General features: G+C 37.3%; 1 protein-coding gene across 1 annotated transcript; it reads left to right on the top strand.

Moving 5' to 3' along the window:
* Positions 1–31,633: 31,633 nt before the first annotated feature.
* On the top strand, positions 31,634–59,270 carry LOC131069504 (probable dolichyl pyrophosphate Glc1Man9GlcNAc2 alpha-1,3-glucosyltransferase). Its single transcript, XM_058004965.2, has 4 exons — positions 31,634–32,551; positions 57,926–58,132; positions 58,245–58,482; positions 58,636–59,270. Exons 1-4 carry the CDS (start codon positions 31,790–31,792, stop codon positions 59,058–59,060), a joined length of 1,632 nt encoding a protein of 543 aa, XP_057860948.1. The 5' UTR covers positions 31,634–31,789; the 3' UTR covers positions 59,061–59,270.
* Positions 59,271–72,089: the final 12,819 nt, after the last annotated feature.

Here is a 72,089-nt window from a genome sequence, read left to right as displayed (position 1 = left end):
TGGTCTCATTGCCTAATGAAGTAGAAGTGAGAGATTCCCTATTGTGTGGTACAAAGATATCTTGAACTGCCTTGAGATTATTGTAGTAGTGGAAGGGATTAGAATTTGTCAAGATTGAGATTTATTGTCCATTTTAGGGGAATTTCACACATTGGTGGTAGGTAGATGACACGACTTGAATTTCATGGATCAAAGGTCGACCCAAGAGTAAATTATAGGACAAGTCCATAATCAAGACTTGACAAATTGTATCTTTCCGAATTGGTCCCACTCTGATGGGAAATACCACTAATCCTTCTGAATATCTCTCTTCATCATCATAATATTTTATAGTTATCTTTCTCTTAGGATCTATAGCCTCTTTTGAGAAACCCAATGCATGAATAAGCTTTAAAGTATAGATATTTAAACCAGCTCCATATATTAATACATGTTTGATCTGATGTTTTTATATTAAAACTTTGATATGGAGGGGAGTGTTATGTGGATGACTCAAGGAGACATCATCATTCTCGGGAAATGATAGATTGTGAGGCACAGTTAGATGCCCCATCATGACTTGGAATTGATTGACATCCAAATTGTTTGGCACTATGGTGTCCACTAGAGCCCTTTCTAGAATATCCTTATACGCAGGTGAGATTTTCAAAATTTCTAGTACAGATATTTGTGCCAGTCTTTTGTAATTGATCTACTAGGTTGTATTGATTCAAAGGAATAGTAGATGTCTTAGAAGTGTTTCCTTTCAATACAAACTTAGATTGCCCTCGTGGTCACATTTATCAGCCTATTTTCTTGTTTATCCTTGATTTTGATGACATTGATTTGGTTGTCAGATGTTAAAATGTGATTGATGACATTGTCATAGATGTAATTCACTTTTCTCCCTTTGTTATTTGATGGATAGGGTTCTCCATTTTCATAATTAGGAAGAGGATCATTGAATGCTCCATGATCATAATTTGTTTTGTGCTCTTCCACTGTTATGTCACCTCTGTCAATTAAGTCTTGAACTAAATGTTTAAATCTCTGCCAATCATTAGTTCTATGCCCTTTACTTCTATGAATCTCAAAATTATGTACATCGTTCCACCATGTTGGTTTGACTTTTGGTTTGAAATATTGTGTATCTGGTAATGTTATGAGTTTGTTTGCAAGAAGCTCTTTGAATGTTTATTCAAGTGATTGCCCCAAAGCCATAATTTTTCTTCGATATGGTGCAAGGGTTGGTTTAGATTTGTTGTTATCTAGATTGTTTGAGGGTGTAGTATGTTACAAGTGCGGTTTCCATTGCATGAAAAGATCGACCTGTTAATGCCTAATATAACCACTAGACTTATAGAATCCACAAGAGGTCGTTAATCCATGTCACAAAACTAAGCATTGTGTTGCATAGCATAAGGAGACAAAGGGGGCACACATTGCAAAAATCCCCCTAGTGAAAGCGATGGGTTTGAACCTATGACCAAGCTCTGATACTACTTGTTACAAGTGTGGTTGTCGTTGCACCAAAAGATTGACTTGTTAATGCCCAATACAACCACTAGACTTATAGAATCCATAGGAGGTGGTTAATCCATGTCACAAACCCGAGTGTTGCACTGCACAACACAAGGAGACCAAGAGCACATACCTTGCGACATAGTACCTGATAAGTTTAAAACTGGTTGTTTTGGTTTCATGTTATGTGCGTCAACTACACCATTATTAACAATGTTCTTGTTTCTTGTCTAGATTTTGGATTTGTCATTGTTGTTGTTATTGTTAGTGTTATAATTATTGGAAACGTTTTGTGCTTTCTTTACAAAATTTCAATACCCCTCTTTCACCAAGGTTTCCTCAATTTTGAGACCATTTTCTATCAGTTTTTTGAAACTTGGTGGACATTGTAGTTGGAGTCTATAAGTCATCTCGTTGTTTATATTGTCAATAAAGATATCCATCTTTTCTCTCTCAGGTAATGGATGAGAATATCTAGCAAATAATCATCTCCACTTTTTGTTTTGTGTTACATAAGTCTAGCATAGTTATCTCATGTTTGATGTTGTATAAATATTGAGATACAAATTTGTTTACCAGCTCTTTGAATGTTCTAATACCTAGTGTAAGTTTCGATAACCATTCCATGGATTGTCCACCCAAACTTCTTGGAAACAACCTCATTAAATAGGTGTCATTGTGTGCAAATTCCAAACTCATGGTGCAAAATTCTCTCACATGGTCTTGTGGGTTAGTTTTGCCATTGTATTTGTTGTATTTTGGAATTTCACAATTTGGTGGAAATGATATCATGTTCAAATTCCTATCAAACAGATAGGGGCAGATGTCCTCCAATGAATATCTCCTTGTTGTTCCCCTTTGCATGTCTTGCATTTGTTGTTGAAGAGTCTGAATATGTTGGGTTAAAGCACTTAAGGGATTATGATCATTAGTTCTTGCCTCAACTTTTGCTTGCTTGGGATCTTTTCTTAGTTTGCTTATATCAAAATCAGTAGGTAGTTTAGCAACTTGACTTGCCAACATTAGAAAGTATTTTTTTGGGTTAGTTTCTATAAGCTTTTCCATAAAAATATGAAATTTAGGGTTCTGTTAAGCCTCTTGAATTAGGTCATCGATTATCTCTTCTCTTTTAGTATCTTGATACCTGGAAAAAGGATTTTCCTCTCTTTCTGCCATGATTGTTTGTGGTTTTGTTTCCTTCCCTTTGAGTTTTTATTTCTGAGCTCTAGTTAATACGGGCATACGAGTGATCTAATTGTGACTGTTTTGAAAGGTTTTGAATGACTCGGTAGATGATTTTTTGTTGAGGCATATAGGAAAAGAAGATTTGATCACTTTTATTGAGAGATTGGGAGAAGGCAAATATTTGTTGAAAGGCACGGTTTTTTAAAGTTTCTTCGTCAAACTCATTTCCCTGACTGTGTAGATAATCACGAAAACGGTGTAGGAATGTATGATGCTTTAACAAGAGTTTGTGGTTTGTGTAGAGAAAGCTTCTCCGCTTTAAGATTTCCTTTTGATTGGTTTTCTTTTTCTTCAATTGATGGTAAATGGTTATACAAGTGATTGAAATTGTTTCAAACTTTTGATCTTTGTTGTGAGTGCCAAGTTGATGTGAGATACCTAAGTCAAAATAGGAAAGATCCTCCCTATTGATAAGACTTAAAGTAATCTAATTTGCAGTGTTGTTTTGTGATAAAGGATGGTAGATCCTAACAGTGAAACTCTATTGAAAATCAAAGATTAGACTAATAATGGAGCACATAATTTGTTTGATCTAAGTTTATATGAAAGTTTGCACTTCTGATAACCTGACTTTCCAAGTTTAAACTGATGTTTGATGACATAAATAACTCTACTTTGAAAAGGGGGTCTGAAAATGATTCCAATTTGCTAAGAAAATTTTAATCTTTTACTCTTTGTCCAAGGTGTTAAATAGTTAACTGATCCATGCGCTAAAACAGACAATGTATGCACTAAAAGATCCTATCAATGGGCTATTATGTTCCATCCATGTGCTACAATGTCCCATAGATGCGCTAAATTGTCCTACCTATGCGCTAAACTGGGACCAAGATTGACTATTTTGACTATGTTGTAGGTTTGAATTTTTTTTGCTTGTCTGATACGCTATTGTTGATACTTAATGTGCTAATGTTTCACTTTGATGTGATACAAAAAAGACTTGAATGCACTATTGAACTGTGTTTATGCGCTAATATTTTCTGTCAATGCGCGAAACTATCTTGTTACTTGAAATTTTGTGTTTTGGATTGAAAATTCTGCGTGTTTAATGGATGATCTTTTGAAAAATGACTAAAAATACAACATTAAGAAATAAGACAATAGTTTCGACTTGTTTCACCTTATAATCTAAACAACGAGTTTATGTTCAAGGATTGTTTCAAATCTTGTTTGTTTTCATTGGTTTTGAATAGAGAAGGCACATCAATCAAACTCTTCTATTATCAAAGGTCATTAATAATATCACAACTCACATCTTGGTACTCCTTCATCTCAAATAACCCTATCACACTCAAGGGTGCGCCCGTTTTTTTTGCCTTTTGCTAGAAGTTGAACCAAAGAGAATTGCTTCTAAATTGGATTGTTTTCTTGAGAGATGTACGATGATTGTCTTGGGGGAAGATTCTTCCCCACCCTTGCACTGTGATACTACAATGTTTGGATAACTGACTAAACTTGGCTTCTACACTTAAAGATCGTAATAAGGGTTATATTTGGTGCATCAATGATAAACTCCCTCAAGAGGTTTCCCAACCTTTAGAACAAAGGCTTTACGTATCTCAAGGATACTAGGGGAAGACTATCAATGAACACTATTGTTGGATATGATTTTCATCACAATCCACATTTGATTATAGTGGGTTGGAATACTTGGCATTATTTGTTCCCCACTTAGGTCGTTCCCCTCTCACTAGCCTTATGGACTTCTCGAGAGGGTAGGCCTGCTAATGGATTTAACCTAATTTCATTAAATGAAAGAGTGAGTCTAGCATTTTGGTCACCCACTTAAGGGGAGAGAATATGTTGATCACAAAATAGATATGTTGTTTAGTAACCCTTTGCAATAAGAAAATCAAATCTAACTTGTTCATTTTAGCTTGCACCAAAACAAAATGTGAGCTACTTGCAAATAAAGGAAGGTTCTTTTGTTGTTCTTTTTCTCCTTTGCAAGAAAAGAAAGTGAAGTTCTTTTTATCACATCAAGTGAAATGTGAGTTTCTTTTTATTTAGCACCAAATGAAATGTGAGATTCCTTTTAACTTTGAAAGAAAGAAAATGTGGAGTTCCTTATAAACCTTTGTAACAAGAAATGAAAACTTGAAACAAAAAGGTAAAATAAAAACAAATCTCATTCCTTTGTACCTGCAAACATAATTAGTCCCTACAAAATACTTGAAATGATAGTCCAATATTTTGGGCTCACAAGCCTAAAATCCTTCTTGGTGTTGCAAAACTTGGCTCTCTGCCTGTGACAAATGCGCTACTTTGGTGAAACATAAGCACTAAAATAGAGAGCAAATGCGCTAGAAAACAGAGCATAAGCACTAAAGTTTGCAGGAAATGTGCTACTCTGATCCTTCAATGCACTATTTTGATGACTCAATGCGCTAAAAGAAGGTAAAATAGAGGAGAGAGATATATTATGTGGATGCGCTAAAAAATTGTGTAAATGCGCTGCTCTGGACCTCCAATGCGCTATTACAGAGTTTCGATGCGTTGAAAGATATGTTCAAAGCGCTATGACTTACCACCTATGCGCTACTTTGGGACTCTGTTAAAAACTTGTCTTTGAACCTGCACAAAAATTGTTAACAATATTAGGGACGGGCCCCACAGTGGGCACCAAAAATGTATGCTAGAATTGCGGTGTCATTCAATAAAGAATAAAGTAACTAAACATACCAATGAGACTTTATATATATATATAAAAGGATTAATCTAAACAAACAACCCTTCCAAGATGTTCCATTGCTCTCTATCTCCAAGGATTCTTCAAGTCATGGTTTAGCTCTCAGATCATTGAGCACTTGACTTTTAGAACGACAACCTAAATAATGAGTGCTATGATAAGATGATTTATATGCTAATGCAATTAACATCTATATGATAATAACCATGCTATTGAAATCGATCTATGGTAATGAGATTATGGTCTAAAATGCTTGATATCTAAAATGATTGATATGCTTATGAGAGAGATAAAGAGAGACAAAATATAGATAGAGATAACTCTGATAGACAAAAACTTGGATAATGAGATCCTTGATAATTAGAGGATGTGTCCTATTTATAAAGGAAATGGGTAATTGGATGGGTAGGATTAATTTGGCTTAGCAAGGGCTAGGATTGCATGAGGAGGGCTTGATCCTCATTCCATGTTTGCAACTTCCACCAATGCTATGGTGACAAGTGGCATCATGAGAAGGCTTGAGAGGAGAGGGAAGAGGCATTAAATGCCTGTAGAGACATGATAGTTACCCTAGGTGGTTTGGTCAGGGTTGGGCTAATGGATAAATCTTTTATCCAAGGAGTAAATGAACATGCAAGGGTTAAAAATGGATCTGAGGATTAGATGGATGGTTGAGATAGAGAAAAAGTTGCTAACCAAACAATGGCTAAGTTGTAAGGTAAGAAGCTTATTTTCCAATCTTCAATCTATTTTGACAAACCTTTGTGATTTATTTTCCTATTTGAGCAAAAGAGAAACATGGTTAGAAATAGAAAACTTATGCTTTCGAGGCCAAATGAAAACCACATTTTGGGAGAGAATTTCAATGGAATTCTAAGAAGTAGTGATAACTATTATCAATCAAAGTTGCACCAAGGTTAAGCTATTAACTCAACCACTTGTTGATACATGGGATCTCCTTCAGGTTGTGGATAACCTATAGTGAAAGAGAACCTCTAGAGTAGGTTGGTTCCTTTAACTACGAACCTAAACTACTGACTTTTGTTTGCTGAAAGATGACCTATAATTAAGAAATCCTTCCTACCTTCCCACACCAGGGTTTCCTTTCACCATTGGGTCATTAGACTTCATATCTTGATGTCCCTAAGCCACATCTTTTCAAATTTAAATGGGAAACATACATGGACAAAATCCAATTGAATTATAAGTGCCACAACAAAGTGATTTGAGCCTAAGTAAGGCAAAATGAATGCTTCAAATATTAAGGGTTTGGCTATTTGTTTTCCAATGATAAAAAATTTGTCCAATTCCTCTACGATATGAGAAGCATCACATCTTTTGTTAGTCCACATGAAAGATCCATTTTTTATTTTAACATCCCATAAACCATTGTTGGTAACAAAAATTTGAAATGGTTTTTGCACCACCCCCATCTCCACACACCCCCCAACCTTATCAACAATTTCTATAGTGGCATTAAAGTCACCACCTAAGATTATCAAAGATTTCTCTAACCCCTTAAAATTTTTAGAGATATAATACTATTCTTCAACCTTCTGCCTAAATTGGGAGGGACCATATATATTTATCAAGAAGTCACAACTGAGACTAAAATAATGTATTTTGACAACTTTCCAGTACTAAAAAACACACCAATCTTCCAATCTAATTGTGGCTATATTTTAGAGAAAACCTAAATCTCATGCAACACCCACTGCATCCACAAAATATCCTTGCCACATTCGTCGGCTCCTAAGAAGAGCATCAACATAAATCTTATTAAGCTTAGTTTCTTGTAACATCACAATATCTAGACACTATTGATCAAGACATTTCTTGATCAAACACCTTTTGTCAGGGGGATTGCATCTCATGCCTCTTCAGGAAGGGTAACGCCCCTCCCAATAAACAATTTACTTTGTCCCTTAGCACAACCTCTAATTTTAAGTTTCACTTTGTTTGATTTCCTACCCCTTGACTTCTTCTCACCCATCTCGAGATTTTCCAATTTAGCCAAGGTTTGACGAATTGTCCTATTCTCTAGCATGTCTTCCTTCCATACTAAACCCCAATCTTCATCCTCCTCCATAGAACCCCAATCAAAATCATCCTTCCCACTATCCTCAGAGTTCTCCAACCTTGGATCTATATAATCATCATCGCTCCTTCTGGATGATTTGAAGGGAACATGTGGGTATCCTTGCAAGACATTAATTATGTGGCATTGGGGGAATTCTTCTCATATAGTGCCACCTTTTCCACTCGGGTTGGAACCAGCACATCATATAACCACAATGACCTTTTCCACTTTTGTAATAACTTCACCCAAAAGGGAGACTACCTCGTCATTTTCGTTTTGGATTAGCTATGAAGCTCCTTTGCAGAGCATCTCCTTCCACACTTAAACTATGATTGGCTTCCTCAAAAGCCCTCCTCGAGACATAACTATGTAATTCTTGATCTTTCAGGTTCATCCCTACTTGGTTAAGTGTAGGGGACACAATCCTATTATCCTTTGGAGAAAATTCACTCACAACCTCAGTATGACAAGCATGATCCTCACTCCTTCCCTAAATCCTATCCAAACTCACCAACCCACCCAAGGTCTCTTTCTCAAGTGGCTCTTGATATTTTCCAGTGGACCCCTCTTCAAATACCCCATCTAATAATCGCTTGAGCTTATTAATTAAAACCTCCTCTACAAATTCCTTACCCTTTTTATATACCAAGCAGTCCACTTCAGTGTGGCCATTCATCTTACATTGCTTTCAATGTTCCATGATCTCATCGACTTCTATCTGTTGACACTAGACCTTGACATTAGTCCAAATTTCTACAACTTTTGGTAAAGGATGGTAGGATTTTCTACTGATACAAATTCAAGCATACATACTAAAATCCTTCTTTTCAATCACCTCATCTACTTTAATGAAAAACTCCATTTTTTTACCAATTCTTTTAAGGGTTTCCTCATCCCCATATTCCCTGAGAAGGTTGTAAAGTCTAATCCAAATTGGGATTTCATCTATATTTTTCTATAAAGGATTGAAGTTTGGTTCAAATGTTTAATACAGAAACCCTTGCCTCCCATGAAAAAGGGGTCATCATTCAAATTCATGTCTTCTTATTACCATCCTCTATTGTTACCAAATATAAACCATTGGGAAATTTCTTAAGTTCACATTTAAAATTCCAGTTATCCTTACACCACTTTTTAACCCTACTGAAAGTCGGTCACTCCCTAACCTATTTGAGAAAGAAAGACTTTTCTTTAAGATGTGTAACCAAATCATTCCATACTTGACTGTTAAGGAGAAAAGATATTATTTTATCCTTCACATAATGATTACTTAACTTTGAGGCTTCTTCCACCTTTTATACTTTCTCTGGTCTCCATTCCTTTGCACTGACCTTCTTCTACAAATCACTTGGCCCCTCTGTGAGGTTCACATATTCTGAGAAAACACATTGGTCAGTTCCTCGGCCTCACCCTACATTTGATAGAGGATATCTTTGCTTGGAGTGGAGTCCTCCATTTTCAAGTTTCCTATTATGATCCTCCCAAACCCAACTTGGCCGCTTCTAGGTAGAGAAACAATGTTCTTGGGGAAGCCAACCTCTTCCCTGCTGACGAAATCTTTGAAACCACTCCTTGACTGCAACACTAGTCTTCTCCTCAATGCCATTTTTATTTATTTATATTTTTGACACAATTATGTTAATCTCTACATTAGATGTATAATAGATTTAAAAATATTATTTTTTGTTCATTTGATTTATGCATAATAAACCATGGACTCTTTAAATTGGATGGCACAATGGCATGTAAACTTGGCTTGCACTTTTATTTGTTCTTTTTTTTCATACAATTGTTTTATATAAATTTTTACACTACTTAAAATTTTAGCATCCTAAATTGTACTCGCCTACAATTTTGTCCTCACTAGGCTTCACTTTGGTGTTCTATCTTCCAAGGCCTAATTGCAATGTTGATTATGTCATCATTAAAATGGAGATGTTAGATTAGTCATCAATATAAACCATAATCATTTTAAATGCGATATCAAGAAATATTAAAGCAAAATTATAACGAGAGACGTTAATAAGCAAATGAACGACACTTCCCTTGTGATACTCCCATTGCCACAAATCTTCGTTGTCCTCCTCCTCTTCACGACCCCAACACTCTGAGATTGACAAATGAAGGTTTGGAGAGATTGATGGAGGTGAATGTGGATTTCTCTAAAAAATGCATAACATTAGATAGATGGGTGGATAAGGATTATGACACGATGAGAGTGCTATGATAATGGATTATGCACTCAAGAGGGCAACATGATGGATGCAATGATAATGAATATGCAACCAAAAGGGCAACACAAGTTTGTGATAAAAGGTGGATCCTTTGAGAAGAGTGAATGCTTCAAGTTATAGAGTTGGGAGCCTAGAAACAAAAGATCACGATTGGAAAGATGATCAAGGGCTCGGATTAAAAGGGAGCGTGGTCCCAGGTTTGAAGGCTTAGCCTTGTGACAAGTGTCACAAGGAGAAGTGGGGTGCAAGGGTAAGTGTGCTCACGCATGGGGAAACTCCTGAAAGGGGCATGTCTATGACATGTGCAAGGAATAAGGGCTATGGGGTGACTTGTGAGTCACATGTTGAAAAGGTAGAGGCTTTTGAAAATGACATGTGTAAGGGGTAGGTTGAATTGTGAGTCACATATGGGTTTTGGGTAGATGTGTAGTATTTTAAATTTGAATAAATGCCAACAAGGATCAGGTCTTGGGTTAGTTAGGATAATGAGGAGATTAGAAGATAGCTTTGTAGGAATCACTAAATTAACCTAATTAATAATGGATTAATTTAGCTTTTTAGAATCAGGGATAAAATTGAAATATTCCCTAAGATATAATTTGATTTATTGAAATAAATCAATCTTTGGGAGAAATGGAAAGGGGGTATTAATTAAATATAATTTAATTAATCTAAAGGTAATGATAGGATAATATGATTAATTAGATTAATCATCTGATAAAGGGATAATTAATTAAATATTGATTTAATAAATTTTATGTGGCTACAGGTTCTACTCACACCACTTACCTATTCCATATTTTCATCAATTTTCTAGCTCAACCCCCAAGTTGGAGTCTTGATTTCCAGGACCAAGACATACCACACCCTAGTCCCAAACCAAGACTAGGGCATAACACACTATGATCCTAACTCAAGACCAGGGTGTACCACACCTTGGGCCTCTTAATTGGGTCCCAAATTGCTCCCCATGGTCATCATGAATGAGCAATATTTTGGATCTCGTGTTGGCCTATTGCAAAAAAATGATTTGTTTTTTGTCATTCAAGTATAAAAGGAGGTCTACCCCTCTCATTTCAAATCTAAAGAATTGAAAATCAAGATCTACACTTTAGAAAATTCACGTGAGCAAGCAATCAATCATTCATTAAGCATTAGAGTAGAAGTAAAGTTGATATCAAGCATTGAAGATGACATTCATGATCCATTTTTTATGAAGACATCCTAGATAAAACCCTAATTTCTTTGTGTGAAGACAAACAAAACTTCATCGAGGTAAACATTGTGGTTTTCAACATTACAATTTAGATCCAGTCTTTGCCTCAAAGGGAAAGTAATTTACTTCAATCTTTCATTACATTTATCAACTCAATTTAATGGTTAATTCCAAAACCGAGGTTTGACCTAAGGTAAACCCCTATTGCCAACATATTTCCCTTTTTTTTTTCTTTTTTTTTTCTGTGTGCAGGAAATAGGTGCAAAGTTTTACTTAGGAAATCCGGTAGAGTCAACATTGAGAAATAGGTTCAACTTTTGACAACAAAAAAATTGGACTAGGGTGAATCTGTGCTACTTGTCCCGAAAAATTAGGCTAAACTTCTAGGAACTAGTTCGACACATCTTATTTTGCCAAGATCCAAGTTTGTGGCTTAGTGGGATATCTATAGCTTACAAATTATGTCAAATTGCTTCAATATTTCATTAGTTTGCCCTAATTTCACAATCAATCCAATTCAACTCAAGAAAGATGTTAAACCTAACCCAGTTGAATCCAATCAAAATCTCAGTCTCTTTCCCATAAGGATTGAGCCTAGATTTATTGGGTTCAACGCTCTTTCAATGTAATTTGGTTAATTGGGCTATTTAGTGGTTTTATTATCTTGAACTCTAATGCTCAATTTTTACCACATTGTAGAAATCTTGTTGAATTAAAATTTCTTGAACACTAGATGTCATTGAGAGGGGGGGGGAGGTGAATTAGTGATTTCCAAACTTAACCCTTTTCTATCCTATGTGTGTATACCAGTTAAGAGCTCTAACATAAAGCAGACAAATCAGTTAGATGAAAGGATGACACAAATGCAACCACACAACACCATATGTACGAGGAAAACCCAAGATGGGAAAAACCTCGCTGAGAAATATTTCTGGAGACTATTGCTCCAATCCAGCCTCACAATGAAACATTCAGTTACAACATTTAGGGCACCAACCCAAGGAGTGCTACTCCTGCTTTAGGGAACTAACCCAAGGAGCACCAAACCCTGATTTTAGGGCACCATCCTAGTGATCTATAGTAAACATATATCAGATACAAAAGTAATATCTTTGTTACAAAATAACTTTGTAACTCTTATGCCAATCTCTCCATCGGTTCTCCTCTCTTCAATCCACTACCGGTTCTCTTCTCACCTTCTCATGACAACAACCTTATCTCTTGCTGCAACCCACTCTCTGTTGCACCTTGATTTTCGTTGCACCCTTGCCGGTTCAACCTCTTCTCATTCTCTATTGGTTCTGCTCTCTGCCGGCTCTATTTTCTCTTTGCTACACTACTGCTATCCACCACCAGTCTTGATAACTTAGTTAGTTGTCTACCATCTGATTCCTGTCAGTTCTCATCTGATTCCTGTCAGTTCTCAGCTTGTCTTCTCTGCAACCTTCAATAACTCTTCTCTTTCGGTCCAGTCACCAACGGGTGTACTCCTCTGTCAGACTCAATGGCAGGCTACCGGTTGCCTCACTCTTGCCGATTGAACTCTTGAACCCGATTCTCTCTCTCTCACACAGTCTTTTTATTGATGCTCATTGAGCACTTGACTAATTTCTTCTCTCACATGTAGCAGCCACAACAACATCTTTGGCTCACACTCTTATAGCCAAATTTTCTCGCCTAAACGCGAGTTTGAATATTGGCATGCTAGGGTTTCCACTGTTCACTAAATCTGCATCCGATATGATCTCTGGTCGTCGTGACATGTCATATCCAATCTGATATCATATCCTTGATCGATGTTCAACACTCAATCAATTATCATCACCCATTTGTTTTCCTTGCAAACCACATCTTCTCTCTTTTATCATCTGTAGCATGATTTATGACCTTTTGTCTGATCGATCACATGCATGATGCAGTTTCCTTTATCCTCTTAGATCTACAAGATCAACATTTTCTGGATCTCTGTTGTTTCCTTCATCTCAAGTCGCAATCCTCTACCATGCTTCCTCGAGCTTCGTAGTCACCATAAATGTTGGACCAGTCACCAACAACTTCATCGACTCACCACACTGACCTGTACATGCATGCCACTTGACCTCCACATGGCCCCTTTTTCAGCATCCACCTTTTCTAGGTTGGTTATGTTGGTCCAGACAAGATTACCAACCAACCACTCAATAAGATTCATCTACCGGTTCACAGACCCTGTCGGTTATACCCTAACCACTCTTCCTTCAACCTTGCACTCTGCTTCTCTTTCGGTGGAGCACTTAAACCAGTCAGCACACATGCCAACCTACCTCATGCACATCATCATTAGATGGGAGCCTTCTGCATTTGCACTTTGATAGCATTACCAGTGGACATACTTATTGGTAAACACCTTGCTGACATCATGTCATCAATCTCCAACGTGCTCAACCTTGCCTTCTTCATTCATTAGATCAGATCTTCTATTAATTGGTTTGTCAAAGTGATAAACATATCCTTCAATCTCTATACCGAAACTCATCATTGTTTACTCGGCTGATTCGGTGCATATTTATGATCTCATGCACCTAAGGTAACTTAGTGTTTCACCGGTTGATCCGGTGTGAACCTTCAAACACCTGCCTTTAACTCATTCGTCTTATCTTGGAGGACTATGATGCAATGCATGCATAATAAGAGATAAGCTCCACTTATCGATGGAAGTGGATCCTTGCCATCTGCATCTGTTAGTCATATTTGCAAATGGTGACTGCATCTTTTATTCGGTGGGAGTCCTATTGTCATCCACACAACATACCAGTGGATTGCACATACTTCAACTCTGGTGTTGATGTGATTTTGGTAACATTCCCCCTCTTCATCACAATCAACAACCCAACACCTTTCTTTCTTGTTGGTTGGCAACTATGCATTGTTAGCATGTCACTTACCGGTCTACAATCCTTATGTCTTCAACACAAGTCAACACTAACTTGTGTATTGGTGACTCCAATGGCTATTATGCTAGATGACACACTCTTCCTTACCGGTTACCTGCTAAGCTAGATGACATACATCTCCCATACCAGTTGCCAACTTATACCAGTTGACATCCATGACAACAAAATGCCAACAATCTCCCCCTTTGGCATTGATGTCAACACGTGTAGTATCGGGCATACTACAAATTTTGTTTCTCCCTTTGTGTGTTTCATGGATTCTCACATATGCAGTATGCGACATACTACATAATCTCTCTCCTCATTTGACAACAATGACAAAGGGCACTGACATGGTTTCTCTCCTTGTGTCTGTCGGGCACTGACAAAGTTTTCTCTCCCCTTTTTCTCTACCGGATGCTTCTCCTCCTTGACCATCATATATTGCATCTTCTCAGTTCACAACACTTGAGATGGAGGGCTCAACCACCAACTGACACCAATTGCTCAACAACCAAGTGTATATGCAAACCAGAAACACATGCATATATAAGTCTGAAACCAATTGAAGGCACATGTGTCAGTGAATACAACATACCTGACGGTCAGACTGCATTATCTCCCCTTGATATGCAGAAGTTATTTTGACCCTAAATTTCTGATATCAAGTGTTGAAGCTGACATTGATACCAATTGTATCTTCTCCGATACCAAATGCAAGTTCTCTTGTACAAGTAGCTTTCCTTCTTTATAGACAACACTCTCGGTGGTCCAGTTGTGATTTCAATTGAATAGGCATTAAAATATCTCACAACCCTAGACACTTCCTAAAACACCATCACATCGGTATAGCCATAGACACTTGCACACCCTCTTTGTCCAGCAAGTCTGATAACAGTTAGAAAACATGGCTGTCAACTCCTCCTGAGTCATACATCTCAGGTTCTCATTGCCTGTCAGGTTCAAAACTGAAGCTCTAATTTGAACCATATATCGGTTTAGTTGTGCATTTGGATCAATTAGATGATCTATTAGCTCCATTATCGCCACCACAACATATGACATGATCCTAGATGTACACAATCCCATACTATATCATTATCATGTCATATATCAAACCGGTTAGCCCACAAAGGATGTATACAAACAAAATCAACTACTGGGCCAACATCTGTCATTCAGGTCTTTGTTAGCACCACTTGATATATAAACTCCTCATGCCATGCTACCAGAGTTAATGCAATGATCCTGGACTTCATTGTCTTACATAACTTTCAAGTACCCATTAGCAAACATACCGGTAACATTCTGCACATACCGTTTTCTTGTACCAGTCCATCATCACTACCGGAGCACCTTCCTCTAACTCCTGTCTTCTTGTGTCAATTTGCATGTGATACCAACTGTTAATTAGCCATCTAATGACACATGCAGTAGTGATCCATTTCTAATCTTTGGGTGTGTAGCCAAGGCAGCCACTACACACTCTTGCCATCTCATTTTCTTCTTTCTTACTGGCAGCAACCTGTCTTCCATGTGTCCTCTTCCACTAAGGGGATGAATGATATGGTCAATGTTCTAATCCCCCTAAGGTCCTGCATCTCCTTTAAGCCTTAGGAGATATCACCTATGCATTGAATGCAGAGTGTTGGTCCATGGTTGCATCTTCTTGCTTCTTCCTCCATACATGCATGGTCTCATTCTTCTTCCCAATTTTAGTCTTAGGAGCAGGTTTTACCTTCTTTTGTTGACTGGTCCTTGCTTTGTCGGATTTTGCCACATGACTGGAGACTTTGATGTAGAAGCAAACAATGTTCATGCCAAACGCATGATTGAAGGACCTTCTGTCAAACCGGTTAGACCATCTTCTTCTTGTCATGCCATTGCAATATGCTACCAGAACCGGTGGGCCACTATATCTTGTAGGAACAAAACCTCTTCTACTTTTGTTCCATGTAGCATTTTGTCTCTCATATGCTCTATATCCATTTCCATGTTGAGCATAGCTACTACACCAGTTTTCATGTGACTACAAGTTCATCCTTCTGCAGTTATGATTTTTATGACCAAAGCCATTACACCTCCAACAAATGACATTATTGTTTCTAGGAATAACATACTCTCTATTCCTAGACTTCATTCTGCATTCATCTTCCCTATGGTCGTATTCTTTGCATGCAAAACAGTAACCAGAGAAAGAGGGAACATGACTTACATTTTTGTTTTGCCATGCTTGAGGAGATATTATCGGTTTAGTATCTCCATTTCTATTTCTATAGGGATGGATTTTAGATTGTCCATGCTCTGCAACTTTTCCATCCAATCTCTTCTTTTCCCACACTTTCTTTGTCTTGTGGTCGGTAGCATTTCCTTGTCTTCTACTGGTAGGGGGTCTTCTTTGTTGTCTTCTCATGTTCTTGCTTCTGGTGAAGCTTCCTTCTCCCATATTTCCTTTTCCTTTTGGATCTACATTGTTGCTCTTTCTTACAACACCAATCTTCATCCTTTGCTTCATATGTTCACTGGTAGTGGTTAGATCAACCATCTTCTGGGGAGTATTCTAGATAGTGAAGGTATGTCCCTTGTTATCTCCATCTAAGGAAACAAACAAAATGTCATTGTGGGGGACATTATTGCTCGTGGAGCATTCACCGAGACCACTTCCTAATCCTTGGAGTGCTTTTGCTTCTTCAAAATTTTGTCCAAGGAATCACTGCTGCCATCAAACTGGATTCTCACCTTGAGCTCATACTGACACTTCTCAAGGTATTTTCAAAGATTCTCCATATCTCCTTCTAGCTGCTGATACTCTTTTATCTTTTGCCTCTAGCTCAGATGTTGTATCATTACATCAACACTCCTTGGTGTCTTCTTGTTGAGTCTTTAACTCTGAGATACATTTATCAGATTCTTCAAGGCATCTGATCAACCAGTTCTGCTCCACAACTGCAGCATTCTTGAATAACTTGTATTCATTCCTCACTCTACTAAGTTCTTTGAGTGCACTTACAAGTTCCCCTTCAAGATCAACTTCTGCTTCTTCTTCTTCACCTTCACTATCACTACCAAACACATCTCACCGGTAGGAATGATCTGTATGATCATTCTCATATGTGTTCCTCTCATCTTTTAATTCTTGAGCCATGAAGAGGTGGGTTCTTTCTTCATCATTGTTGTTGCTGCTAACATATCTACCTTCATCATCTGCAGATACATGAGTTGCATTTCTCATCTTGTCTTCACAAAATGGTTTTGCAGTAGTAGGCTCATTTCCATAGAGCTTCTTTAATATGTCCCACAAACTCTTTGTCGATCCGCATCTATCCACCTGTGAGGAGATATCATCTATGAGCCCACATAATATAGCCTTCATTGCTACATCATTACACTGGTTTCCTCTTTTTGCATCTGAGTCGGTGGGAGGACTGACTTTGCTAGGGCAACCATTAACAACTGACATCCTCACATAAAACCCTGAGGAGGATAGGTAGATTTCCATCCTACAACTCCAAATAGAATAATTTGAACCATAAAAAATAGGAGTAGGGATTGACACAGAACAAACCATTGTGTTCAAATACCAGAATAAAGCTGGAGAAAGCTTATCAATAGGGAACCCATGCTCTGATAACAATTGTTGAACACTAGATGTCACTGAGAGAGGGAGGGGGTGAATCAGTGATTTCCAAACTTAACCCTTTTCTATCCCATGTGTGTATACCAATTAAAGATCTAACATAAAGCAAACAAACTGGTTAGATGAGAGGATGACACAAATGCAACCACACGTAAAAGGGACACCACATAACACCATATGTATGAGGAAAACCCAATATGGGAAAAACCTCGGTGAGAAATGCTGCTGGAGACTACTTCTCCAATCCAGCCTCACAATAAAACATTCAGTTACAACATTTAGGGCACCAACCCAAGGAGTACCACTCCTACTTTAGGGCACTAACCCAAGGAGCACCAACCCATGATTTTAGGGCACCAACCCAGTGTTCTACAATAAACATATATCAGATACAAAAATAATATCTTTGTTGTAACAAAGAACTTTGTATCTCTTATGCCAATCTCTCCACTGGTTCTCCTCTCTTCAATCCACTACTGGTTCTCTGCTCACCTTCTCACAACAACAACCTTATCTCCTGGTGCAACCCTCTCCGTTGCACCTTGCTCTATGTTGCACCCTTGCCGGTTCAGCCTCCTCTCCTTCTCTGTCGATTTTTCTCTCTGTCGGTTCTCTTTTCTCTCTGCCACACTGTTGCTATCCACCACCGGTCTTGATAACTTAGGCAATTGTCTACCATCTAATTCCTGTCGGTTCTCAGCTTGTCTTCTTTGCAACCTTCTATAACTCTTCTCTGTCGGTTCAGTCACCAACCGATGTACTTATGTGTCAGACGCAATGGCAGGCTACGGGTTACCTCACTCTTTCCAGTTGAACTCTTCAACCCGATTCTCTCTCTCTCTCTCTCTCTCTCTCTCACACACTCACACACACACACACACACACACACACAGTCTCTCTACTGATTCTTATTGAGAAATTGACTAATTTATTCTCTCGCATGCAACAACTGCAACAACATCTTTGGCTCGCACTCTTATAGCCAGATTTTCCTGCCTAAACGCGAGTTTGAACATTGGCATGCTAGGGTTTCCGCCATGCACCGAATCTGCATCTGATCTGATCTCTAATAGTCATGACATGTCATATCCAATATGATATCATGTCCTCGATTGATGTTCAGTACTCAATCAATGAGCATCGCCCATCTGTTTTCCTTGCGAACCACATCTTCTCTCTTTTGTCGTATGTAGCATGATTTATGACATTTTGTCTGATCGATCGCGTGTGTGATGCAGTTTCCTTTATCCTCTTTGATCTGCAAGATCAGTCTTTTCTATATCTCTATTGTTTCCTTGATCTCGAGCCACAATCCTCTGCCATGCTTCCTTGAGCTTCGCGATCGCCATAAATGTTGGACCAGTCGCTAACAACTTCACTGACTCAACACACCGACCTGTGCATGCATGCCACTTCACCTCCATGTGGCCCCTTTGTCGGCATCCACCTTTGCTAGGTCGGTTATGTCAGTCCAAACAAGATCACCGACCAACCACTCAACCAGATTCATCTACCGGTTCATAGACCCTGTCGGTTATACCCTAATCGGTTTGCCTTCGACCTTGCACTTTGCTTCTCTTTCGGTGGAGCACTTAAACCGATCAACACACATGCCAACCTACCTCATGCACATCGTCATTAGATGGGAGGCTTCTGCATATGCACTTTGACAGCATTACGTGTGGACATACTTACTGGTAAACACCTTGATGACATCATGTCATCAATCTCCAACATGCTCAACCTTACCTTATTCATTCATTAGACTGATTCTCCTATTAATTGGTTTGTCAAATTGACAAACATATCCTTAAATCTCTGTATCGACAACTCATCATTGTCTACTCGGTTGATCCGATGCATATTTATGATCTCATGTACCTAAGGCAACTCAGTGTTTCATCGGTTGATCTGGTGTGAGCCTTCAAACACCTGCCTTTAACTTATTTGTCTTATCTCAGAGAACTATGATGCAATTCATACATAATAGGAGATAAGCTCCACTTACCGGTGGAAGTGGATCCTTGTCATCTGCATCTGTCAGTCATATCTGCAAATGGTGATTGCATCTTTTATCCGGTGAGAGTCCTATTGTTTCACATCCACACAACATACCAGTGGCCTGCACATACTTCACCTCCAGTGTTGATGTGATTTTGGTAACATTCCCCCTCTTCATTGCAATCAACAACCCAACATCTTGCGTTCTTGTTGGTTGACAACTATGCACTGTTAGCATGTCACTTACCGATCTGCAGTCCTTATGTCTTCAACACAAGTCAACACTAACTTGTGTATCAGTGACTCCAATGGCCATTATGCTAGATGACACACTCTTCCTTACCGGTTACCTGCTAAGCTAGATGACATACATGTCCCATACCGGTTGCCAGCTTATATCGGTTGACATCAATGACAACACAGTGCCAACAAAATTAGATTTCTATTCTATTGAAATTTGTAAAAATTATTAATTATAATTTTTTCCTAAAATTTACTATTGTAATAGATAAATAAGATACAAAAATTATTTGTAAATTTAAAATTTATTTTATTTCTTTAAAAAAATAATCACATTAATTATTATTTTTACTTTTAATGACACAATTTCAAAATATTTGTTTTGTTAATTTTTTATGATAAATAATATTTTTATATTTAAAAATGATATACAATTTATAAAATTATTTTTCTTAAATTTTGTTTACGCATAAGATCTTTATTACTTTTTAAATTAAAATAAGGTTTTTATTTTATTTAAATTTGTAAAAAAAATATTAATTATATAAATTTTCATTAAATTTATAGTTTTAACAGATAAATAAGATACACAGATATTTTATAAATTCAAAGAAATTAACAATTTCAATTAAAAATAAGATACATAAATGTTTTGTAAATTTAAATGTTATTTAATTTTACTTTAAAAAAAATTCACATTAGTTAATATTTTTATTTTTAATGTCATTTTTTATTTATTGACAAAGTACTATGATTTTTAGCCTAGCCCTAGCTCTAAGTGAGGCTACAATTGGGGGGCCTTATCCTCGTCAATTTTCTCCTCCTCCTCTTCCTTCATGTTCTTCTATCACAACCTTCTCCTCCTCCTTTGCTACCACCATCTTCCTCCTTCCTCCTACACCACCTATTCTTCTCCACCTTCTTTCTCACCTCCTTTCCTCGAACATTGTAACCTCTACCTCTAGGCTCAACCTGACCTCTGTCTCCATTTTCTACTGCCATCTGCCATCTTGACACTTGCTTTTGGGCAGTCATCTCTGTCTCCAACATCAATTTCCAATATCTCTACTGTCCCTGAATTGTCTTTGTTTGTCACTCACTGCCTATTAGCGACCTTCCTTTCATCCCCAACACTAACAATCTTCCTTTCATCCTGTCGTTGTCGTCCATCCTCTATCTCTCCAGGTTTTCGAACCTTCACGAAGACATTAACACTTCGACGATCTTACAATTGTGTTGCGAGGTCAACCCCTTTAATGTTGATTTTTAAAAATATTTCTTTTGTTAATTTTTTAATGATGAATAATATATTTAAAAAAAAAAAAGATATACAATTTAAATAAATAAATAAATAAATAAATAAATAAATAAATAAATAAATATATATATATATATATATATATATATATTTAATATGTGCATAAGATCTTTATTACTTTTTAAAAAATCATTTATGATGAGTTCATTCTTATTGTTTTTAATGATCGAGAGTTATTTGAGTATTATTGTAGGTGTTTCATATAATAATATATAATTAATGAATAATGTATTTTTGTCCTTTTTACCAATTTTATAATCAATATACAACTTAAAGTTTGAAATAAAAAATTAGTGCTTGAAATCTCTGTAATCTTTCTCTTATAGAATTCTATATTTTACTTGGTTACTCAACCTATATCTTGTCTTATTAATTATGTAAATTATTGCTTTTAAGAACATTGGTCTCTCTTACAAAGATCCCAACATAGAGGATGAAGGAAATAAGGAAGAAAGAATTTGTGAAGACGAAGAAGTCAGGTACTCCTTTGATTGATCCCAATGATCAACCATTTGACTTGGATAGTTTAATAATTGTTATTTGTGTATATGATTCATTGAATGAGATTGTAGGATTGTATGTTGAGTCCCCTCAGGTTCATATTTTTGACAAGATGCCCAAGGAACTACTTAAAGCTATTGCAACAAAAAGAAAAGATGCATTGATGAAGGAGTCTAGTATGAGGACATGAGCTTTGGACAAGGTGTGCAAACCTCTATCTAAGGGGGGTAAAGCCAAAATTGTGCAGACAATAAATACTAGATTTAGAACCAAGGAGAGAGTGAACTTCATTATGGGAGCTGATTCAGATGACCTCCAAAGTATGATCAAATAGACAGAAGATGTTGCTATGGGAGGTTGCATAAGATTTATAAAGGACTTTGTCTTCTCCTATGGAGAAGACAGACATAGAATTTGGTTTGGGAAGAGCAATAGTAAGACTCATCCAGAGAAGTGAACAAAGAAGTAGAAGAGTGAAGGTGTTAATCCAAAGATTGATCTAGGTGATCAAATAGACACAGAGTAGAATATAGAGAATATAGATGTAGAGATTCCAAAAGATACTAAGAAGAAAAAGAAAAAATAGAGTCCAGAGAAGGAGAAGGAGAAGGATAAGAAATCAGAGGATGAAAAGAGAAGGATGTTTGTTAGAGAATCTTTCAGATCCTCCAAAGATTTTGTATCAGACTTGTTGTAGTTGTAGATGAATTTTGCACTGGTGGTAACCATGGAGGTACTTCAGGTACCTATTTATCAAGGTCAGTGGTTAATACGAAGGCACTTCAAGTACCTATGTCTCAAGGTCAGTGGTTACTATGAAGGTACTTCAGGTACATATGTCTCAAGGTCAAATGGACCTTAGTCGGTTGTCACCCCTCCACATGCTACATCCGGGTGATGTTCTCCATTATACCACACATAAGAAATTCATTATATCTTATTTTCAAAATATTTATGTACTATAGGTGTTGCTTAAAGAGATTGAAGGATCATGCCTCTAATTTGGAAGCTACAATTTTGAAAGATGTTGAGAAGAAATTAGAGAAGAAAACATTGCGAGAGCTAGTAAATAATTGTGTAGATGTACATACCCAACTACAAGAAAGTGTAAGAGTTTTTGAGAAGAGTTTAGGGCATATTGTAGAAGTATATTAATTTTGTCACTAGTGGCCTGATTCAATGAAAGAGATTAAAAATCAGATAGATATTTTGGAAACATAGATTGTGTAGTTATCTTGTGTAGTGGATTTGAAGAAAGATGCAGATAGTAATGGGAACCTACAGATAGAGAACCTATACATAAAGTTAAACTTATTGATTAATTAGAAGGAGAATACTAGGAAGGATTTTGGTCATCTAAAATATGTTGGAGACATACATCTCACCAGTATGGTGAAGATTCTCGAAGACTCTCAAGAGTTGAGTAAGACAATAAAAGTTTTAGCTAGCTATGTAGAGGCAAATAATCCTCTTTTGAATATGGAGAGTCAGTGCAATATTTTGGTCTTTGTGGGAGAAAATTGGAATGTTGTCTAGGCTCAGTTGAAATTCATTCACAAGAGTATCATACCCTTGACTTAACAAGATGGTTAAATATTTTCTAGTAAGACAATGTTGATTTTGTGCATATGTGGATAAGTTGGTGACATAGTTTTGATTTTTAATTTTGAGGAGGTGTTGTAGATAGGGGGAGTTGAATATGGTTTGTTGAGTTTGTGTTGAAGTGGCACCCTTTGTCTTTAATGTCAAAGGGGGAGAAGAATTCATTGGAGAAATAAGTGTTTTGTGTTAACACGAGTGTTTGTATCGGTAGACACCTAAAATTAATTAAATTAATATTTGACTAATTTATCCCTCCTTGCATAATTAATTCTATTAATTATGTTATCCCATTATTCTTCTTGAAATTAATTAAATTATATTTAATTAATTTTATCCTCTAGCCATATAATTAATTTATCAAATTAATTATATAATCCCTAATTCTTCTAAAATTCTATTTAATTCCCAGCCTTAGCCAATTTATTCAATATTTCTTCTAATCCTAATTGATTAATTAATGCACAATTAATTAACTAATACCTTGATTCCTACAAATCCTCCATTTAATCCCAATCATTAAGCCTAATCAAGCCAGGCCTAATCACCATTAGGATTTTCCTCAATTTTAAATTCATCCCACCTACCTAGGTCCACATGCCACTCCCCCTCATAAATGAGCTTGCATGCAAGGGTCACTTTCCACCTCCACCTCATCTTTGACCCAAGGGTGCTCACACATGTGTGAGAATGCTATTCCCCATAAGAGCCACCCTACACTTTCCCTTTCCAGCCACATGTCATCCTTCTCAAACCTAGAATTCTTACACTTTTCCAAAAGTGTTTCCACTTGTCATTTCCATGTTTCCCAAGATGAGCTCACACGTGTGAGCACACCTTGCCCTCTTCCCCACACCAAGTGTTCTTCCCAAGACACTTCAACTTGACAAGGCTAAGAGACCAAGCCATCTCATCTCCTCACATTCAATCTCAACCCTTCATTATCTCTTGATCTCAACCATCCATTTCAAATTCTAAAATCTACAAATTGGAGTTTCCTCCCTTCACAAATCACCCACTTCATTTGCAATCTCATGCTGCTAATTTGATTTCTACTTTGCATCTTCAACATGCTCGTTTCATTATCCAATTTATTTTCCATTACCATCATCATGTCTAATTCTGTCCTAAATTTCCATATCATTTGAACATCCATGTTCCACTATGGATATCATTTAAACATGTTGTTGTGATAATATGATACCATCCCACATCCAAATCCAAAAGAGGAAATCAAATGGAGCTTGGGTGCATCCATTTCTAGCTCTATTCATGGAGCTTGTAAGGTAATTTAGTTGTATTTGAATGTTTTACATTGTTTTATATGTTTGACACGTTCAACTAGCTTATTATTTTTCATTGCTTTCACCATCAACAACAAACAGGGAGATTGTTGCAAATACGAGATTGTGTTGTCATCTTGTTGGTATGATGTCAACCTTCTTGATTTTGATGTGTAAATTAGTAATATTCTTTAGTTTAGATGTGGTCTAGTATAATACAATAACAATGGGTTAGTACTATGATCATGCGAAGGTGTGGAGTCTATTTGTGAATACTTTAGAAGGTATATTCAGATGTATCATGAAATTTCGAGAGCTTTGGTGATGATCTCTGAGGTCCACAATTGGTATTCAACTAGATGTGTGACTATTTTAGTGAATATTCTGTCAATCAGTTCTTAGTCTGGATTATGGCACATATGCTTCATTTGTTCATGCGGTTATAATATGATGTCAGTGAATGTAAATTCCTATTATATCTTAGTTTTTAGATGCTCAACGATCTATAGTTGAAGATATTATGATCCGAGTTCTGATTGGTACTATAATAGCGTGACAATGTACGAGAATGCATTGCATTCCTCTGCCTTTAGTTGGTTTGATTGGTGCGGTCCGTCTATTTGTCTTTCTTGGTGTCAAGTGATGCTATGTTGGGCATCCATCTTAGAGGTCCGCATTGCAATTTGAGTAAGGTGTGTTGGTACGCATCACCAGTGTTATCTTTTAGAGCCAACCTATGATGTTTTAGTTTGTGCGATTGCATAGGAATTAATTTAGAGTGTTTTGGAAGGTGTACCAACATGGTGTGATGCCTCACATGTTTCATTTGTCTTTTGAATTGCCTTGTAAATTGTTTTTGGGCCAACTATTCATTATTTACATGTTACATCTAATTAGGTTGACCTAATTGATGTTATTGTGATTACAAATGGTATATAAAGGATGAAATCATTTTGTAAATGCAAGTATGAGTTGTATGTGTTGTGTGAAGTGTTTATGAAGCACTACAAAGGTTCAAAAGTATAGTTATGTAGTAATAAAGATAGTTTCTAATGCTCTACAAAAAGGAATGTTAGGATATTGTTAAGAAGACAAACACAAACACACAAGAAACAAACCAAGTGTTAGTGTTAGAAATCACAAATCAAATACTATCCTAAGCAAGCATATCACGAGAGATACAAAACACAAAATGGAAAGCTTAATAAAACCAAGAAATGAAATAAGACATCTCCAAATTCCCTCCACCATGTTTGTAGCTACTCCTCCCTTGTTCCTCTCCTCTCCAAGTTCCCAAATGAGTGTAGCTCTCAATAGCTTTTTGCACTATTCTGGATGTCTTATGGAGATTCAAGATTGTAGAATGAAGACTTATGAGAATGCAAATGTGAACAAGCTAAAATGAGATATTATCTAATTATCTAATGTCAATTTTAGCCAAAAAGACAAATGTAGATTATTGTGCTAAATGCTCTCTAAATTTCACTATAAATTAGATGCATACAAGATTTTAGGATCTGGATTATGAAGAAATGAGCTCTATTTATAAGTAAAATGGAGCAATGGATGGTTGAGATTGAGTAATCTCAACAAGGGCTAGGATTGATGGGTTTATGATCCATGTGAGGACTTTCAACCCAATCCCAGGATGACAAATGTCAACATGAGATGGGTTGAGGGGAGAGGTAAGAAGCATTAAATGCTTGACATGACTTGAAGGTTAACTTGGGAGGTAAGGTTAATGTTGAGTTGAATGAATAAAAACCATTATCCAATAAATAATGCCTTTATCCAATGGATAAACTCTTGTGCAAGAGTTAGTGAGGATAACCATGGTCAAAGCAATAAATGCTTGAAGAGACCCATGAGTCAAATGAGGGTTGAGTTAGAGGTAAAGTCTCTAACCATAGGGGCAAGTGGATTTAACCATAAATGGTTATGTAAGAGCCATTAATGGTCATGTAAGAGCCATTAGTGGTTTGGAAGACTTTAGGGGTTAGCTTGTTGAACACATAAAGCATTAAATATTTTTCAAAGACTTTGGAGGCTTTAGAAGTGACTTCAAGTTGCTTAGGAATGAGACAATATTTAGGAAATGAGATTAGGCTAATTAAGAATGGTTTAGAAGAGTCTAGAAGGGGATTTAGGATTGCAAGTGGGTTTGGCGGGTGAGGGAAAATAGAATTTTAATTAAAATAAATTAATTTATTTCAATTATGGTTGCAACTTGCATTTGTAGGAGAATGCAAGTGGGGGGGTGAGGGGGTAGTTTAGTGATTTAAATAAATATTTATTTAAAAGAGGAAAGGGGATTAAATTAAATAAATAGGATTTATTCATTTAATTGATTTAGAGGTGTGGTTTAATGGATTTAATTGAAATAAATTAAATAATTCATTTAATTAATAGGAGAATGGTTGAGGATGAATTAATTAAATATTAATTTAATTAATCAAGATTATTGAAGGTTTATTAATCAAATAAATAGTAAATATTCATTTAATTAAATGGATAGATTTATGTGACTACAGTTTCAAATTTGTTTCAACAAAGAAATGTAATCAACATGTTATAGTTTAATAATATCGATGCATCTCTTTCATATGTAATGTATCTTGCCTCAGAGAAGTGATACTCGATGTGCATATGTCTTTTGTATCTTGCTTTGAGGTTGTGTGTCTCAGTCTTGCAAGTCTACATTAGGGGCAATGAGCTCATTGGCCTCGAGCCTAAACTTTGTAACCTATTCTTTCATATAGTGAAATAGTTCTCACCATGGTTTTTTTAGTTAGAAGTACATTTACCATTGCACCAAAAGATTGACTTGTTAGTGTCCAATACAACCACTAGACATATAAAATCCACAGGAGGTGGTTAAGCCATGTCATAAACTTGAGCATTGCATTGCACAACATAAGGAGACTAATGGCGTGCACCATGCAACAATCCCCTCCAGCACAAGCGAGGGGCTTTGAACTTGTGACCCAAGCTTTGATACCACTTGTTAGATGTACAATTGTTGGTGCACCAAAAGATTGACCTGTTAATGCCCAATACAACCACTAGACTTATATAATCCATAGGAGGCAGTTAAGCCATGTCACAAACCCAAGCACTGCGTTGCACAACACAAGGAGACCAAGGGCACACACCTTGCAACATTTTCCTCATTGGGTTTTCCACTTAAAATCTTGGTGTCCATGCTTTTTGTATTGTGATAGTTGTATAGAAGATATCTTAGTAACCAACAACATATGTACTCATTACAATCGATCTTTCAATGATCTCTTAAGTTAATCATATTCATACATTATAAAAATATTTTGCACAACTTATCAATTGAATTATCATGCATCACTTCATATTCAATTTTTCCTACATTTTAAATTCAGTTCACTTATATTGTAAATAATTACTATTAACCCCCCAAAAATTTCATTCTTTCAAATTTTACGCTGAAGGCGTTTGTTGTTTATTTGAAGCTCAAGACTTAGTATGATCAATCAACGGTAGATACTCTTTCAGAAAGAATGCAAGACGATTGATACAATCCTTGCCATTCGTTGTTTTCAATGTCTTTTAGTGCCAATGGTAGAGGGTCCCATGGGTGTTGAAGCTATTTATTGAAAGGTGAATAAATAGTGGTCAACAAAGAATAATCTGCCCTTGTTTTTTATAATTAAAATCGATGTCCCTTTCAAGTGCTCTTTGAATTGCCGAAATCACCTTTTCCTTGTTGCAACTACTCCTCTTAAATCGATCCCCTTTGTTTCTTTTGGTTTGCAATCTTTTTTTTTTTTCCCTTTAACTAAACACTATAATCTCCTTTCATTCAAACGCATGCCAAATTATTTTTGTTTTGGAGCAGATACTACACAAGTGACTCAAATGCCTTCCTTTTTTTACACGGGCTGTAGTTTTTCTTAAAAAAAAATAGTGTCTTCTTCTCCATGACATTATTGCACGCTGCAGTGCCAAACTTTAGTGGTAGCAGTTTCAATTTGGTAAATTTAATCTTTCTTTCAATATCTTGACAAATTACAAGTGGATCGTGGGAACGTCCAGCTTATCAGATCCGTAGTTTTCAACATATTCATTATGCCAAAACAATGAAGTAAATTTCTTAGCTAATAAATTACTTAAGGGATGTTTTCTTATCAATGTCGTGACTGATAGCTAAGATTAACCTAAAACAAACTTGAAGGCCCAAGATATCAAATTCTAGACGTTTCATGGTCAACGACAAGATTGCAACCCCAATAAATCTGTGGCCAAATATAAAGCTTAAAATAGTATCACCAAGATTGCAGCTGCAATACCCAATTGGACATGAGGAAATCTGGAATAATCCCTTTAAGAAGTCGTTTGTATATTGGACACATTTGACATCGATCCTAGTCAAAATTCGATAACACTCTTCCCTGTCACACCTTAAATAATGTTGTTGGGTGGTAATGGCCTCAATCACCAGGTAGTAGCTTTTGCAATAAAGAATGCATCACCTAGATTCGTTTAGGAAAATTCTTATAAGGGATATGTTTTTGTGAAGAGAGCATTCCGGGAAAGGACCCAGTAGTTGTGCACCCTGACTTCGTGCTTCTCAAAATCCTGCTTGGAAATTTCAAATCACTCCGATTTTTTTACAGCAGCTTACTTGGCAAGTCCCTTGCTTATAACTAAGGTTTCAGAACCACATCATCAAATATGATGCCACATCAGCATGCTTTTTTGCCAAGGTGTCCAAAACAACCCCCCAAAAAAGTGAGACCAATAGGCGTGCAAAAGAGACCCCAATAGTTGTGCAGTTGATATGGCATCACCTGATTGGTTACTTTTTACAATATTAGTACATTTATTAACAACTGTTGGTACATTTCCTAACAACTGTTGGTACATTTCCTAACAACTGTTGGTACATTTCCTAACAAAAATTGATATTTTTTTGTTTCAAACAATAGGTTTTATTTGTTCAATTTTTGGAACAAAAGGTATCAACAACCCTCACAACAATTGGTACATGCTCAACTACTGGGTCCTTTCCCCTAACTATGAATAATTTTCCTATCTAACTCTGCATTGATGTAACAAATCAGAATGAAACTTGTACTATTGAAACTTGTCTATTCTCGTGGAATGGAATGCCAATTTTTACACTTTCCACTTTTGGTTCAAAGTAACAGCTAAATTGTAGACTTTACTTTTTTCTCAAACTATTAAGGATAGATTATCTTCAAAGAATTAAAGACTTTGTAAAGGTATCTTATACCTATTAATAAATACATATCCGTTGTTTATCTCTATTTGCAAGCTAAGCCTACAATTTGAGCTCTCCATATAAACATGCAACAAGCAACTCACTATTATCATAAGTGCGTGCTATGAAATACATCACATATAAAGAGAACTAAGATGGTTATGTGTGTAGAAGTGTAGATTCTAGTGTTGAGTTTCTACCAACTCAACAATATAGGGGGCTAAAGTTTACATTTGAAAAAACATAAGAAGAGTCCTTGCAAGAAATAATTTGTTAGGACAACAAGAAGCATGGTGTTATAAGAAACATAGTCTTTTTTGTGGAATTAAAATGTGTCTAAATTGGTATAGGATAGTACTAAGTGATATGCCCCTAAGATCACTATCAAACAGAGGATTCTAATGGACTATAGATTTCATTGAGATCAAGCAACCATTATGTTTTATTTCCTTTGTCTCCTTCTTTCTTTCTCACTTTTTCCTACTCTATCTTTATCTTGCTATCTCTCATCCTCTTCTCTATTTATATCTCACTATCTCTACCTCTCTTATTCAGTCCATCTCTCATGCTCTATATCTCTATCTCACTCTCAATGTTTCCCTCTCTATTTCTTTTTATCCACACCTCTCTACCTCTAGGCTATCTCTCTATCTTTCTCTCGAGCCCTCTCTATTTCTCTATATATGTCTCTATTTATATCACTCTCTCTCTATCTATTGAGATCTCTCCCCCCCCTCTCTCTCTCTCACTCATTCACTCCATCCCTTCCTCCACATCTCCTGCTTTATATCTTTTTCTCTTTATTTGTCTCTCTACACCCATCTCCCCTAATATCGCTATTTCTTTCCCTAGCCCTCTTTGTCTCTCTATATCTCTCTCTATCTATACCTCTTCATGTCTTTGTCTCGCTCTCCCTTCCTCTCATTTTTTCATAATCCCACATCTCCATCTCTATCTTACTATCTATCTCTATCTCCTTACCCCTATCTCTTGCTCGATATTCCCCTGTCTATCTCTCCCTTATTCCCCTTCTCTCCCTATTGCAAACATAACATGATCCTGTAGATAATGAATATTGATTATCTTCTTGATTTAGAGATTTATTTCAATCATGTTTTGATCCCTATAAGAGTATGCATAACACATTTGAAGCTATTACTTCTCCATAATGACATTTGTCACAATACATAAATATGATCTCTCTTCTCATCTCTCTCTCTCTCTCTCTCTCTCTCTCTCTCTCCATTTGCCTCTATTTCTCTATCCCTCTCTCGCTCTCTCAATTTATCTTTATATGTCTATCTCTCTATCATCATAACTCACCATCTCTCTCTCTCTCTCTCTCTCTCTCTCTCTCTCTCTCTCTCTCTATATATATATATATATATATATATATATCTTTCATCTCTATCTCTCCCTTCTCTTGCTATTTATCTCTATGAATCCTTTTCTCCATATCCATCTCCTCTATCTCCATCTCCATCTCTATTCGTCTTCCTCTCTATCTATATATGTTATCTATATCTCCTTTCACTTTCTCTCCATCTCTCTCTTCCACCCTCTATTTCTCCCTCTTTCAGTCCGTAGACCACTAATTTTCCTAATTCAAAGGATTTTTTTGGTCATGTTTGGAAGGATGTGTAGTTGATTTGACGCTATCCCTTCTCCACTAAGACCTTTGTTCCAAAAACAACATCATTGCAAAAATGGCATGCCACTTGACCTCATGTACTGCACAAATGTTTGTAACTAATAGACCACTTTATTTCCTAATTAACCTTCCAAACCTCTTTTCCGTACCCATTGCACACTAGGGTGCAATTGCTAGTTATTATTTTATGATAAAATTATTTAATTTTACCGATGACATTGAAAGACCTAGGTATTTGACGAAAAACCTACATGATTTTTTTCATTGATGGCCATCTATTTGAAGTGGCTTTGTATAAAGTTGAAGAGTTGTCTTCGAGAGCTTTATATTAACCTGGAGTAGATCAGCGTCAACAACTGCAAGAGGCCTTGTAGAACTAAGGAAAGCCAACCAAAAAAAAATTCGTCATTGCCTTGAGGAACTCCCCTTATGGATTCTACAGGCTGCGAGGCAGAGGTAATGGAAGAAAAAGAAGGAAGTAGGAGGGCGAGTGAGGGAGAGAGGGAGTTATTATGGATGGCAGGCATAGCCAGCTGCATTAAGGTCCTTGCAATCCCTGCTTACCATAGCACAGACTTTGAAGTGCACAGACACTGGATGGCGCTCACCCATTCCCTGCCCCTCAGCCAATGGTACGCCGACGAGAGCAGCCCATGGACATTGGATTATCCTCCTTTTTTCGCATGGTTCGAGAAGTTCCTCTCTGTGGCGGGTGCTTGGGTGGATGCCCATATGGTGGATCTGCATATGCTCAACTACAATGCCCAAACTGTCATCGTCTTCCAGAGGACAACTGTAATCTTTGCAGATCTCTTACTCTACTGGGCCCTGTGGAGGTGCTGCAGGAAGCTCAGCCTGGAGAAGCAGAGGCTTGTTTATATTGCTGTTGTTTGGTCGCCCGCTCTCTTCATTGTGGACCATGTTCACTTCCAGTACAATGGATTCCTGTTAGGGATTCTCTTGTTATCAATTTCCTATCTTCTCGAGGGAAAGGATTTGATGGGTGGATTGCTATTCGCTATTTTACTGTGTTTCAAGCATCTGTTTGCTGTGGCGGCCCCGGTGTATTTCGTGTATTTATTGAGGCACTATTGCATAGGTCGTTACAGGGTCTTAAGGTTCTTTGCCTTGGGGGCTTCGGTTTTGTCTGTCCTTCTTCTGGCATTTGGACCCTTTCTATATCATAAACAGGTGCATATCTTTTTCTGCTAAAGCATTTTGAATTTTTTTATTTGAGAGTAGTTTGCCTGCAGCGTATTGTATTATGAGAAGTTTCTTGGACTTTCTTTGCTATTCTATGTTGCCTTTTCACGGGAAAGGACCGCACATATGTCGATTCTTGAGGCCATGTGTTATATGCCAATCCCTGTGTTATGATCGCATCTTAAACACACTCCATAGAAAGAGTTTCTTATCGAAAGCCTCGGTTTAGTATTTTGGGTTGGGCTCAAATTTACAAGTAAGTTCTGAGTTTGAAATCACTGCAAAATCCTTGAACAAAGGATCTATTTCAGAAATTAAATCCGAATTGATTCTGAAAATTACTGATTGCTTAGAAAAGATTTTTCTTCTCCTTTTGTTTATGTTTAACAATTCCATGAACGATCAATCCATCCCTTCCTTCCTCGAAAAGACAAAACAAAACCGATTTTGACACTTTATAGACATGTAGTGATTTGATCGTGGATATTACAGTTTCTAAAGCAGAATAAGAAGCCGAAGCTACATTTCTCAAGCACAGTGAGAAATTTTTTAGAGCACTAATGATGCAGTCCAGGATCGGGTACCTTCAGCACGTAGCCAATCCAGGCAGCTAACAGACCATATACTTTAAAACAAGAAAATAAAATCAAACACAAATCTCCAACATTTTTCATTAACAAAAACTTTTCAACTTCTTTGAATAGATGAGAGAATTAACACAAAATCTGGATCTTAAATGATCTGTAGCATAACCAGCTTAGAAATACATATATATTAGAAGATTCTCAACGCATCTCTACAATCTTAAAAGTCACGGGCTTTCTATCATATGAAATATCTGCTCAGTATAACAATAACAATTCAGGATCAATAGACTCAGATGCCCAGCACACAAGATGCCCAGCACACAGACTCTTACATCAACAATAACAATTCAGGATCAATAGACTCAGATGCCCAGCACACAGACTCTTACATCAACAATAACAATTCAGGATCAATAGACTCAGATGCCCAGCACACAGACTCTTACATCATCTCCTACCACAACCTGGAACACTAACGACTTAAAAAGGAAAAATGTATTCTTCCTTCTAAACTTACAACCCACTGAAAAACATCTCCTTTCCCAACTAAGACTCCGTTTCTCTTTTGAATTCCCTACCTCCTCGTCTTTCCTCCGTCACAGCCCCTTAATATGTTATTTGTGTTGATTTTATACTTTCAGATTAATGTAAAACTTGGAAATCAGAATTTAGTTTCTAATTAATTTGTTTATTGTAAATTTTAGAGATTTCTAGATCTAGGCATAGCATAGAAATGAACAGATAAGAACAAAACACAATTACCCTAGGAAAACCTCCTAGGAGGAAAAACCCAGCCAGAAAAGATCCTCAGATCTGATTATGGATTATATTCATATAATGATTACAACACTTATCTCAAGTACTTGAAGATGTCTGAATGTCTGCTCTTAGGGCTGATGAAATCAACAACAGGTCTGCACTTTCATGAGCATCAGGTCTGCCCCTTAAACACACCAACCAGTACTTAGGCTCATACCCTAGATCTGCACTTTTACTTGAGACGGGGCTGCAACTTTAGCGCCTTGATTCTGGAATAGTTCGCCTTCCTTTATGATGGTATTTGCCCTTAATGTTAGCACCTTTGATGGCAGAGATAATCCTGATTAATCCTTCTTCAAACTTCGCATTTAGGCAGATGTATAATTCGCATCATTAGCAGATGTATATTTTGCATGAGGGATGTATTGATTGTGTGTTTGAATGAGGTGAAGATGACTTTATTTATATGGTTCAAGATCTATGAATGTCGGCTTATGATAAATTAATAACCTTTAATTTATTTATGTCTCTTTTACTGAAATGCTTCATAGGGTCAGCCCTATTCATGGGAGCACGTTACCTTGAATGTAGCATGAGGTTTTAGAGGTGCCGTGAGAGAGGGCCCAACCCTATACGTTGAAGAAGGAGCTGGCCCCTTGGGCGGATTCCAATGTTGCCCAAGGCAATTGGAATCCGCTATTCCCTAATTACAATCAATACTCCCTCTTAATTAGGGAGGAGAAACATAACCATAATCTTCCATCTTGCACACAAGCAAAGAATGGATTACATAATCAGAATATTGTAGTCTTCCATTTTGCACACAAGCATATAATGGAACTACATAATATAATCTTCCAACTCGCACACAAGCATAGACTGGATCCACCTTACATTGCCCGCAGAGGGTGGAGACGATCTTTTCTACCATCTTACATTGCCAACAGAGGATGGTTAACAATTACTCTTCTTCCTGAGAAGATTACAATACCACCTTACATTGCCCGTAAAGGGTGGTTTGATACAACACAATGTATCACTGAGGTTGAGACTCCCTCTCAAACAGGGTTTCATTTTCCAAAACACCAAGTCTGTCCTTGAAGTACACAAACTTCACTTTGGACAGAGGCTTGGTAAGAATATCTGTAACCTGCTCATCAGTGCTGACATACTTAAGCTGAATAGGGCCTCTTTGCACCATATCTCGAATGAAGTGATAATGAGTTTCCACATGTTTTGACCTGTCATGAAACATTGGATTGATGGACATTTTGATTCAACTCTAATTATCACAATGAATAACTGTAGGATCCCAAGGCTGACCAAACAGCCCAGCAAGAAGCTTACGAAGCCACACTGCTTCTCTAGAAGCTACGCTTGCTGCAATATACTTAGCTTCAACAATATTTAGTGCAACTGAGGATTGTTTTCTGCAAGCCTAAGAGATCACAGCGGATCCTAAGCTGAAACAAATACCGGAAGTGCTTTTCCTGTCTTTGATGCTTCCAGCCCAATCTACATCTGAACAACCTTCCAAGGTTATTGAAGTGTTAAGTGGATACTTCAACCCATAACCAACTATGCCTCGCAAGTATCTTAGGATGTGCTTGGCTGCAATAAGAAGAACATGTTTGGGCATACTCATGAATTGGCTGAGAGCATTCATTGCAAAGCATATGTCTGGTTTGGTGTTAACTAGATACATCAATGATCCAATCAACTGCCTATACTCCGATGGATTTGCAAAATCAGAGTTAGTCGCAGAAACACTTAACTTCTTTAAGTTAGATTCCATAGGAGTAGACATAGGTTTATAATCCATAATTCTAAATCTTTTCAAAATATCAATAGTATACTTTCCTTGACTTAGAAAAATTTCGTTAGATCTTTGCCAAACTTCTAGACCTAGAAAATAATGCATTAGATCTAAGTCTTTCATTTCAAATTCTGAAGCTAGTTCTTTCTTACATCTAATGATAAGTTCATCTTTACCAGTAAGAAATAAATCATCCACATATAGAACTAAAATTAGCATTTCATCATTGGATAACTTAAAGTAGATGTTAGAGTCAACATCATTTTTACAAAAACCTAAACTAAACAAGTATTTATCAATTCTTTCATACCAAGCACGAGGGGCCTGTTTGAGGTCATACAGGGCTTTCTTCAATCTGCACACATGAGTTATTATTTCCTGAATCTCATAACCCCCAAGTTGTTCAATATAATTTTCTTTCTCAATGACACCATTAAGGAAGGCAGTCTTAACATCCATCTGATGTAGCTTCCAACCTCTAGCAGCAGCAATAGCTATTATAGTTCTAATAGAAGTATATCTAGCAACAGGAGCAAATGTTTCTTCATAATCTATGCCTTCCTTTTGAGAAAAACCACAAGCTACAAATCTAGCCTTATATTTTTCAATACTACCATCAACATTATGTTTAATTTTAAATAACCATTTAGAGGAAACAACATATTTACCTTTGGGTTTGGGCACAATATCCCAAACATCATTCTTGATGATTGACTGATACTTTTCATCCATAGCAAGCTTCCAGGCATGATGGTTCAAGGCTTCTTCAACATTGCAAGGTTTAGATTCAATGAGATTGCACATCAATGCAACGTAGTTGGAGAATACTTGAGGTCTCTTGGTTTCTCGGAAAGTGCCACTGGGAGCAGCAAATCTTTCGGCTTCTTGAATGGTGTTTCTTACCCAAAGTGGCCTCTTTTTAGTAATAACAATGTCACTAGGTATGTCAGTGGGATTCATAGGCTTTAGTGGATCATTATGTTCTTCTTGAGGTGGAGGTTCAACAGGCTCCCTCTGAATCTCAGGGTTAGTATCAACATTCATATCTTGATTGTCATTAGCTTCATTAATAACAGAAGAACCTTTTGATTTCTTAAAAGCAATATCTTCTTCAAAAGTAACATCCCTACTTACCTCAACCTACCTTTGACTAGGAATATAGATTTTGAAGGCCTTGGAGGATTCACTGTATCCGACTAGCATGCTTTTCTTCCCAGAGGGCGCCAACTTGGTTCGCTTTTCCTTGGGCACATGAACATAAACAAGACTTCCAAAAATTCTGAGGTGACTGATGTCCGGTTTGGATCCCGTGAAGGCTTTTTCAGGAGTCATGTTCTTTAGAACATGGTGAGGACATCTATTTTGAATATATACGGCTGTTCAAGAAGCCTCAACCCATAGAAAGGTTTGCAAGTCTTGATCATGAATCATTGCCTTTGCAGCCTCAACAATAGTTCTATTCTTTCTTTCAGCAACTCCGTTTTGCTGAGGATTGTATGGAACACAAAACTCCCTCTTAATTCCTGACTCAACACAGAAATCATAAAAACTACCGGAGGTATACTCACCTCCATTGTCAGATCTTAAACATTTAATTCTTTTACCAGAGGAGTTTTCAGTCAATGCCTTAAACTCTTTAAATTTACTTAAGACTTCATCAAATTCTTTAGATTTTAGGAAGTAGATCCAAGTTTTCATAGAGAAATCATCTATGAAGATTACGTAATAAAGAAATCCACTAGGAGATGCTATAGACATAGGACCACATAAATTAGAGTGAACAAGTTCTAGTTTATCTTTAGCTCTATTTTCACTTTTATGAAAAGAGCTTTTAACATTTTTACCTATAGCACAACCTTTGCAAGTATTATCATGAATTTGACTGAGTTTAGACATACCTTTGACTAACTTTTCAAGAGAGGGAAGTGCTTGATAGTGTAAGTGTCCAAGTCTTCTATGCCATAGTTCACAGGATTCGGGAGCCTCATTAATGAGGACTTGAACAGGATTAGTGGAGAGCTTATATAAACTATCATATCTATTACCAATTACACGAGCAGATTTAAAACTAGATTTCTTAGGCCAAGCAAGTACTTTTCCCTCAGAAAATGCAATTTGATAACTTTTATCTTCTAGAGCAGAAATGGAAATTAAGTTTCTTTTAATACCAGGAACAAATAATACGTCACTAAGGTGAAGTGAAATACTAGAGTCTAAATTTAAAGTAGTGTCAGAACCTCTTCCCGAATATCGAGCATCGTCACCAATTACCACGTGAAGATTGGTATCCTTTTATACTAAGTCTGAAAGATTATCATGGTAGACTATGATGTGTCTGGAAGCACCACTGTCAATCAGCCATGTATTACTGTCTGTGGGTATGCTGCTTGACAGGGCAGAGATAAATAAGAAGTCATCATTTTGTTCTGAAACTTCATTTAGGTTGGCTTCTCTTTGAGTAGGATCATTCTGACATTCTTTAGCATAGTGACCAAATTTGTCACATTTGAAACATCAAACACGAGAGATATCTCTTGGTTTCTTCCAAGAGTGCTGAGAACTAGGTGGTTTGAATTCTCTATTTATCTTTGGATAATGTTTCTTCCAATTTCCACCTTTCTTGTATTGGGCTGCAAGCATGTGTTGGTCATCCACATGAGGACTTTTGGTTTGCCCTCTTGAGATAAGGCGTGATTCTTCTTGAATGCAATCATTCATAAGGCGATCAAGGGTAGGTAACTCAGTTTTACCATTTATGGTTTGAATAAAAGACTCCCATGAGTGTGGTAAACCATTTAGGACAATCATAACAAGGTCCTTGTCTTCCATGTTATGTCCAATTGTACCTAGCTGATTCTTTAGTTCTGAAATTCTCATAAAATAGGAAATAACAAAATCTTCTTTTGATATTTTGATATTAAGTAGTTGCTGTCTTAAAGTAATTGCCCTACTGAGATCGTTAATTTCATAGGTACCTTGTAGATGACTGAACATTTCCCTTGTAGTAGTGAATGAGGCAATGGAGGTGACTAGGTGGTCATTAACTAAATCAATGAGAAGCTTTTTGGCCTTGACAACATCCTTTTTGAATTGTTTTAGCTCAGCTGCATCCGTAGGTTCAGTTAACTCTTTCGCTTCTATGAAGTGAAGAAGATCTTCTTCCTCTAGAGCTAACATGATTCGAACCTTCCATGCAGCAAAATTGAGATTTTCATCAAGCCTATCTTCAACTTTCAGCCCCATTGACTTGACCTGTGAATGAAACAACAATTTGGAAATAAAGGAGTACTAAATTTTGAAATCGGAAAGTTGATCTAGCCTATAGCTCTAATACCATGTTGATTTTATACTTTCAGACTAATGTAAAACTTAGAAATCAGAATTTAGTTTCTAATTAATTTGTTTATTGTAAATTTTAGAGATTTCTAGATCTAGGCATAGCATAGAAATGAACAAATAAGAACAAAACACAATTACCCTAGGAAAACCTCCTAGGAGGAAAAACCCAGCCAAAAAAGATCCTCAGATCTGATTATGGATTATATTCATATAATGATTACAACACTTGAGAGTACTTGAAGATGTCTGAATGACTGCTCTTAGGGCTGATGAAATCAACAACAGGTCTGCACTTTCATGAGCATCAGGTCTGCCCCTTAAACACACCAACCAGTACTTAGGCTCATACCCTAGATCTGCACTTTTACTTGAGACTGGGCTGCAACTTTAGTGCCTTGATTCTGGAATAGTTCGCCTTCCTTTATGATGGTATTTGCCCTTAATGTTAGCACCTTCGATGGCAGAGATAATTCTGATCATTCCTTCTTCAAACTTCGCATTTAGGCAGATGTATAATTCGCTTCATTAGCAGATGTATATTTCGCATGAGGGATGTATTGATTGTGTGTTTGAATGAGGTGAAGATGACTTTATTTATATGGTGCAAGATCTAGGAATGTCGGCTTATGATAAATTAATAACCTTTAATTTATTTATGTCTCTTTTACTGAAATGCTTCATAGGGTCAGCCCTATTCATGGGAGCACGTTACCTTGAATGTAGCGTGAGGTTTTAGAGGTGCCATGAGAGAGGGCCCAGCCCTATACGTTGAAGAAGGAGCTGGCCCCTTGGGCGGATTCCAATGTTGCCCAAGGCAATTGGAATCCGCCATTCCCTAATTACAATCAACAAACAATTTGCTGTTTTTCTTTTAAAAAAAATTCCCAAAACCTGCAGGTATTCCCCTAATTCTAATGCAGCAATTATGAATGTTAAATGCTAGTTTATGTATCCCAATAAATGGGCGCCTTCCATACTCCTACTTCAAACGCCACCTTTCTCTTTCCACGTCATCTTCCCTGCTCTGTCTTTTGTCTGCTCCACGATTCTTCCATGTATCTGCAAACTCTCTTTTTGGCCTTTCTTTTCTCACACACCTCCCCTATTTTCTTGTTCACAACCTAAATAGAAAATAATGCTACCTTGATTCAACTGTTACAAAATGGAGACAATCAGGATTAAAGTAAGAAATTCCAATGCTGAAAATAGGTGTCACCCGTTTAAGGATGTCACATCCATCTGACATCTCCACAAGCCACCAGTGCTAAAATAGACTCCACTATTGTCTTGTTTAGATGCTTCTGCATCATAGTCACTGGGTAAGAAGTTTGTGAGCATAGTGCACAAAATTGAGTGGTGAAATCACACATTCTGCAACAAACTCCATTATTGAACATTTCTTCCTTCACTTCTTCCAGCACTTAAACAGAACTTGAATCCACCATAAGCTGACTTCTTCCTTTTAATGCTTCTTTTCTACCATCTCCTTCCTCTTTTTCTGGGATTCAACCCACTACCATCTCCACCAAAAATCATTTTCATTGACACAATACATTTTATCAAAAATAATTTCTGATCGATCTCCTTTTGTAAACACCTCTACACCTGTAAATACTTCTGGTTCTACTACTGCAACACTTTTGCTTCTTATTTACTTTGCAGTTTTGGTACCTGAAACACTTTTTCTAGTTCTTCACCATGCCTCATAGACATGCTATGCAACGCTTCTCCTTTCCTTATATTTTTCTTACAATTTGTGCTCACACAATGAACTCTAAAAGGCCCATTCTCAACAACCTGCATGTATGTTCTATTCCCAATCTTCTTTCTATTTTCTTCTTCATTAGCTTTATGTAACAAATCACATGAATTGATCAGCTCATTAATATTCTTCATACTTTGTTCAAGCAAAGGATCTTCATCAACTTTACAATCAAGTACAGGTCTTCATCAGCTACTATCTCCAAAGGAACTTCTGTAACATCACTCTTATCTTTTTCAATCTGTACTTCTTGAATTTATGTCATCATTTTCTCTTCTACATTATCCTTAAGCAAGAGTACCTTCTCTTCTTTATTTTCACCTTTCTTCATATCTGCAAACAAAAAAATGCTAGACAAAACAGGGTTTTTATCATCACCCTTCTCTGCTACAATCTCATTTATCAACACATCCATGCCTCTAAAAAGACATGTTTAAATTACAATCAGGTTCTTTTCTGCCTCATGCCACCCAGATGACATTCTTCATCATTCTTGATCACATCTAGGACAACTTCTCCACGATGCATAGCCTACAACCTATCCAGTCTCAAATGTATGTCCATCATCATCTTGAGAGTTTTCTTTCTTTGATACCACTCCACAGCTGCCCACTCAATTGGCCTCTTCAAGACAATCTTCATCCCCTGTAATGTCCCCTTTTGGGATATTCTCTAAAAGTTAAAACAATAATATTCACTAAAAATATGACAACAGTTTTATCAAAGATTGTAATTTTATACAAAATCATAGCACAATACCCAAAGTTGATCACATTGTGAAATCTCTGGAAATACTTTGCAAATATGCTGAATTCAAGGACCCCATCCTTAACTCAACAGTGACAATACCAATGATCCCATCCTAGCATTTCAAAAGTAGGAAAAGACCCTGTCCCTCCAAATCTTAGCTCAGTCTGTGAACCTGGAACTCGTTTGGTTTGCAAATACTACATAGAATTCAAAACTGATCACTTGATGTAATTGCTAGACTATTGCCTGAATAATATTTCTTGATGGATTGACAATAAATCCCTTGAATAATATTTGAATGCTTTTATGAATGATTTTTGAATGAATTTCTGAAGTTATATGTATTGCTGAGTATATTTCTGTATTTCTGGTTTGAATCGATGATCTGATTTATTATTTGAATGAAGTGATACTTGAATGGATGATGCTTGAATGGTTGATGTTTCAATGATTGATATATAATGTTCCTTCCCGCCTAGCATCTCAATTAATAAATAAATAATAATGCCAGCCTGTTGTTTGTTAAGTCCCCATAGGCCAAGGCATTAAGTTAATAAAGGGATAAGATGTTATTCAGCTCAGGAGCTTAAGTCCTATTTTTCATTCATTGGGGATGGGGCCATTTTAAGTCGCAACGTTGTGTTTAGTAGGTTGTGGTCTTGTTTATCTTCTTCTCATGCCAAGATTAGCTTGTTTCCATGATAAGGCAAGATGGCGTTGGATTTAGAAATATGGCCTGGAGTTGGATTTAGAAATATGCCCATCGAGTGGCCATTCCAAGATAGAAGGAAAGTTAAAGTTGCCTTTTGAAGTCACTGAGTTTGAGAGATAAAAAACATCGAAGGAAGGAAAGAGACTCATTCATTATTGTTATCAATTTTATCTTCTGATTTTACTCTCTGCAAATGGAGATGAAAGTACAGGACGAAACCCCTGTCATGGCAGTTCTGGACGTAGCCCCAGGGCTGCAGTAACACCTTTCCTGTTTTGAAAGCCATGAAACTGTTCTAATATCTTTCGTCGGTGCTGAAGGTGATTTTCTGGGCGATTTGGAGACATCACAGCCTGTTTGGTATCATTGCATGGATGAAGGTTTTACAATGCTCAATACATAGGCCCTTCTTCGCTGCTAATTCAGATCAGTCATCATTAACAGGTGCACTTCGAACTGTGAAAAGCCATTCACAGCATCTGAATCATATCAGCATTTGTCAAAGATTGTAGATTGATTCTGATGCAATATTTTAGGCCTTGTGCTCAATACTTCGCTATTTAATGCTGTCTTTGGTTGAAGCTTTGCTTGATAGACTTGGTATTAAGAATCCTTGTTGCATGTCAATAAATACCTCCTCGAGCTATTTGTTATTTGTGAAAAACTTCATGAAATGAATTGTTTTTCTGTTTGGCTGTTCGTATATATTTGCTATTGGCAATAATCTCTAGCAAGGATATTTCAGTGGTATCAGAGCCACCAATCTTGCTAGTCTGTGAGGTATTCTCTATGCATGTCAGTTTGGGAATGATCTAAGTGTTTGCATGTTACTTCTAACCAATTGCATGTCAGCTTGAATTGGTTCTATGCACTCTAGAGGGTCTGGACCGCACAGGTATAACGCAAGAAGTAGTTTTGGACAGTAAGAAGAGGGAGTTGAAATTAACCCAACTGAAACAGTGATGGGAAAAAGAAGAGTAGAAAGCCCACCTAGGGGGTTGAACAATCAACTCAATGATTTCTTGACAACCCTTGCCCAGCAACAGCAACAAATGATGCAACAGTTCCAGGATCACATGATCACAGCCATGGGTCAATTAAGAGTGGATTGTTCTTGATCAAGAAGATCAAGCAGTGCTCCCAGTAGAAGTGATGCTAGACGAGGAATCCAAGATAGAACAGCTTCTAATGCTGTTAGGACAACGAGCACACAATTCGACTGGCCACTACGCCCTGTCTTTTCGCCAAGGCAAGTTGAAGAAGAAGCGATTCCGGAAGTTGAGGAAGAGGAAACCAACATCACTGATGATGTTATGGTAGCTTATGACGAATACAAATCTCTCCCTCCTGATGTAAGACAACTGATAAATCTGAATCAGTTCATGGACCAGCGAAAGGACAAGGCTAGGTACCGCTTGGCAAGGCAAGAGAAGAGGCCTAGAGGGCCAATTAGACAAGGTGCTCAGCATATGGAATATAAGGACACGTTGAATAAGATCCCTCTACCAACCTTTGACGAAAGTGGGCAGATTAGTGCAAGGTCATGGGTGCATAAGCTAGACACATTTTGTGCACTCAAACCAATGGAAGAAGATAAGGCAATACAGTTTGCTACCATGCACTTGGAAGGGGTAGTGTATGATTGGTGGCACTATGGATTAGTGACACAAGATCATGCTTTGATTAGTTCCTATGAGGAATTTGTTAACAAATTGATTACCCGCTTTGACCGGTAAGATGTAGAGGTTTATTACAGGGAGTTGGGTCAGCTCAAGCAAGTGGGACATGTTGAGACTTACATCAATGAGTTTCAGAAAATTTCAGTTATGGTCCCTGATATGTCGGATAGGCGAGTTACTATGTTGTTCATTGAAGGTCTGAGTGATAGACTGAGAGGATTGGTGAAGACTCATAAGCCTAGTACACTTCATGACGCCTAGCGTTGGACTTGGAAACTATACCTTTTTAGCCTTAGAAAAAGAGTTTCAGCCCTTGGAAGTCTGATAAGAAAATTTTTAATCAGCAAAAGAACACACCTCCCAAAGCTGATCAGGAGACAAGGAATGAACTAAGATGGAAGACGTTATGCTTCTCTTGCAAGGAACCATTGGAGTGCGGACATCGCTGCCTTCGTAAAGGCAAAGCACATTTAATTGAGGTCATCTCTAATGATGATGAAGAGTATGAGGAGGAGGCCAACACTGATGAGGATGTTGCATAGGTAGATCAGCCTCAAATAGTTCTAGAGGATACTACATCCAAAGAGACTCCACGCATTGCCGCTCTTTTTGGAGTTCCTTGCAACTGCCCTTTTCAGTTGAAGGGTGTCCTTAAGGGACAACAAATGGTGTGCTTAGTGGACAGTGGAACCACACAACTTTATAGATGAGGGAGTAGTATTGAAGCATGGACTTCTGGTTGAAGAGTTTCCAGGATTCAGTGTCATAGTTGCGGATGTTTTTTTGTTGACTTGCTCTCAAGTAGTTCCCTAGTTGAGTATGCAAATTGGAGATTACACATTGACATGTGATTTTTATGTACTTGGGCTTAATAACATAGATGCTGTCTTGGGATTGGAGTGGCTGGAGTCACTGAACGTTATGTTTAGGATTTTAAATAGATGCAACTGGAATTTTTATGGTTTATGGAAAGAAAACGGTGCTTATGGCAATGTCTGACGGTGGTCCATGAGTTGTATCAGCAAGAAGGATGGAGGCTCTCTTTAGGCACGGAGATGTCGATTGGGCAACATAGTGTTTTGTCTCCACTAGGCCAACTTCTAGCAGTAAACCAAAGTACCATGTGGATATCCAGACAGTGCTAGATAAGTAGAGCCTAGTCTTTGTTGATTTAACTCCTTGACTTCCACTTGATCGTGGGTTTGAGCATGTGATCGAATTAGAGGAGGGCGCAAAGCTAGTAATTACCACACTCTATCGACACTCGCGACACTTCAAGGAGGAGATTGAGAAGACAATCAAGGAGCTTCTTAGCATGGGACATATTAGGCCTAGTACAAGTTAGTTTGCCTCATCGATAGTCTTGGTAAAGAAGAAGGATGGGACTATGCGCATGTGCTTAGACTACAAAGCACTAAATAAGAAGACTATAAAAAATAGATACCCTATACCCAAGATCGATGAGCTACATGGGGTCATGTATTTTAAAAAAATAGATCTCCGCTCTGGATATCATCAGATACGGTTTAGAGATGAAGACATCTAGAAGACCGCCTTTTGTTGCCACTATGGACATTTTGAATACCTAGTCATGTCGTTTGGGCTCACGAATGCGCTGACAATGTTCCAGTCCTGTATGAATCACATGTTTCGTGATTAGTTGAGGAAATATGTCCTGGTTTTCTTTGACAATATATTAATTTGACAATATATTAATCTATAGCAGGACTTGGAGTGATCATCTATATTATCTGGATGTGGTATTGAGTATGGTGAAGTCTCAGTTGCTCTATGCAAAAGCTTCCAAGTGTGAGTTTGGGATGACAAAGATATTATATCTTGGGCATGTCATTGGTGTAGAGGGTGTGAAAGTGCATCAAGAAAAAATACAAGCAATCATAGATTGGCTGCCACCCAGGAATATAACAGAGTTGCGGGGCTTCTTGGGGTTGTGCTCTTACTATAGAAGGTTTGTGAAAGGTTTTTCACAGTTGGCATCCCCATTGACAAATTTGACTAAGAAGGGTGCAATCCTATGGTTTGAGGTGGCACAATTAACTTTTGACAAGCTCAAGGAGGCCATGAGCTTGTGTCTAGTTGTTATGGGACTTTTTCCCGTGAAAGAATTTGTAATAAAGGAATACATAAATCAAAGTAATTAAGAAATATTATTATAATGAAAGGGTGTGATTTTTGGTAAACACCCTTGTGACATTATATAAACTTGTGAATTAATAGAGAAAGGACAGAAGGAGAAGAACACAAGGGAAAGATAAATTGAAAGGAGCACAAGAGAGGGGATAGTTAAGGTCTGGTGGTTGGTCATTGGGCATTGGAGAAGGGGCATACAGTGTGTGTCCAACTCGGGGTACAACGTACACCCAGGAGTGTCCTGGCTAGGGCTGTGTTTATTTCATGCTGTGAAGGCATGTGGGGTTCTGTGTAGGAACCGTGTCCTCCTGGAGTGCTTCCTTGCCTGGAAACCCTAGGCTTATAACTAATCCTCTGCTTGTGGGAAAGTAGCCTCTCCGTGATTTAAGATATGTATTAATCAATTTCATATAGTCATTGCCCTAATATTTCACTATTGCAAATTATTATCTCAAAGCTTTATTATTGATTATTGACGTTAATTCATGTTTATAATGAAAGCTCATCTTTAATATAATTTATAATTGTAGTATAAATGTTTTGAATGTTCATTCAATATAAAATATAAATTTACGAGTAATTTGTTTATTGTTACCCTGAATAATTACTATTTGAACTTTATTTAAATATTGTGCAAACTCTTCATAATAAAAGTAAATTAAAGACCTTACTATTAAATTATTTATTGTAGGTAAAAGGTTAATTACATTAGGTTAAACTTTAATATTTGATTTATTTAATCCGCTGCTAATATTTAATTAACCATAGAGGAAAAGTACCATTACACTAGTACTAGCATTGCCAGACTTCACACAACCATTTGTTTTGGAATGTGATGCATCGGGTCAAGGGATAGGTGCAGTGCTAATGCAAAATCGACACCTAATTGTGTACGAGAGTAGGAAACTAAGAGACACCGAGAGACTATATTCCACATATGATAAGGAGATGCTAGCGATTATGCACGCACTAGCCAAGTTCAGGCAGTACCTTGTTTGAACTAGGTTTGTAGTCAAAACGGATCACAACAGTCAAGTACTTTCTGGAGCAAAAGGACCTAAATGAACGACACCAAAAGTGGGTAAGCAAGATTCAGGCTTACAACTTCGATGTAGAGTATGTAAAAGGTATGAAAAATGTTGTTGCTAATGCTTTATCTAGAAGACCAACACTCTGCTCTCTCACTGAGATTTCAGCTGATTGGAAATCTCTGTTGCTATCTGAATATTCAAAGAATTCATTTACTTGTGATTTGGTTGATGGTAAAGTACAAGATGATAGATATTCAGTGGTTGAGGACATCATCTATTACAAGAACAAAATTTATCTTGTACTAGGTTTGAGATTGAAGGCCAAAATTTTGAGAGCACTGCATGATGTACCTCTAGCAGGACATTTAGGTTTCTTCAAAACAAATCACCAGATTCGTGAGAGATTCTCTTGGAAGGGATTGAAGGATGACATATTGCAGCATGTTAGAGAGTGTCCGATTTGACAGCAAACAAGTTAGAACACACGTTCCTTGCAGTCCTTCTACAACCACTTCCAATACCTAAGCAAAAGTTGGAAGGGATATCAATGGATTTTATTACAGGACTTCCTCGTGTTCAACGGAAAGGTTGCATATTTATAGTTGTTGATAGGCTAACAAAATATGCGCACTTCTTCGCTATCCCTATAGACTCTTCAGCATCGTAGATTGCAGAGTTGTTCTTTAGAGAAGTGTTCAGGTTGCACAAACTTCCCAAAACCATTGTGAGTGATAGAGATAGTAGATTTCTAATTCTTTTTTGGTAGGAGTGTTCAGATTGGCAGGAACAAAATTGACTCCAAGCACGAGCTACCATCCTCAAACTAATGGATAGACGAAGATATTGAATAAGTGGATTGAAAGTTACTCGCGAAATTTTGTTTCAGGACAGCAGCGTGCTTGGGTGAGATGGCTTTATCTGGGTGAGTATTGCTACAATACCACCTACCATATGTCCATTGGCATGTCTCCATTCAAGGCTTTCTACGGATATGATGCATTATCATTCATGGACTTGGCCTTTAAAGATAGCAAAGTCCCTCGGGCAAAGGAGACAATGCAAAGCTACTAGGATATCCTCAAGACACTGAAAGACAATCTTCAACACGCACATAATGTTAGTTTTACTTTCAGATTAATAGTAAACTCAAAAAATAGATTTAGTAACTAGAATTAGATTATTTCCTGTTAGAGTTTTCAACTCAGTGAATGACAAAAAACAAACAAAATAGATAAAAATGAGACAAGACAACATTACCTTGGGAAAACCTCCTAGGAGGAAAAACCCAGTAAGAAAAGATCCTCAAATCTGATTATGAATTATACACAATATTTTGATTACAACACTTATCTCTTTAAGAGGTCTGATATGACCACACTTAGGGCTGATGTAGATGGCTAATCAATATTAGGTCTGCACCTCAGATCTACACTTTTGTTTTCATCAAACAGCAACCCGGTCTGCACTTTTGACACCTTATTCTTGACAACAGTTCACACTTTTCAATGGAGATATCCACACCTAATATTTACACCTTGGCAACAGATGTGGTTCACATTCATGCACAACAGATAACTGACTAAATTCGCCCTTTTTCTTTTACTGGAAATTCGCATTCAACTTCAGAGCTAATTCGCATTTGTGAAGGAAGATATGAGATGATTAATGAGGTCAAGTTGTTCTTTATTTGTATGTGGCAAGGGACCTATTTGAGGTCGACTTGGACTAAATTGGCACCAATTCCTTTTATTTATTTTTATCCCTTTTGTGAGATATATCCTTTGGGTTATAGGGTTGGCCCTATTAGTGGGAACATGTTTCCCTTAGAGTGGTGTGTGAGAGGGGAGAGAAGGGCCTAGCCCTTGGCGTATTCCAATGTTGCCTTAAGGCAATTGGAATCCGCATCCTACCTAGTTACAATCAACACTCCCTCTTAACTAGGGAGGAAATAATTACATAATCAGAATATCATAATCTTCCATCTTGCACACAAGAAAAGAATGGATTACATAATCAGAATGTTGTAGTCTTCCATCTTGCACACAAGCATAGATTGGAATTATATAACATAATCTTCCATCTTGCACACAAGCATAGAATGGATCCTTACATTGCCCGCAGAGGGTGGAGAGGATCTTTTCTACCATCTTACATTGCTCGCAGAGGATGGTTACATTTGCTCCTCCCTGAGAAGAATACAATACCACCTTGCATTGCCCGCAAAGGGTGGTTGGTACAACACAATGTATCACTGAGGTTGAGACTCCTTCTCAACCAATGTTTCATTTTCCACAACACCAAGTTTGTCTCTGAAGTACACAAACTTCACTCTTGACAAGGGCTTGGTAAGAATATCTGCAATCTGATCATCAGTATTGACATACTTCAGCTGAATGGCGCCTCTTTGCAGCATATCTCGAATGAAGTGATAATGAGTTTCCACATGTTTTGACCTGTCATGAAACACCGGATTGACAGACATCTTTATACAACTCTGATTATCACAATGAATAACTGTAGGTTCCCAAGGTTGTCCAAACAATCCAGCAAGGAGCTTATGAAGCCACACCGCTTCTCTAGAAGCAACACTTGCTGCAATGTACTCAGCTTCAGCTGTACTTAGTGCTACTGAGGATTGTTTTCTGCAAGCCCAGATCTCTCTGCGGATCTTGAGTTGAAACAAATGCCAGAAGTGCTTTTCCTGTCCTTGACACTTCCTGCCCAATCTGCATCTTAGTAACTTTCCAGGGTTATTGGAGTGTTAAGTGGATGCTTTAGCCCATAACCAACTATGCCTCACAAGTATCTTAGGATGTGCTTGGCTACAACAAGATGAACATGTTTAGGCATGCTCATGAACTGGCTGAGAGCATTCACTGCATAGCATATATTTGGTCTAGTGTTAACTAGATACATCAGGGATCCAATCAATTGTCTGTACTCAGATGGATCTGCAAAATTGGAGTTAGCTGCAGAAACACTCAACTTCTTTAAGTTAGATTCCATAGGAGTAGACATGGGTTTACAATCCATCATTCTAAATCTTTTTAAAATATCAATAGAATACTTTCCTTGACTTAAGAAAATTTTGTTAGTTCTTTGCCATACTTCTAGTCCTAGAAAATAATGCATTAGACCTAAATCTTTCATTTCAAATTCTGAAGCTAATTCTTTCTTACATCTAATGATAAGCTCATTTTTACCAGTAAGAAATAAATCATCCACATATAAAACTAGAATTAGCATTTCATCATTGGATATTTTGAAGTAAATGTTAGAATCAACATCATTCTTACAAAATCCTAAACCTAACAAGTATTTATCAATTCTTTCATACCAAGCACGAGGGCCCTGTTTGAGGCCATATAGAGCTTTCTTTAATCTGCACACATGAGTATCTCTTTCATGAATCTCATAACCCTCAGGTTGTTCAATATAGACTTCTTCCTCAATGACACCATCAAGGAAAGTAGTCTTAACATCCATTTGATGTAGCTTCCAACCTCTAGCTGCAGCAATAGCTATTATAGTTCTAATGCAACATGGGCAAATGTTTCTTCATAATCTATACCTTCCTTTTGGGAAAAACCACGAGTTACAAATCTAGCTTTATATTTCTCAATACTACCATCAACATTATGTTTAATTTTGAATAACTATTTTGAAAAAACAACAGACTTACCTTTAGGTCTAGGCACAATTTCCCAAACATCATTCTTGATGATTGACTCATATTCTTCATCCATGGCTAACTTCCAGGCATGCTGATTCAGAGCTTCTTCAACATTGCATGGCTCAGACTCAATGAGATTGCTCATTAATGCAATGTAGCTGGAGAATACTTGGGGTCTCTTGCTTTCTTTGAAGGTGCCACTAGGAGCTGCAAATCTTTCAGCTTCTTGAATGGTGTTTCTCACCCAAAGTGGCCTCTTTTTGCTAACAACAATGTCACCAGGTACATCCGTAGGATCCATAGGCTCAGGTGAATCATTATGCTCTTCTTGAGGTGGAGGCTCAACAGATTCCCTCTGAATCTCAAGGTCAGTATCGATATTCATATCTTGATTATTATTAACCTCATCAACAACAAGTGAACCTTTTGATTTCTTAAAAGCAATATCTTCTTCAAATGTAACATGCCTACTTACCTCAACATATCTTTGACCTAGAATGTAGATCCCGAAGGCTTTGGAGGATTCACTGTATCCAACTAGCATCCCCTTCTTTCCGGAAGGCTCCAACTTAGTTTGCTTTTCTTTAGTCCTATTCTTTCTTTCAGCAACTCCATTTTGCTGAGGATTGTAGGGAACACAAAACTCCCTCTTAATTCCTGCCTCAACACAAAAGTCATAAAAACTGCCAAAGGAATACTCACCTCCATTGTCAGACCTTAAACATTTAATTCTTTTACCAGAAATGTTTTCAGCCAATGCCTTAAATTCTTCAAATCTACTTAAGACTTCATCAGATTCTTTAGTCTTTAAGAAATAAATCCAAGTTTTCCTAGATAAATCATCTATGAAGATTACATAGTAGAGACATCCACTAGGAGAAGCTACAGACATAGGTCCACATAAATCAGATTGAACAAGTTCTAATTTTTCTTTAGCTCTAGTTTCGCTTCTATGAAAAGAACTTTTAACATTTTTACCCATAGCACAACCTTTAACTATCCTTCCGAGGGAAGAAAGAGCTTGAAAGTGTAAGTGTCCAAGCCTTCAATGCCATAGCTCACAAGATTCAGGGGCCTCATTAATGAGGGCTTGAACAGGGTTAGTGGAGAGCTTATACAAACTATCATATCTATTTCCAATAACTCGAGTAGATTTAAAACTAGATTTCTTAGGCCAAGCAAGTACTTTACCCTCAGAAAATGCTACTTGATAACCTTTATCTTCTAGAGTGGAAATAGAAATTAAGTTTCTTTTATTTCCAGGAACAAATAAGATATCACTAAGGTGAAGTGAAATACCAAAATTTAAATTTAAAGAGGTAGTGCCAGAACCTCTTATCGAATATCGGGCATCATCACCAATTACCACATGTAGACTGACATCCTCTAATTTTGAAAGATGCTCACGATAGCCTGTGATGTGTTTGGAAGCACCACTGTCAATCAACCATGTGTTATTATCTGTGGGTATGTTGCTTGACAAGGCAAAAATGAATAAGAAGTCTTCATTTTGTTCTGAGACCTCATTTAGGTCGGCTTCCCTTTGCGAGGGTTCATTATGACATTCTTTAGCATAGTGATCAAATTTGTCACATCTGAAACATCGAACACGAGAGAGATCTCTTGGCTTCTTCCAAGAATTTTGAGAACTGGGTGGTCTGAATTCTCTATTCCTCTTAGAATTATTCTTCTTACCACCTTTCTTGCATTGGGTTGCAAGCATATGCTGATCATCCACTTGAGGACTCTTGAGTTTTCCTCTTGTTGCAAGGCAAGATTCCTCATGAAAGCAATCGTTCCAAAGACGATCAAAGGTTGGGAATTCAGATCTCCCACTTATGGATTGAATGAAGGAATCCCATGAGTCTGAGAGACCATTCAATGAGATCATGTCAATGTCCTTGTCTTCTATGTCATGACAAATTGTGCCTAGTTGATCCTTTAGTTCAGAGATCTTAATGAAGTAAGACAAAATTGAATTTTCTTGATCTGAGGGCACAATCAGCTCTTTGTCTTGCACAAATTGAAGGAGATCATCTTTCTCAAGAGCAAGTAAAATGCAAACCTTCCAGGCAGCAAAGTTAAGTGCCCGTTCAAGCCTATCTTCAACTTTCAGTCCTGTCATTGCCCTGACAGACAATGAAACAACAACTGGAATAAAAGACTACTGAAATCTGAAAGTTAATATATATAACCTAGGGCTCTGATACCATGTTAGTTTTACTTTCAGATTAATAGTAAACTCACAAAACAGATTTAGTAACTAGAATTAGATTATTTTCTGTTAGAGTTTTCAACTTAGTGAATGACAAAAAACAAACAAAATAGATAAAAATGAGACAAGACAACATCACCTCGGGAAAACCTCCTAGGAGGAAAAATCCAGCAAGAAACGATCCTCAGATCTGATTATGAATTATTAAGAGTTCCGATATAACCACACTTAGGGCTGATGTAGATGGCTAATCAGTATCAGGTCTGCACCTCAGATCTGCACTTTTGTTTTCATCAAACAGCAACCTGGTCTGCACTTTTGACACCTTATTCTTGACAGCAGTTCGCACTTTTCAATGGAGATATTCACACCTAATGTTTACACCTTGGCAGCAGATGTGGTTCGCATTCATGCACAATAGATAATTGACTAAATTCGCCCTTTTTCTTTTACTGGAAATTCGCATTCAACTTCAGAGCTAATTCGCATTTAACTTCAGAGCTAATTCGCATTTGTGAAGGAAGATATGAGATGATTAATGAGGTCAAGTTGTTCTTTATTTGTATGTGGCAAGGGACCTATTTGAGGTCGGCTTGGACTAAATTGGCGCCAATTCCTTTTATTTATTTTTATCCCTTTTGTGAGATATATCCTTTGGGTTATGGGGTCGGCCCTATTAGAGGGAACACGTTTCCCTTAGAGTGGCGTGTGAGAGGGGAGAAAAGGGCTCAGCCCTTGGCAGATTCCAATGTTGCCTTAAGGCAATTGGAATCCGCATCCTACCTAGTTACAATCAACACAGAACACGCACAGAACCAGCAAAAGATGTATGTAGACAGACACTGTGTTGAGAGGTCTTGGAGATTTAGTTTTCTTGTGTCTTCAGCCATACAGGCAATCTACATTGAAGACAAGTGGCACAAAAAAACTAAAACCATGTTTCTATGGGCCTTACAGGATTTTGAGAAGAGTTGGAGAGGTCACATATGAGCTGGAATTGATAGATGGCAGCAAAATACATAATGTGTTTCATGTCTCATGCCTCAAGAAGGCATTGGGCCAGCACACAGTTGCTTCTCCATAATTGCCTCCATTAGATGAAGAAGGGAATTTGGTGCATCATCCTAATTTGCGATTGCTACAGGACCGGCAATCACCGGAAGGGAGGACTGTAATGTCCCTTCTCGCCTAGCATCTCAATTAATAAATAAATAATAATGCTAGCCTATTGTTTGTTAAGTCCCCATAGGCTAACGCATTGAGTTAATAAAGGGGATAAGATGTTATTCAGCTCAGGAGCTTAAGTCCTATTTTTCAGTCATTGGGGATGGGGCCATTTTAAGTTGCAACGTTGTGTTTAGTAGGCTGTGGTTGTGTTTATCTTCTTCTCATGCCAAGATTAACTTGTTTCCACGATAAGGCAAGATGGAGTTGGATTTAGAGATATGCCTTGGAGTTGGATTTAGAAATATGCCCATCGAGTGGCCATCCCAAGATAGAAGGAAAGTAGAAGTTGCCTTTTGAAGTCGCTGAGTTTGAGAGATAAAAAACATCGAAGGAAGGAAAGAGAATCATTCATTATTGTTATCAATTTTATCCTTTGATTTTACTCTCTGCAAATGGAGATGAAAGTACAGGATGAAACCCCTGTCATGGCAGTTTTGGATGTAGCCCTAGGCTTGCAGTAACACCTTTTCAGTTTTGAAAGCCATGAAATTGTTCTAATATCTATCGCTAGTGTTGAAGGTGATTTTCTGGGTGATTTGGAGACATCACAACCTGTTTGGTATTGTTGCATGGATGAAGGGTTTACAACGATCAATATTTAGGCCCTCCTTCGCTGCTAATTCAGATCAGTCATCATTAACAGGTTCAGTTCGAAGTGTGAAAAGCCATTCACAGTGTCTAGCAAGGATTTTCATGATGATTGAATGATTGATGTTTGAACTTCTTAGTTTACATTTCAATGTTTGGATTTTGAGCTGCCTGATCATCACTTATGCTATGGGAACTCTTTGTGACATTGCAAGAAGTGAAATTTATGTTCAACTTTATTGTATAAACTTAATGGCAAATTCCAGGGCTCAAGACACAAGGATTTCTTTTGTTTTTCTTACTACAAGTCACATGAAGTACAGAAGCAGAGGATACACAAAAGTTACAATCCTTGTTCCTTGAACTTTGAGTTGTTTTATTCTAACGAATTAGTTTGTACAAGAAGGCATTGTCTTTTGTTTTTCTTTCTTCAAGTTGCATGAAGTTTAGATGAGGATACGCAAAACTGCACTCCTAATTTGACTAATTGAGAAACAAAACTAAAACTAAAGTAGTTGAAATGTGAATTTCATTTTACTTCCATTTTTATTATTTTAGATTACAAGGCACAAAAGTGAAAGATACACAAAAGTTTGGATTTTTGGATGCATGTTGATGTTAATAGCAAGTACCATGTCTTTTGGAAGTTTGTGCTTTGCCTTAAAATTTGGAATTTCCTCATGTATTTGTCCACTGCCATGATACCTCATTTGGATGCATGTTGATGTTAATAGCAAGCAACATCTGAAACTCTTAATTTCTTCATTTACCTTTGGAAGTTTGTGCATCAATGTAAACTTGGAATTTCTTCATGTATTTTTCCACTGTCATGGTTCTCAGGAATAGCTGCATGAGTTGGGACATGGTACAATTCATTCCACTTCTATCTGCTCATTGTGTCAATGCATCAGCAAATTGGTGAAAGCTTCCTAATGGATTCTTAGCATGTTCCAAAGATTTTCAGAATGGGGGCATGTTGAGGATGGGTTTCGGGGACCATGGACCCAAATTTGGGGATAGCCATTGGTGTGGCCTACACACACATACACATAAAACATGGGCCCAATTTTTTTTTATCATTTTTTTCTTTTCAAAACCAGAGTAAGGGTTGAGGGGAAACACCCCGTGATGGGATTGGGGGCAGCACCTTATGAAGGTCTTCAATACCGCACACAGACTTCCATGGTGCATGTTATTTTTGAGAGTTTTATCACACAGTGTCCTTTGACCCAAATTTAGTTTGATCAACTAATTAAAATCTGCTTCACAATTTTAGGGTGATTGCAAAAATTTAACAAGCTTCGATACTATTTGCTGCTTTTTTAAAGAGAATGGTAAAAATGATTTGCAGTTAACTTAGAAACAAATGCTAAAATTTAAAACTGGGGGGCACCTGCACACTGGATAAGATTTACGCCTTCAAATCTTTTTGGAAACACATTAGATGTCACAAAGATGGATCTCCATATTAGATTGCTATTAAAATGGTAAAAGGATGCCTTGCTAGGGTTATCCCTCAATATATGTTCAAGTGGGAGGAAGACCCTAATTACAATGAGATAATATTTCACGGATCAAACATAACAGAATATTATATAGATATGAGGCTTCAGGGTAAAATAGACCATAACAAATTCCTTATGGTATTTTGTGCCTACACAACAAAATTGTAATCACAAGATTCGGTGGACCTGTTTAATTAAATTTACTGGAGTTCAGTCAACATGTTGCCGGCCTTGATGTGCATGATTGTTTTTTCTGCACAAGTTTTGTTTCCTAGTTTTCATACATGGCATCTTCTCTTATAGCTCCTCATCACTTTGTGTGCTTTGAATCCGAATTGGAATATAGGCACTAATTGTTTTAATGATCCTTAATTAGATTATGTAGTAGGTTTTGATTTTAAGGATGTTTTAATTGTTGTTCTAGCTCCTAGTGGCTCTAGGGCCGAGACTATGTAGTCTTGTCAGCCACTTTCAAACAGGACATAGACTATAATATGAGAGTATGATGTATCATAGATTATGTAGTAGGTTTTGATTTTAAGGATGTTTTAATTGTTGTTCTAGCTCCTAGTGGCTCTAGGGCCGAGACTATGTAGTCTTGTCAGCCACTTTCAAACAGGACATAGACTATAATATGAGAGTATGATGTATCATAAATTAAATTGTTATGGATGTTTGACATTGACCATCTCTCATCAGTTTTTTGTATATATTTGTACAAACATGTAATTCTGTCTGTGTTATAGATTTGAGCTTTTTCCTAAGTGAGCAGTTTTTGAAATTATAACTTTGGCAAACCTTGAACATCTTAGTGGATCTGTGTCTTTAATGTAGGGTGGATTTTCATGAGTGTTTTTTGTGAATTGGGTCTGAAGAGCTACTAATTGAATGGTCTTTTCTGATCAGGTGTGCATGGATTGTAGTCATCAACTTGATTTTTCTTTAATTTTGGCTTCTCACCATTCCCAAATGATCAATTAATTGACCAGTAGAAACTGATTGACTACATGCAAGGATGAAACTATACAAAATCTTGACTTGTAACATGCTTTAAGAATTTTACATTGATTTTAATCTGAATATTTAAATGATTTAGCTTTTGCATTCCACATTTGAATCTTTCCGCAATGTAAATTTTTGATACTTTCTCCTATGCAGTGACCTATTTTCCTTATAATTTATCATATTTAATTATTTTAACAGGAACTAATTGCTGTCCCTTTACTCGAAGATCACAAATTATTGCAAGGTTACTCTAATTTAGTTTGGGGCTGTTCACATACATTTCTTGCCTATATCAGATCTTTCACAATAATGCTTTTAGTTTTGGGACCAAGCAAGTAGCATATTTGCATTGACCCTTACAAAATTTTGTCTGCAAGCAATATTAATTTGTATGTTGAATTCCCAATGGTAGTATCGTATAGGGCATATTGTGATTGGGAATTCTAGTTGGCACCTTCTTGTTTGCATGGCTAAAGTAGGATGCACTATGATCTATTTCCTGAACTATCTTGGATTTTTGGCACTCACATTGCCACTCTGATTTGTGTAGGTTCTGCTTGCAGATACCACAAGTTCTGAAGCGCTTATTTCCCTTTGGAAGGGGCTTGTGCCATGCTTACTGGGCTCCAAATGTGTGGGCACTTTATAATACAGCTGATAAAGTTATTGCATTTGTCCTCAGGAGGTTTGGTTTTGACTTTAAATCTCCGACAGCCTCCTTGACTGGTGGACTTGTTGGTGATTTCGCACCTTATGTGGTTCTGCCACAGGTTTTTTTCCACTCTATTACTTAATATTTTTGCTGACTTTCTATCTATATGACCACCTTAATTTGATTTATCTACTATTTTTTCAGTCATTTGGGTGTTGCAATGTTGGCAGATCACACCTCTGGTAAGTCTTCTGTTGGTGGTGCTGGGAATGCTTCCATGTATTTTCCAAATATGGAGGCATCCAAAACAACAGCATTTGGTGCAGTGGATTGCATATGCATACATGTGTGGGTTCATGTTTGGATGGCATGTTCATGAGAAAGCCTCACTGCACTTTGTTATACCACTGAGCTTGGTTGGCATAAATGGTTTGAAAGAAGCAGTCCACTACATGTTTCTGTCAATAGGTTTTTTTTGACTTATAATCTTTTGTCTTTTCTTTTCTACTGTATATTACTTTTCCATTTCTCTTGGATGCTTCTATTTGTTATCCCCTTATTGTCTTGGCATCTTTCTGTGCTCAAGTTTACTGAGAAATGTTAATGCCCCCAATTGTGCAGTATCTTGTTATTCAATGTTTCCGTTGCTTTATGAAGACAAAGAATATCCTGTGAAAGTTGTCCTTCTCACTCTACAAGGAGTGGTTATGTGCAGAAGCTTCTACCTCCACCTCAATAAAGAAAACACAAGAGAACATAAGGCTTCTGATCTTTCACCAAGTAAGGATGGACCGGTTTCACAATCTGGCTTGGTTGCAAAATTTTGCACTAAAGACATTTTAAGGAATATAGAATTGAGTGGAAAAATTGGCCAATCTTATTTGTGGGGTCTGATCATTATTGAAATTTGGGATCATTTCTTACATCCGTACCTCCTTAATGACAAATTTCCATTCTTGCCTCTTATGATTCGATCTGTTTACTGTGCGGTGGGAATGTTTTATTCCTGGATATTCCAGCTTTCTAGTCTTTTTGGTTCAACCTAACATGTTCTTGGCATGGGTATATGTACAAGGGACACTAACACTGCAATTCAGAAACAACATTCACAATTTTGAAAACTCTGAATTTATTTGGACCTATGTTTTTGTTGTGGTGTTATCTAACCAGAGAGGCTCTCATCCTGGTGGTGCCCTGGTATTCTATTAGTATTTATTATAAAGTTGAAAATATGATTAATCTGAAAAATTTGGTGATTTTTCTGTGTTGAGATGAAGTCACTGATGCGTTTATGATGATTTTTTTCTCCTATTAATTTGTCCTGTATTCTATAACTACTATGCTGAGAATTCAATATGGTGATGATTAATTATAAATTTGTAATATATCAGAAAATGAATTTGGGTCAGGCTAGCAAGGCTAGTATTATTATGTTAAAAGAGCTTTTACCTAGAGTTGCTTGGCTGGTATCTTCACAATGATGGCACAGCAGTGACAGCAGCATGGAGAGGATGTAGCCGTAGTCTTCTTTGAGTTGACGCCCAGTTACGTAGGAAAGGGCACATGCATGCCTCTAGCATTCATGTGCTCTCCTCATCCTCTTCCAGATTAAGAAATCACTTTGCTGTCGTTTGCTTTTGGAAGTTTGATTTTTCAGATCAAGCAGAATCTTTTTTTCTAGCCTTCATCTATAAAAGTAAGGCAGGGGCACGAGTGATCTAATTTGTTCCAGTTTTGAGCTAGTGTAGTGTATTTCTTTTCAGGTTTAATGAGAATACAGTTGCAGGTTTGAGAGTTCAATACCACATATTCCTGTTCATATTTTCAGCTGTGTGCTTCTAGATTAGCATATTTAATTGTTATTTCATGACTGAAGTTTTTTGTGCTTTAAGCTACCTGGTTTTAAGGTTAAATTTTTTGAGTTTAGAATCTGTTTACAAAGGTTTGCAAATTGACATGATATGAGAGCATGCAATTTGAAATCTTCCAGAACGACGTATGGAGTGGGCTGCCATCTGTGAAAGGGAGATGTCAGAGGATTTCAGTGGTTATTGATCCTTGGAGTTTTGTGGAGACTAAGGTTGCAATTCCTAATAGAATAAATTTCAGCCACGGTGAAGTGAATCATCATAGATTTGGTGAAGGAACATTTGATCCCTCACATCATAGAGATGAAACCAATAAAGGAGATGTATGATGCTTTGATCAGTTTGTGTCTAAGTTACCGGGCTCTGCAGGGGGACCCCCCTGGTCCTGGTCGTTCGGACAGGGTCTTGCCCACAGCCTGTGGGTTCGTTCCTGCGAACCTGGGCAGAATTTTGGAGAATTTCAAGGAATCCAGGAGGAATTTGGCACTAAAGTCAAATTTTTAACTTTTTTGAATGTTTTTTTTGCTAAAAAGGTCTGATATGTTAAATTCAGCTGATGCTATGAATTGCACGACACCCCCTCAGGGCATTCATGCTTTAAGGTACACCTCTCAAAGTTTCCAATATGCAGCAAATGGTGAGTTATAAGTCTGCAATAAGTTTTTGAACACACCCAGCATTGAATAGACCCCTCCAAATGTAGGAATGGACATCTATATACCAATAAAGGATAGGGAACACTCTATATCAGGTAGGAAAAGCAAGTAAGCTCACCCAGCTAATTTCCAAATTCATCAACAACACTCTAGAAAGCCTCGACCTGTACTGGAACCTCGAATATTAGCTCCAACTCATACCAAGACTCATTCAGTTTGCTGCACTAAACAACCACCTATGGGTCTGCTTGTGATTATCTGCTGAAACAACATGCCTGAAACTGTTTGGCCTATCAAAACATGGTTTTTTCGAGTTTCCCCATGCAAAACCCATCAATGCTCCATCTCCAAGTCAAGGCTCCACAAGATGAAGTGAGTAACATCCACAAGAGGCAGCAACTAGGCTACCATGTTCACTCATCAGCACCCATCAGTTTGGTATACATCATGACAATCTAGTTTTGACTATTAATATGGTGGTGTATTTTACTATGTTATTTGACTATTAGCATAGTGGCGTATTTTGAATTTAACCACTGTTGCATATATGCATATATTATATATTTTTATATTTTTTTGTACTAACGAAACCAAAACGAATCCAAAACCCCAAAATTTAACCCGAATCTTGAACCCAAACCCAAGCCTGAACCATAACCGGCAATTTAGCTGTGTTGTGTGACCTTTTTTGCAAGGCATTGTTAAAGGACAAGACTAGTGCCACAGGTATTAATGATATAGATATGGTGGCCAATCACCTAATGAAAATATTTGAGATTTGATATCAGTTCGTTGCTATTGGGGTAAAGATGGAGGATAACAAGTTGGTGCGCATAGCTATAAATGTGTTCTCTCCCTCTAGAGATCCATTTGTTTGGGATGTTTGTGTTTTTAACAAGCTTCCCACTTTTGAAAAGCTTTGAGATGATTTCATATAAGAAAAGAGTAGATTGGAGTTTGTTTCAACTAGAGTGGAAGAAAGTCAAAACTTAGCTCTTGTCAAGAAGGTGGTAAGAAAGACCCTGGGAAGGGTTTAGATGGATAAGGAGGATTTTTGTTTTGCTCAAACAGAGAATAAAGACTAGCCATATGAAATGTTTCAAATGTCTTAAGAGTGGCCACAATGCTTCTCATTGTCTCGAAAATAATAGGGAAGGGTAAGTGTAGCAACAAAAGTAGCTTGCAAAGAGTGTAGAAGCTTTACTAGAGGATGAGGCTTCAACCTACTCCATGGAATTGTGATTGTTCACTAAAACCATTTTGGTGTAGGATGGTATGGGGATAATGAAGCATTGAGACATACAACCTTCACTAAGAAAGCTCTCGATAGAGTTCAGGGACATTTGGCGTACATATGGAGTTTGGTAACGATGCTATATATTGAACTATAGGGGCATGATACATTCTCATCTGTATGCTTTCAGAGGATGTTATTGAACTTCTTGATGTCTTGCATTTTCTTGGGTTAACCAAGAACTTGCTCTTAGTGTCATATCTCATGTGTGGTTGAGTTTCATGATCAAACTCGGAGCTAGAATCTTGATTGAGTTTTGTTTAGAGATATGTGAGAGGGTTGCTTAAAGGTTGCTTGTTGATCTGATCAAACATGGAGCCTAGGTGCACGATAATGACCATAGCAGCCTTGAAACAAGAGACTTGGTTGCTTGTACTATGAATGGTCTACATCTCTTGAAGGGCATGGTATACATTACTAAGCTTCAAGATGAAGACATAGGTGTGTAAGGGATGCTAAAACATGTCAAGATTGCTTTCACTAGCAATGATAAATGAGAGATATTTATTTGATTCATTGCCAACATATGTCAAGCTTTTCATTGGCATGTAGCAATTACTTTGTTTCATTTATTGATAGTTCCTTTAGGAAACCTTGAATTTACATCACGAAGATAAAAAATTAGTTTTTGAATAAGGGAAAATAGGTTTTGAAGGGACCTGAAACCCTGTACAAAATAGGTTAATAAGGGGGAACCTGAAACCCACATCTAAACATATTAAAAAATAACCACTAAACGAAATGGAGCTAAGACGAGACGAAACAAAGCCAAGAAAGGGGATCGAAAAAGAGTGACCCCTCCAAAAAGAAAAGCTGCCTGACAAATAAAAGCACATACATGAGAAATTTGCATGTAGTCCGATATCCAAAAGGAGAAACAAACGAGCAGTAAAAAAGTAGCTGCCCAAAGGGGTTTTAACAACCCCCCCCAACTTGGAGCAAACAACCAACATTAGGATTTCCATTTGGATCCCTTCTTTTGGGATTTAAGGGTCATGTCAAAAGAGGACGAAGACCTTTTAGAATGTTTGCTATTAGTTGAAATCCAACCTTCTTCAACCTTAGCAGCCTCAGCTTGCCACTCCAGCGAATCCAACACAGGAAACCCAACGCCCAAGGAGGGGCCAACAAACATTGAAGAGCCAACATGACCAACAGATCCAGGGCCAGGCACATCCCTGGAAGAAGAAACAGACAAAGGGGCAACTCTAGCAGATGCATCAGAAGTCGAAACAAAAACAAAAATAGAAACAGTTATAGGGGCAGCACCAACATATGTACCATCTAGAATCCTATCACACCCAGCTGCAGGGGTATAACCAACAATCTGTAAAATATCAGGGCCACCAGATGGCTCAGAAGGAAAAAACGCCAGCAAAAGGGACAACACCATCAACAACATCCACTGAAGGAGTATTAGATCCTGTCCTAGGGACCAAGGGGACAGATCTAGCAGAATCCACCATCGACACTTTAGAGCCATTGATGGGAAGATCTTGCCCAACCGTCTAAGAAGAGCTCTTGAATATTGTATAATGTTGAGAAGAGGCACCTTTCCACCACGAAGAGGGCTTCTTCACTTTAACTTTCTCTAAATCACATTTAGCCGCGACATGCCCAGTCTTGAAGCATCTTCTACATCTGAAGGAAATCCCTTCATAATCCAAATGTTGAATCTAGAAACCCTTAGGTGTTGAAAGTTTGATCTATGTTGGTAGCCCCTTTGAAGCATCAATATCTACCAAAATACGAGCATAGGTGGAGTGAAGGATATCAGAGGACTCCACATCCACCATAAGAAAATCTCCCAAATCCTCACCCACTTTCTCAAGGAGTTGGTCCACCCAAAGATGAAGTGAGAGGTTGGGGAGTCTAACCCAAATTGGCATTTTACAAAAGGATTCAGATGAGGGATTGAAATCCTCATGCCAGGGTTAATCATCAGAGGAAAACGATTCTCCCAAAAAAAGTGATCACATAGAACGATTTTTCTATCCATCACTTTATCAAACTTGGCAATAAAAAACCCCTTGCCAAAGGAAAAATCTGAACCGAATCCGAAATGAGGGGTTCCCAATGCTTAGAGATCCATTCATGGAGTCCCAAGAGACTGGGCCAAAAACCCCTAAACCAGCATATAACTGCAGTAGAAGAAAGATCAGAGGCAACCTGATCAATCTCTTCAATCGTCTTTTCTTCCAGATTAATAGCAATAGACTGACAAACATGAAAAGGCTTAGTCTCAACATGAGCAGATCCCTTACCCCTTCCAAAAGCCAGACGATCCGCATAAGATCCCCTAGAGACCCCAAAAGTTGAGCAATCCGCACCCAAAACACAGGCGGCCGAGTCAACACAACAAGCAGACGTCAATGGAGGCACAACGAGCACATCATCACTAGCATGCGCTGTTCCATTAGAGCTGCTGGAAACATCAGTACCCCCCATCGAAGCGGAGGCACCTAGAGCAAGGACCTGCAAAGAGGCCAAGGGTTTTGAGCGGGAAGACACCGGATCAAAGTGACATGAGTTATTAAAATTAGTTCTTAGAAAGTTTTAAGAGTTTAAAGCTTTTGTGGAGAATAAAAAGGCAAGAATATTGAATTTGAGGCAGATATATGTCCAAGGACGTCGATGCCTTTTGTAGAGATGCAATGAAACAGAGGGAGTTGATTGTGCCTTACAACTCTTAATAGAACGGGGTTGTAGAGAGGAAGAACAAGTTCATTATAGAGATGACAAAGGTTATGATCAATGACTTAGATTCGCCCTTGTTTTTTGGGCAAAGTCTTTACATTTTGAGTGGGAGGCTTATAAGGTGTAGGACAAGGATAGAAAGCATTCATAGGAGAGAATCTTGATGTTTCTTATTTTTTAGGTGTTTGAGAGTCTTGTACTTTCATGTGTTAGAGGACAAGCATGTAGCTTGGACCCTCCAACTTGAAGGGCATGCTTGTGCAATATGAGTCCTCCAAAGCTTACAAGGTCTATGTTTCATCACAATGAAAGATAGTTAAGACATGAACTTTTGATGAGGATATTTGGTCAAGTCTCAAGAGTCTTCAACATTGGTTGATTAGGGTGAATGAATTGCTGTCCTAGGTGTTGATCCATAAAGTACAACAATACTAAATATAATTTAGCTACACATCAATATAGGGGCAAATACTTAACTACTCTCTAGTAAAACCAATAAACCTAGATGTCTAACGTAGACATTGTAAGAGGCACAAGAACAAGTAGGAGCACTAAAGACATCTTTTTGGGTGAGTCATTCCCTTAAGATGTTTTCAAGCTATGTTGCATTTATGTGGAGCCTTTGAGTTTTGAGGAGACAAATTTAGAGTAGGTGTGCTAAGATGCCATGATAAAGGAGTATCACTTATTTTATTAGAATAATGTTTGAGAGATCATGTTGAGATGAGAAGGGAAGTCATTGATTGATTCTAGGTGGTTGTGCAATGTGGAGCATGTGACAGATGAGGGCATAGAGAAGTGCAAGGTCATATTTGTTGCATAAGTATTCTTGTAAAGAGAGGGAGTTGACAACAACAAGATCTTTGCTCTAGTTGTGAGATACATTCCTATTACAATAATTATGTTTCTTGGATCTTATTTTGGTTGTATAAACAAGAAGATTAGAGCTTAACTGTAAAAATGAAATGTAAACATGACTCTTCCTATTTTAAAACTACTTGCAAACCTAATGATTAAGCAAACAATGAAATTCAAATAATTACAAAGCAACAGTTACTAAATTTGAATTCCATGATGAAGTAGATTTGCACCAAGGGATTTGGGATGTGTTGCTTGAAACTACTACAATGAATACCTGTGAGACAATTAGTTCAAATGCACAAAATGAAGTGTCAATTTACAAATTTCTGGTAGGATGGATGAATGGTGAGGATTTCATTAGAAGATTGATGACTGAGATTTAATTTGTGTAAGATGAAGGGCTAAGACTATATTTATTAAAAATAGTAATTTGTGTAACCATAAAAGTCAAACTTAAAAGTTGGGAGGGAAATGCATTTATTTTGGGATGATAGAGGAGAATATAGGTAAATTAAATAATATAATATTATTTAATTTAATTATTCATGTGAAGTGAAAATTGAGCAAACTAAATAAAATGTAATTAGTCTAGATGGGACCTTGGGTTATACTAATTAAATAATATTTAATTAGTTGATGACATGTTAGTATGATGTTAGGACAAATTTACTTGTTTACAAGAATAACTAGAGGAAAAGCAAGAACCTATTGAAAGAGCTTGCCATAAAGATCCCTAAAAAAGTGGACAAATGCATTTCAAAAAATAATATTTTTTGATAGAAAAAATAACAAAAAATATTTTAATAAGAACAATGGAATGTTACTCTTGAGAATAGTTATCTAGACTAGGATACCACGAAAATAATAAAAAACTTGAAGCTTGAAAGTCGGACAAAATCTAGTATAGAGGATTTTGTGAAATGAGATTTTAATGCATTTGTGGTTAATTAATGATTATTTTAAGGGGTGTGAAGGTTGTGTGAGACCCTAGAATATCCATCACATTATTGAGTGTTCTAGCTCCATCCCATTGAGTTGTTGTACATTGGAGCACTAGAGATGATTGACTAGGTATCTTTAGGGGTAGTTTAATCAATAATGAGACATGTTCATGATCCTAATATTTTGTTAATGCTCGTATTATTGAGTTGTGGTAGTAAGCTCCTTCGTAATCTTGTCATTGCTAAGTAGTTGTTCAATGGCATCCATCTTGTTAAGTAGGCTACGTTGACTTTGCTCTAGAAGGTGGAGGCATTTAGCTTGCTCATCCACACATGTTTGAATAGCAACTTGATTCTCTTTTAGGTATTGAACATTGTGAACTAACAAATTATTGTCGTTGTGTTGTGAAATTTGAACTTTAGTTCTTCCCTCCAACTTTATGAGACCTTATGGGTTGCTACTTATATATCTTAATAATTAGCAAAAGATATTTAATTGGATAATTTTTATCCTCAATTGGGTAGGATAGGAGCTTGCAAGTTGGAGTTAGATTTCTATATTAATGGTTTTCAACATTACTATTCGTTAAACCTCGACAAGGATTGGGAGCCTTGATATCAATTGGTTGAAAAAGACTTAAATTAGAGGGATGGTTTGGTGGAAAGTGGGAATTGGCTTTGGGGGGTGCTGATGTGTTTTTGGGCACAATCTAACACATAATAAAATACCCAAGAGTATCTTATCCTTTCTTGAACAAAGTTACTCAAATGCTGGAGATTAGCTTAAGGATCACTTGAGACAACTTCAAGGTTCATAAATATTGGGTCACGACGTGTGGATAAGCTTGTTGGTTTGATGTGATTATGCTTGAATCACAAGGGGACTTGCGTTGAATTGTTGAATGCTTGAATCACTGGAACTTAGATTCTAACTATTCACTTGGAGAATAAAAAAGGGCAAAAGGCATAGGGTTTAGGAAGTCTAAGCTACTCCTAGGAATGTAAGAGAAGAGTGAATGATTCGATGGAATCCTATTGGGCAAGGTCTCACCATAAAACTAAACAATTTGACGCAAGATCAGTGCAATCTTCTAAGGGATAATTCAAATATATTCAAATTATTAACATTAAACATTGATTACCATTCAATTTAATGCATAAACGTTGGATGTATAATAATTGAAGTTGAGCTCATATAATTACAGTTGACCACACAAGACACACTTACAATCAGCAAGAGGCTAGTGGTATGGACTAAACGGATTCCACACAAATGCATCCAACAAATTCCTCCATTCAATCTAATCAACATGAAAGAAAATTAGTTGAGAAGTAGGGGCCATGCGACTTGTTGAAATGACACATTAGTTCACAATAACTTCAATGAAATCATATGGTTTTTACAACAAGGTTTTGGCAACAATCTTTGCCTTCTCCTGATCTAACTTCTACTCTAATTGCTATCTGTTATTTAACTATTCTCTATTCTATTCTTCTATTCCATTCTATTCTATTAACCTTTACAAATGAAGAGCTTGAACTTTATATAGAGAGTTCATTACAATGAACTACCAGGATTGAATCTCCATCAATGGCCAATATTTTACAATGAAACCCTAATTAGGGGTTGTTACAACAAACTCTATTCTGGCCAATAACTACAACATTTGGACACATGTCTTCTTTAGATTATTCATCCAATAAATAGTGGGGGTAGGTACATCGAAGTTTTTGCCCCATGGGCGAGTCAGGTGCACTGAATTTGGACATGCTGATGTAGGAATCCATCTGATTGGTGGAGTAGTGATTGGGATGACATCTCGACTTGCACTTGTAGACTTGGTAGATCATCATGAATGAATATTGAGCAATATCTCTTGATACTCTACATTATTCAATTTGCTCAATGTGGTGATGATGATGATCTTCTAACTTTGATGAACTCTTCTGAAACTATCTTCGTGAATGTCTTGATCATGGAGGTGCACGGTGTAGATGTTGACTTCCTCTTAGTTTTGGATCTTGATACTACCTTGGAATGAACAATTGACATCATAGCTGCTTTAAGGTGATTATATGACTTCTCCCTTTTATGAAATCTCTTGAATATCTTGAAGTCCTCCCTTCCTGTTGTTGGTGTTGTGAATCATGTTCTTGTATAAGTGAATGCTTCTTGTGTAATCACCTTCCTTGATACCATTGTGTTTTCGAATGAAGTTTTCTTCTTGAAGACATCTTCCTTGTATCTTGACCTTGATGTTGAAATTTTCTCCTTGAGATACTTGTTCCAATCTTTCTCCAACCTGATTCTTTTGGTTTCTTTCTTTACCTTCTGCAAAACAAAAAAATGAGCATCAAACACACATAATATATAACTTCTATATAACCCCTATTTTGATATAATTTCTGATTTTATGTGATTTGCAGGTTTGATAAGAGGTCGTCTCTCCTAAGGGTGGGAAATGGAAGTTGGAGCAATTCCATCACCTTTTCATCAATTGATCTCTTGTACCTCATTCATTGCTTAAGTTCTTTAGTCTCCTTGTGCAAAAACCATCAAATTACCCTCAATTAGTGCCTTAGAAGTGAATTCGCTCTCATGGAGGAGCAATGACACGTGATTTCGCTCCTCTCAGGGAGCAAAGGAAGTAGATTTCGCTCCAAAATGGGAGAAATGGAAGTAGAATTCGCTCCAAAATGGGAGCAATGGAGATTCATCAATTTCAATCATTAAGCTAGATTTCCATTTGTTCCATGTGAAATGCTCAAAATTGTCCTTGGGAAGATTTTTTACTCTCAAAGAAGGGCAGTGGAAGTAGAATTTGCTCCTAACAAGGAGCAATGAATTTTTTTTAATGCTTAGTCAAATTTGTGACCTCTCTCTCCATTCCATCAATTCAATACTTAAGTTCTCTATCCTTCATGCATGAAAATGTGTCAAAATAATCTCAAGAAGAGCCTTGGAATCAACTTTGCTCATATTCATGAGCAGAGGAATAGCATTTAGCTCTCAATGAGGAGCAAACAAACAAAAATTCGCTCTTAACAAGGAGCAAAGGAAATGTTTTGGTACTTAGTCAAAATTTTGCTCTCTTCTCATCAACTTATCTCTTGAATTTAAGTCCTCATATGCAAGAGTTATCAAATTCTCCTCACCAAATGTCTGGAAGATGATTTCACTATGAGATTGGAGCAATAGAAGTGGAATTCGCTCCCACTTAGGAGCAATGGAAGAACATTTCACTCCAAAGGGGAGACAATGGAAATGATTTCAAACATGTTTGAGTACTTTGCCATTTATGCACTTGAAGGAGTCAATCCAACCCCGAAGAAGGCTATGAGATCAATTTCGCTCCAAATGAGGAGCACAGGAAGGCATCTTCACTCCTAATGAGGAGCAAAGGAAGTGTTTTTCGCTCCAGTCAGGGAGCAAAGGGAATTCTCTCACACTTAATCAAATTTTGGCTTTCATTGACTCAAGCTAGGTTTTTTTTGCAATCTATGCAAGTGAAGGCATCGAATTAACTTAGAGGAATGCTCTATAAGCAATTTTTCTCTCAAACTCAGGCAAAGGAAGCAAATTTTGCTCCCAACAAGGAGCAATGGAAGTGTTTTTCGCTCTTGTCAGAGAGCAAAGGAAGTAGTCTCCAAGTTGACACTTGACTCATTTTTGCTCACTTACACTCATTTTATCAAATCAAATGCATCAAACCATGCTCAATGTGAGGTCTTAGGAGGAATTTGGCTCTCAACTTGGGGCAATGGAAAAGGTTTTTTCTCCAGTTTGGGAGCAAAGGAAATGATCTTCAAACTCATCCTCTAGCTTGGTCTTATCACTTCATGCCTTAGGTTTCAGTCTCTATGCACCAAAGAACCTCAATGCCTACCTTGAATGTGATTTTGCTCCACTCCAATTGCAATGAAAGGAAATTTTCTCTCAAAGGAGAGCAATGGAAGTAAATTTCGCTCCTAGACTGGAGCAAAGAAATTTTAGCACACATAGTCGAATTATGCTCCCAGATCTCACCTCTTATTGATGTACGCTCAAATCATCTGGATGGTGAAAGAAACATTGCGATGTTGACTAGGCTAGATATAAAGGGCTCCTCTATTCATTCACCACTTCATTTCACCCCACACAACAAGGGCTATCCTCTTGACTCCTGACCTCTATACCTCTCTAATGCAAAGTTTAATAGCGAAAGACTTTAACTACTATCCTAGAAGGGAGGAAAAAGTGGGGGTCCCCATTTGTAATGGGGCAATGTGTGAGTACATCACAACAGGGCGGAGAATATCAAACAAATAATAACCAACAATTGTCAAAACAAAGTCATATACAACCCAAGATTCAACTAGACTCATTTGTTTTTGAAACGATTTAAAAAATGCACATAGAGAAATTTAGTTGAGGCCATTTACTTATGCTAAAAAGAATCAAGGAGTTGTTCATGGGGAAACCAATATGAAACTTAAAACTCTTAAAGGTTGTCAAACTCTAGGGTAAAATTTCAGGTCATGTTAGCCTAAGTTAGGGCCTATAAATATGGGGACTTAATGTCATGTTGTAGAGTTCAATATTGATAGGAAAAATATAAAAAAATGTCCCATGTGATCTAGGCTAGTGTACTTGAAACTTGAGGTCATATGTTCAAATCAATAGGAAGGTAGGAATGTACAACTCATTTGAACAATAGATAAGGTAAATGGAAAAACTTTTTCCTTATGAAATATTGCATGGGTCTCATATAGTATATTGGTGTCTTTGTTGTTGTGAGCTAGGCAACTTTAACTAGTACTTTTTTTTTAATCATTATTATCAAAGAAGTTGTAGATAGTTTAAATTTAGCTATATTGAGAGTGACCTCATAAATTATGTAGTTATAGAGCAATAGTGATAAAATTAGAAGAGGCATTAGAAGATGCTATTCATGTTATGAACTTAGTATATCACCTGAACAAAGTAGGAGGAATTACAAATATGAGCATAATAGATTAGATCCATGTAATATAAGTGAAATAAATAACAATGTTGGATGACAAATTGAGACATGAGATCAAACTTCTTAAATGTGATGCCCTATAATGAATTGCGCTACCACCTATTGAAAACATATTCAACTTGTAGTGGATCTATATTCTACATTAGGCCAAATGCTCCTATAATAATAATTAAATATATAAATATCAAATAACAAACTTCAATTACATACAGAAGTCAATTACTCAACCTAATACACCTAACATAATAAGACTATAACTTGAACCCCTCTTTAAGCAATTATTTTCCTCAATGCTAACAAACCATGGATGCTTTTACACACAGTCTTCATTTTCCCAACTAATATCTTCCTTTTTACAAGTTCTTAGAAATATGAAATAATATTTGAAGCCATGATGCTCTCGTTGACTTTGTACTCTAACATTGGCCTTTTGCCTTAAGTGTTTGCTAAGGTGCTCTTGTTTATTCCGCTGGCCCTAGTGTTTTAATGCCCTTTAGCACTTTGCCTTCTTGTCTACTTAGAAGCTCCCTTCAACTGGTTTGTGTTTTGTGCTTGGGTTGGGGGCTTCTTGTTGCCTAGAGCTGTCTATTGTGGATGTTTTTTTCCCTTCTTCCTGCACCTTCTGTCCTTGGCTTGACTTTTGTTGTTACCCTTGCCATTGTTGGCCTTATTGCCCCTCCTCTGATGACTGGCTTTGGGGGGTTATTTCTTCTACAATTGGGGCTGGGGGAACTTATGTACATGTGGCTACTAAT

This window comes from Cryptomeria japonica, chromosome 3 (assembly GCF_030272615.1).
Source record: "Cryptomeria japonica chromosome 3, Sugi_1.0, whole genome shotgun sequence".
In the NCBI taxonomy this organism is placed as follows: domain Eukaryota; kingdom Viridiplantae; phylum Streptophyta; class Pinopsida; order Cupressales; family Cupressaceae; genus Cryptomeria; species Cryptomeria japonica.
This window is presented reverse-complemented; position numbering and strand designations above follow the sequence as displayed.

Coding starts and splice junctions, on each gene's coding strand:
- LOC131069504 (XM_058004965.2), top strand. CDS start 31,790: ATGGATTCTACAGGCTGCGAGGCAGAGGTAATGGAAGAAAAAGAAGGA. Junction 32,552..57,925: donor CCTTTCTATATCATAAACAG/GTGCATATCTTT, acceptor TTCTGCTTGCAG/ATACCACAAGTTCTGAAGCG. Junction 58,133..58,244: donor CTTATGTGGTTCTGCCACAG/GTTTTTTTCCAC, acceptor CAATGTTGGCAG/ATCACACCTCTGGTAAGTCT.